At 38.9% G+C, this 51,502-nt stretch overlaps 4 protein-coding genes and 1 long non-coding RNA gene across 5 annotated transcripts; 4 read left to right on the top strand and 1 right to left on the bottom strand.

Annotated features, from left to right (window-relative positions):
- The first annotated feature begins 11,691 nt into the window (after positions 1 to 11,691).
- On the top strand, positions 11,692 to 19,807 carry steap4 (STEAP family member 4). Its single transcript, XM_004541411.6, has 10 exons — positions 11,692 to 12,237; positions 12,615 to 12,722; positions 12,816 to 12,886; positions 13,011 to 13,098; positions 13,817 to 14,095; positions 14,252 to 14,346; positions 14,447 to 14,557; positions 14,973 to 15,015; positions 15,098 to 15,262; positions 19,122 to 19,807. The coding sequence occupies exons 1-10, from the start codon at positions 12,037 to 12,039 to the stop codon at positions 19,377 to 19,379; spliced, it is 1,419 nt and encodes a 472-aa protein (XP_004541468.3). The 5' UTR covers positions 11,692 to 12,036; the 3' UTR covers positions 19,380 to 19,807.
- A 3,341-nt stretch (positions 19,808 to 23,148) lies between these two features.
- Positions 23,149 to 25,359, top strand: LOC101465998 (mucosal pentraxin). The gene is made up of 5 exons (XM_004541412.6): positions 23,149 to 23,230; positions 23,460 to 23,514; positions 23,918 to 24,020; positions 24,105 to 24,402; positions 24,540 to 25,359. The coding sequence occupies exons 2-5, from the start codon at positions 23,460 to 23,462 to the stop codon at positions 24,756 to 24,758; spliced, it is 675 nt and encodes a 224-aa protein (XP_004541469.3). The 5' UTR covers positions 23,149 to 23,230; the 3' UTR covers positions 24,759 to 25,359.
- Positions 25,360 to 35,757: 10,398 nt separating this feature from the next.
- Positions 35,758 to 39,474, top strand: LOC101466289 (mucosal pentraxin-like). The gene is made up of 5 exons (XM_004541413.6): positions 35,758 to 35,877; positions 36,064 to 36,118; positions 37,786 to 37,888; positions 37,989 to 38,286; positions 39,165 to 39,474. Exons 1-5 carry the CDS (start codon positions 35,773 to 35,775, stop codon positions 39,381 to 39,383), a joined length of 780 nt encoding a protein of 259 aa, XP_004541470.4. The 5' UTR covers positions 35,758 to 35,772; the 3' UTR covers positions 39,384 to 39,474.
- A 76-nt stretch (positions 39,475 to 39,550) lies between these two features.
- Positions 39,551 to 43,596, top strand: LOC101466570 (serum amyloid P-component-like). The gene is made up of 5 exons (XM_023154543.3): positions 39,551 to 39,933; positions 40,089 to 40,143; positions 41,558 to 41,660; positions 41,749 to 42,046; positions 42,478 to 43,596. The coding sequence occupies exons 2-5, from the start codon at positions 40,089 to 40,091 to the stop codon at positions 42,694 to 42,696; spliced, it is 675 nt and encodes a 224-aa protein (XP_023010311.3). The 5' UTR covers positions 39,551 to 39,933; the 3' UTR covers positions 42,697 to 43,596.
- On the bottom strand, positions 42,197 to 46,308 carry LOC143421075 (uncharacterized). The gene is made up of 4 exons (XR_013100825.1): positions 46,061 to 46,308; positions 45,610 to 45,983; positions 44,864 to 44,966; positions 42,197 to 42,663 (listed from the first exon to the last, which is right to left on the bottom strand). It is a non-coding gene; the product is annotated as an uncharacterized LOC143421075 (long non-coding RNA).
- Positions 46,309 to 51,502: the final 5,194 nt, after the last annotated feature.

The following is a 51,502-nucleotide window of genomic DNA, read 5'->3' as shown; positions in this document are numbered from 1 at the left end:
TGAAGATGGCGCTGCCAAAGCTGGAGGAAAAGAGGAAGGCCACAGAAAAGATTCATGGATGTAAGGAGGACATGCAGACAGTTGGCGTGACAGCAAAGGATGCAAGAGATGGAGTGAGATGGAGATACCTGAGGCTGTGCCCTGAAAGGAGCAGCTGAAAGAAGAAGAAGAAGCCTGTAACAGGAGCTTTTGCACGCACTGTCCAGCTTTCACTAGTGTAATTCTAATTTATTTGCATACCTCTTCTCAGGTATCTGTATCTGTGGGATTTACCAATAAATAGTCAACTTCAACTACATGCATCTTCGGAAACTAATTTAGCCTAAGGATGCTGAAGTCAGAAATTCTTGTGACAAGTGCAAGAATCTACTTCTACCGCTCAAAATCGGCTAATCTTATAGTGCAAATATGTGAGTATAAATGTAAGTCACTGTCGATACAGAGAAAACTCAAAAGTTCAGAAAGCATTTTTGTTTGCCTTGAGAAGTGCAAGCAAATATTTCAGTGAGCGATAAGGCCACTGGACAGCTCAATCCTGCATGTCTGTACCGCTAATATTCATTTTGTTTGCCCTCACTGCTCATTCTCTCTTCTTGTGGTCATGAATCACAGAAGGCCAGGAAGTACAAATAAAAAAAATTAATATGAAGTGAAAATGCATGACCGTAGCCTTGGGGAATAGAAGGACAGCAGGGTAGAGACCATTTGTGAGAATGTGTCTGTATACGTGCATGTGCGAGAGGCATCAAGAAAAGGAACATTTCTCTCAGAGCAAAAATGAGATTGGGGAATTGGATAGAACGCTCCTCCACCCCTCCAATGAAAGGGGCTTTCTCATATCGCAGGAGGACGTATGAGGTGTGAAGCAAAGGCATTGGATCACGACCGGGTTCCCAAGCATCTCGAAGACTTGATAAGAAAAAAAAGTACTGCAGCAGAATTAAGAGCTCATCATTTGGAGAAATTGCTTGGGAAACATCCAGAATTGTACCAATGCAAACGCTGATAAGGAAACTTCCTGCGAGAGCGAGCGTCAGTGTTTCAGCCTGAGAAACAAACGCTGATGGGCCGTACAGCATGTTTTAACACCGCAGTGCACAATATACAGTATCCAGCTCAACTCAACTCACTCACTCTATCACTGTGAATGTGCTTAGGGTGGCACATGTACAGCTATACCCACACAACAAGCACCCACACACACACACACACACACACACACACACACACACACACACACACACACACACACACACAAACAAGCCAAGGTAGTAGACAGCCAGTGTGGAGATAGATGGAAGAGGTAAATAGGGGTGTCATGGCAGTGTGATGGAATGAGGCAAAGGAGAATTCATCCTGTGTTTCCTCTAGCCTCTGTCCCCCTGCTGACAGCATCCTGAAATAGGGCCCGCTGTGTCTGTATATAAGTGACCGTGTGTGTCTGTGTATGTTTGTGTGTGAGCATCTCTCTTTTCTATATGCTTCCTCCTCTTGCTGTGTGTATGGTTTTTTATTTATTTATTTATTTATTTTAATTTTGTGTGTCTCCCTGTGTTGTGTATCATCTCAGTTCTGGAAACAGGATGAAAGCAGCCAATGTGAGGAGAGATAACAGTAGGGAATGAGCTAAAAGAGGGAGATAGCCCCCTGGGGGAAGATGAAACATCCTTACTGTTTCGTTTTTATGTTCAGATCTGGTTTGAACGGAAATCCCATCGGGCCAGTGGTCAGTAAAGTGTTATTAGATCCCACAGAGAATCTGTCTTTTGGATTGGCAATACAGCAGATAATCCTTTAAATGTTGTTGCTTTAAGGTACAAAGGACATAGTTGTAAATGTGGTAGGTATTTAGTGCATTCTGGGACAGGTTTGGGTCAATCGAAAGGCATTTGTATTTATAAAAGAGCGAGAAAACAATCCTAATGGTTAGCCTGGCAGATAAGAACACTTTAACCTTCTGCTGCTCGTTTTTTAACAGTGCCAAAAGAACAGTGACTTAATTATGCACAGCATTTAAATTCACCAATCACTGACTAATTTGGTAGATATAATGTCTAAACGTCTCATTAACACAAATATCTAATCAGCCAATCAAATGGCAGAAATACAATGCATTTAGGCATTTACACATCAATTCAATTCCATTCAAATTTCTTTATTATGGCAATAAACAGATGCCAACATTTACCTCAAGCCACTTTATACTGTAAGGTAAAGACCCTACAATAATACAGAGGAAACTTCAATAACCAGACAGAATGAGCAATCTGTTGGCGAAAGTGGGACAGAAAAACTGAGTTTTAACAGGAAGAAACCTCTGGGAGAACCAGGCTTAGGGAGAGGCAGCCATCTGCTGTGACCAGCTGGGGGTAAGGAGAGTAAGACACTCAGCCTACCTTTATGACCACACTGTACAGCGTATCCATCTTCTGATTGCTGTTTCCAGTAGGATAATACGCCATGTCAAAAAGGTCAAATCATCTTAAACTAGTTTCTTGACCATGACAATGAATTGACAGTGATCAAATGGCCTCCATGGTCACCAGATTGCAATCTGATAGAGGACCTTTGGGATGTGGTGGAACAGGTAAATCACATCAATGATGCACTGCCGAGAAATCCGCAACAATGTTTCATGTTATCATGAACGATAATGTTTATGACATGAAGAATTGAGGCAATTCTGAAGGCAAAAGGGAGTCTGGTGAATACATTTTTAATCAGGCAATTGACCAAAATGAAGCTTTTTCTCATCTTTCTGCCACATTTTGGACCATGACTGACTTTTGTGTTATTAAATAAGTGCTCTTTGGCAGATATAACGACGCCCTCTCGGGAACATACGCACCAAAAACACTATCAGTGAAGCAGGAGAAAAAATTCTGCAGAAGCAGTGGCAAAACCTGGCTTTAGGCGCTCCTTTGCAAATCAGCAAGAAATCATTTTTTTAATGCATTTGAATATATACTGTCTCCAGGTAGGTTCGGATTAAAAACTTCTTCAATATTACAGAACCTTTCTTTGGGCTCACCTACTCGTTCTTAAATGGCACATTTGTATTTTTGCTGCCATTTACCTCATCAAATAAAATATACCTTTAAGTCGTTGTTGGAGTGCTGTGGGCTGGCCCTGCCATTTATAAATCGAAGTGGTTTTAAGCCAGCCTTCAATGAAATAGTGGAGCGCAAAGTAGTACTCTTATCCCCACTTGTTTAGTTCTCCCCATTTTTTCACTTTCAACTGTCTGTTTCTTTTTTCGCTCTCATTTTCTGGCTCCGTCTGGCTTTGTTTCCTACAGTCTCTCCTTCTTTCTGTCCCAAGGGATAAAGACCCTCCCAGCCTAGAGCTCGTTGTGCGTGTGTTTAGTAATTAGAATTAAAGTATTAGAGTTAAAAAGGAGGATTTCAGTCTGATTATGATGAAGGAAAAAATAATCCAAACTCTCCCTTATTGAAAAGAAAAAAAAAATTCAGTGCAATACCACCTTTCAAGTGAACAGAGCTAAACAGACCAAACATGATTTGCTTTTAAGTAAAGCTGTCAGCGGGTTTGTGCATGTTTTCTCTGGGTGTGCATGAAAATGTTTGAGTGTTTGTAGGTGTGTGGATAAAGTGTGTCTCTTTGTGAGTGGCTATAAGTGAATGGGTCTCATCCGTCTGCCTTTCTTCTTCTTTTTTGCGGTGACTTTTCTTCTCGATTAAAAATGAATGCCTCCCCTTCTGCTCTCTGTCACTTTTCCCTGCTTCTGCACCCACTCCCTCTCTTTTTCACTATTATCCCCTCTATATCCTCTCTATTTTCTTCAAGCTATCTCTATATATCACTCCGCGCACACATGCGTGCACACACACAGTGACACTTTCTTCCCTCCTTGCTCCTCGTAGCTCTCTCTTCCCATCTCATTCTCTGAGACCCCCCCTCTCTCTCTCTTTCTGAACATATTTCATCAAAGGCCCTGCACACAGGTAACACTCACCCTGATCTCATTAACTGCTGCTAAGCGCGCAAGACTTGAAAGAGCACACTGTTTCAAACACACACACGTGCACACAAACACACATACATGTGCACAGACACACACACACACACAGCTTGTATAACCCTAACAGTTGCATAGGACAAGAAAATCAAAGCTGGAACCTTCCAGAGGGCTCATGTATAATTCTTAAACTGAGAAGTGTTATAACAATCTAATGATTTCAGGCTGAGGTGCGAATGCTGAGATAGGCCTTTATATTGGGTGTGTGTGTGTGTGTGTGTGTGTGTATACCCCCCTCACTCAGTCTCTGTCCTGTTAGTAGCGGTATTAACCTGGGGTCTCTCTGCTCTCCTGATCAGTGTAACCCCATTAACTCCCATTAAGTCTCATTACTTCCCTCGTGAGGGTCGTTACAGCTTCCTTTATCTCATTACCTAAACACCACAGTATGCATTCTGTGGATTTCTGCTCAGTGCCACATAATTTTTGCAAGTAACTGCGACTCCTTATGTGTTTCATTGGCGGTAGGACCAGGTATGAATGGTGGTTTGTAAGCCTGCGATTGACAGTAATTGAGCAATCCACTTCCTCCCAAAGACGGGAAGGCAGCCCACACGGCCAAGGAAACAGTTTTTTGGGTTTTTTTTTTGAGGCCTGAAGGGCTGTGTGGAGAAACTACCAGAGAGGGGGCAGTAGAGTGACAGCTTGACACAGAGTCATAATTATACATGACTGTCAGAGTGAAATATTCAGCAGCGTGTGGTCATGGGGATGAATTATATATTCACTACTGTGAGGACTTCTGTTCCAGAGTGGGATTTGATGTTGTAGGTGCTGAGAAGGAACGGCTTCTGGAGTCAAATGGAGGGGAAAAACACAGAAACGGAGTGAGCGGTGTGATTAAAAGACATGAAGGGTGGCCACATTAGGTCAGATGTGGAGGAAGTGAAGTTTTACTCAACAGCTCGCAGATCTCTGCAATACTCTAGGTGCATGAAACATGTATGCCAGGCACAAGCAACTTAGAGCCTTACACAGTTTTTTTTTTTATTGTTGTTTTCACTCTAACATATGCTGTTCACAAACTTGCAGTTTAAACACTGAGTAAACGTCCTTCTGGTCATTTGTAGTTAGAGATAATTCACTGAAGCATAATACATACATATTTACAAAAGTGATGAGCGGTTCATTCTGCTTCCACTTTATACCGTTTCACTTCTTGTTTTTAGTGTGTTGGGAAAGAGGTGTTTTTGGCAAATCATAAAACTTATTGCAATAGCAGTAAAATTTTAGAATAGGTTGCTTTTCACTCCCTATAGCATGTTTGTCAGAATACACAAAGAATAAATCCTAAATGGCATAAATGGAGCAAAGCCTACAAAGCTAGTTCAGGCAGACAATTTGCACAGCACTTCCAGACTCTCATGTGACACAGTATTTGCTGCAACATCCAACTGAGTCTTTGTAATAAGGTGGTGTATTTAAGCTGTCAAAAGCCCCGGTTACACTCCTGCTCTGCCAGTGTAGCTGCTTTTATGGCTCACTTTGCAACTCGTGCTGCCACGGTTACCGCTGCTTCTGCTGCTGCTAAATTTCATCAACAGCTGGTACCTGACCCACACACAGGGCTCATAAGATAGAAGTTTATCTTGGGAGATGGTTGCTCAAGGTCGTAAAATAGTCAAAGATGACGGAAAAAGTCCCGCATAATACAGCACATATGACAGACGTGTCTGCCTCTGATGTTGCTCCCGGATTTATACACCGCATCATTCAAACTGCATGCCTAAAAACCTTGCTATTGTAATATTTATTATCACATATGAGGCTTTCAAATGCAGGCATTATTTATTAAGATCTTAACTCCAAAATGTGATTTAATCCAGCTGACTAAAACCCAGTGGCTGTTGTCAGATTCTGTACATAAACATTTGAAACATCAGATCATTTAACTGGGCTCCATTGCTCATAAAAAAAAAATAGAAATTCAATGCCTAAAATATCTTTGAGCAGAGCGATGAAGGAGCCAGCTAAGAGAATTGGCAAAAAACAAACAAACAAATCCTCTTAGAAGTCATTTACTTTACAAGAGCAAAGACAGAAGCTAAAACATTTCATATTTCATTTTCACTTGTGAGTTAAGTATGTGGTTAGTGTTGTCATGCCTGGACCAAAATAATAAATCAATCCCAAAATCCGATTCCATGCAAGTCCACCTATTTGTGCAAAGCACCAGAGAGATAATACTGTAGGTTATGTGTTGATATAGAAAGTACCAGATTACAAATTAATTTGGTCACTGTGTTCTTCTGCCGGGAAAGTCCGTATTACAAAACACACAAAAAGGAACTAATGGAAAAGACTGAAAACTGAGTTACAAAAGTGCAAAAACGTAATACACTAATCCCCGCACATACAAACGTACAGGTGTAGTACCACAACAGACATACAATTAGTCCTAAACAGAAAGAAATAGATTTAGTTAGGTCAAATGGTGTGCACTAAAGTGTACTTGGTAGTGTGCACTTAAAAAATAGTTTACTCCAGTAAACATGGAGTAATAATTTTGAGTAAAATGCAACTGAAACATACAAAATCAAAGGTTTATTTATTCAGATAATTAATCATGAAGGAAAATGAGCTTGGTTTAAACAGAATGTTCCAGAATGACCAGATTCCATTAAGGTTATCATTTTATATGTAAATAGATCATATGTAAAGGTTTTACAAGTTGTCAAATTGCTTAATGTCAGAATTTGGGGCATAAATACTTCATTGATTGTGTGAGCTCTCTGCTGCTCCCCATATTTGTGTCTCTCTAACTTTGGCTCTCTAACCTTTGCATTCAAGGATATTAAAGTTATTAAATAACTTTGCACACATATTAATTGAAATAAAACAGAGGTTACACCAAAGTAGGTTGTAGCTACATCTGTGGTGGCTCCATCTGCGGTTCTATAGTTGTATTTACTTTTAAACCTTTCACTTTTCCCTTATTATAGGATGACTAATCTACATAATACCCGTAAAAGAGCAGCAGACGTTTGAAGCACATGTACCCTTGTTTTGCAGACACTGCGCTGGGACAGTCCATCACGTTCTTGCTTGCTATGTTATCACTGATCAAGCTGACTGTTCACGGCAGGCCACGAGGAAATGTTCCCCACCAACATGTTTTCAATTACTCTGGATTTTTGGTATAGTAAGCTTCACTTTGGTGGTTTTATGCAGGATACTACATGATGAATGATAACAGAAGGAACTGCACTGCCTCCAACCCAAACCAGTTTGGACAAGCAGTCCCGAGTAAAGGTCTAACCAGGCAAGCAGATACCTGTGAGTGTTTGTAGAAGCTTTAGGGGCCCAACGTCTCCACATAATTTTAGTGTTATTTTGAGGGGGCAGAATGGGCCGAGTCAACAGCACACACTAAGTAGACCCAATATCCAGAGTCTCAGGTCCCCTCCAGTATTGCATACATCAGTGTTACCAAGACAACCGTTCAATCTTTTAGTCAGGTTTTATAACCACTGTGATTAGGGCTCATAAAGCTGAGACCATAGCCTGATGTTGTTCTGCATTGTAAGAGATAGAGAGACGGATATATGAGCGGAGGCGAGGGAGCACATGTGTGTGTGCGGATGTGCGTGTGGAGTGAAGTGTGTTACAAGGAAAGATTGGATCTGACCCATTAACTTTACAGATCACTCATTGAGCTCCAGAGCACTAGGGGTCAGGAGGGAGATTTCACTGTAAATCTCTAAAACGATCAAAATGATAGACCAGAGAGCTGAGGGACAGCGAGAGGGAGGGAGGGAGAAAGAGAGGGAGAGTAGCAGAGCAACGAGCAAGCACAGCTTGCAGCAATGTTTCTGACTCTGTCCAAAGCCAAGATAAGTTTCACTATGGATGTCATCTGCGTCCAAAACAGCCAGCTGGACTTTATTTTCCTCTGTTACTCGTGTAAACAATTTGCAAAAGGGAGGTTTTGACAGCTTTGCTATTTTCAGTGTAAATGGTGAAAAAGTACCTTTGGCAAAAAAAATAAAAGAGTTCATAAACCCTCCTGAATTATGAGGATTAGGCAAACCTAATCAGACTAAACTAGTAATGCACAAACAGTTGTACTTCTCGTCTGTTTATTGAGCACATTTAATCAAGTAACTGCAAACTGTGTTGGGTTGTGTCTAAAAAAACAGCTTATTGCGGCAGCGACATTCCTCACATTTTTTATGTTTGTGAGATTTGGACGTTGAGGAGGAAGAGGAGGAGGGATTTTGGACACTTATGTAACTGTGTCTGGTTCTCAACATTTCCAGGACATCTTGATCAACAGTTCTCTGCAGTTCATATTAAATCATCATGGGTGGGTTAAGGTTGGGTTCTGAGTTGGGTTTTCTCACAAACAAATACTGGGTCAGGCAGAAAAACATCCCTCAGCCAGTGACATATTCCTCATCATATTTCAGAGTTGCGCTTTTCCTTCACACATATTGTGCTTTTTTTTTTTTTTTGCTTTTTTTTGCCAAAAACTTCAACTTTTGTCCCATCTGTCCACAAATGGTTTCTGGATGGTCTTTGATAGGTGTTGGCTGCTGGTGTTTTTCTGCTGCACACAGGTTATTTTCACCTATTTTCGGCACTCCACGTTGTGCTGCAGATGGAATTTTTGTAGGGAGCCCGCTGCAGCAGCAGTTCTGAATTTTCTCCATGTATTGAAAGTTTCCCTTATTGAGGACTGGTGAACCCCCAAAATTTCATAAAGGTTTTGTAGCTTATTACTATACTATTACTATCACTGTGATCCAACCTTTTACGAGAGCTGATTTTGTTCCTAATCAGCTTAAATACACCATATTGTTTTAAGCCGGTACTGATCTGGAGCCCACAAATCAAATCTTATTTTTAAAGTTTTGATGAAGTCATTAGTACAGAGCACAGTGATTATTTTTTCAAAGTTTGTCACACAAACACAAACTTTGTCTTATTAGTTTTTTCAAACTCTGTCTGTAATTTTGAATCAGATTTTATGTACAATCAATGCACAAATCCTGGTGAATGTTCAAAAACATTTTCTTGCAACTAGCCCTGGGTTATTTTTCCTTCTGGGTCTCTCATATTTCTGCCTTAACCTCCTAAGACCCGAACTCTTCCAAAGCATGCTTTTTTAATTCCTCTTTGATATTTGGGCATATTGGCACCCGATGAATTATAAAAACAAAGAATTACCCGATTTTTTTTTTTAGCCTTATTTTTGTTTCTAAGAAAAACGAGAGCCACATATGAGGATATTTGTTTAAAATTTCATTAGAACAGTGGCAGTATAATGTCCTCAAGTGGATATCAGGCCCTTGTGTAGAGCAAAATTGAGTATTTTGGTCTAAATAACCCAAAATGTGATGTCCACATATGTGGACGCCAGGTCCTAGGGTGTTTTTAGATGTGGTCTCTGGCTGTGTTGGGTCATAGCCTGCAACCCAAAACATTACTTCAAAAAGATAGCTAAGGAGGTTCACATGAGGACATTCAGCGCCTTAAGGTAAACACAAACAGCAGATGTGTCATGTAGAGGAGGTGAAGCGAGAAGAGGGAAAAGTCACTGTACTAAACTCTAGCCTCAGACCAGGATGTTTTTTTGCCCTTCTCTTTTGCCCAGTGGCACAGGAGCTTGTTTGCTTGGTCACACCTCAGATCCAATGACCTCTACCCGTCAAACCTCTACAATATTGTGGAACCATTATCTAGAATGACTTCTAACAAACCAACCACCTCTTTGTATTATCGACCTTGATTTTAGACATCCAATCACAATCTCCAGGAAATTTTTCTGCTGTGTGTCACTATCACTACAACCGACCATCACACTCAGATAATCTATAACCTGGTGTCCATCTCATCCAGTAACACATGATCACGGTCTAAGTTCTTCTGCGATCAACGTTCTTCATGTATGTATGCACCGAAACCTTGAACAGCGTGACTAAAAGTCTCTCTTTTTCACTATAACACCAAAGAAAGCTGGATGTTACTCTCTCTATAAGCCTCATTTCACGCAGAAAAATCTATTGACATACTATGGGGCTGTAATGCAGTCTGGCTTTTGCTTAGACACTCATATATTGCAGAGTGTAAAGCCAATCATGGTAATGGCTTTAGCCTGGGAATACTGGAAGGCCCAATCATCAGCCTGAGAGTGCCTTTTTTCAGACTTGACATTTGATATGTGATTGCCGCTTCCATTCAGTTTTGTTTTGATCATCAGAAATCCACCCACACTGTTTTAAGCTAAATTGTTTGGTGCATAGAGCTCAGAAGTACTTAAGTGCAGCTCTTGTGCTCACTGAGGTCTAGCTCTGCGCTTTTGTGCCTGGGCTTTTACTGATTGAACTCTGAACTTTTGTCTAAGAGGCTAAGGGACTCCTGGTTAGTTATAACTGACCGCTTGATATGGGAAAAAACAAACACTGTATCATATAAATAACACTGACCTGCTAGATTTACATAAACTTTAACTATTTTTTTCACCCAGCAGACATTCATTTGTTTACTTTTCTTCTTACTGTATTTACTGATCTGATCAAGCCAGATGCTTTCTCTTGAACACTGCTTTTCCTCTGACCTTGGTATCTTGTGGGAGGAAGAGCAAGTGAGTAATTGTTTACCAAGTAGGAGATTAATTGCAGTTAAGGTCTCTGGCTAATTATGGGCCAAGAACCCAGATCAGCAACAAATTTCATTACTTTTTTTGTTTCTTTGTGCATATATGCATATATACTCGTGTGTGTGTGTGTGTGTGTGTGTGTGTGTGTGTGTGTGTGTGTGTGTGTGTGTGTCTGTTTGCATTAGTAAAGTATAGTTATATTTGTGCACAATACATCCACACGCCAACCACTTAGTGATGCAGCACAGCAGAGGGAGTAATTACAGATTAGGACAGGTCACTAGGCCTGAGGTTTACCTCAGCCCTGAACGGTGGAGCTATTTTGGACCTCTGGGAAAATAGGAAGGGCTGCACTCAGAGGCCAGCTTAAGTTATGAGGCTAAGAACATTAATTACTCACTGGGACAACACATGAGTGCAGCTTAGACTGTAATTGGTGGGTTTGCCTACAAACTCCATGAATCAGGGTGCACCTCTTCTGACCACTGTATCCCTGACTGATTATGAGGATTGTATTCTTTGACTCCCAGTGAACCACAATTATCCTTATGATATTAAAATAAGTGTTATTTGTTTTGCACTCAAGACCAAGCAATTATGTAGGTACAGGACGTGGGAATTTTACATGTAATATGAGGTGACTGTGATTTTGTCTATGAAGTTTTTTGTGTGTGTTTAATTTGAGGCACGGTTTCCATCTACATGTATGAACCTGTTATGGTGAGCTTGTCTGAGCAGAAACAGTCCACACGTTGATTCTTAACTGCGCATTTCCTTCATGTCCTCATATCAACAACTTTCATCTATTGCATAATCTGGGTTTCTTGTGCTGTGACTTTATGTGATAAATTGGGGAAAATATTTTTTTCCAGCTATAGTACATTGAAGTCTTGTTTTCCAGTGTTGCATAATATGTGTGGTTTCCCAGAAGCCTGCCATAATTCTTTACTTTGCCACAGTTTTCCTGGCAAAGCAAAGCACAGAGAGACAGAGAGGCTCAGATAGAAAACTAGGGCTCTCTGAAACCTGCCTCCAACCTTTTGCCATGGAGTTTCCCAGATTAAACAGACTTCAGTCTGAGCCAATCCTAAAATGGGAGGGGATAGACCAATACAAAAACTGACTCAGGACTGAAAAATCTGTCAGTCTAGAAAATGACAGAACAGACACATGAACTTGAGAGGCAGTCAGATGGTCCACTGGCACTTTTTCCAGAAGATTTCCTTATTTGAAGTAACAGTAATTTAGTTACAACTGTCTTGAACTTGGACACATTACCCAGCTGTCACTGGGCTTGCAGAAGACCTGGTAGAGCGTTTTGTTCTTTCAGAACCACAGGAGGTATTCTCCCTTTTTGTGTCAGACTGTGGCCGTATTGTGTGACAGACTGAGCAGCATGTCAAAGGAGGTGAATTCAGAGAGCGTATCGCTGTGTCCTTTGAGCACACCAGCAGCCACTGAGCAGGAGATGCTATGTATCTTTGGGACGGGGGACTTAGGGCGCTCTCTGGGCCAACGTTTGTTCCAGACTGGCTACAAGGTGGTGTACGGCAGCCGCAGACCCCACAGCTGTGGCCCATTGCCTCCGGGAACTCAGGTACAGAGCATGATGTCTGTTGTTTTTGTTGTTCTTGTTCTTATTTGACAGCTGATATCACAACATGTGAACTGAAGGATAGTCCTTAACCAAAACAAATACCCCGTATTCAAAGTGCATAGTTAATGCTGTGAGAAAAGCAGCTCTTCTAATCAGACTTGACCTTGTTTAGCTAAACATGTTTGCTGATAATTTGTGGACATGCAAGCATCTCTCCAGATGTTGCTGTTTTTGTTTGTGCTCTACATTGTGCATTGGTTTGTTTCTTGTCCCGACTGAACTAGAATGTCAAAGTAAATGAAACCATTTGTCAGCGGTCGTGTTACTATGTGTCATGGCCGTGCGTGACAGTTCTCCTGTGTTTATGTCTTGTGCAGGCGATGAGTCATGTGGCTGCAGCCCAATCAGCCAGGCTGGTTTTTGTTTGTATTCACAGAGAAAACTACAACTTCCTGGAGACGCTTGCACCTCAGCTCAAGGGGAAGGTACCTTGTTGCACAGTGAGATGACTTTGTGTGACAAAGCACTTGGATCATTTCTAACTTTTCATGTACTGTATTTATTTAATTGATTGGAAGGTTCTGGTGGATGTCAGCAACAACCTCAAGAAGAATATGTACCCCGAGGCCAATGCTGAATATCTGCAGAGGTAAGAGGAAACTAGGGCAGTAATGTAATAATATGAAATATTGGGATATCTCATGGACCATGTGGGTTGAATCACCTAAAAAAATGTAAGAACATGAGGCAAATGATTGTTGTTTAATAACCAGGCTAATCCCTGGAGCTCAGGTGGTGAAGGGATTTAACACCTTGTCTGCATGGGCCCTTCAGAATGGACCTTCAGATGCCAACAGACAGGTAAAAGCTACATCTGCTTGTTGTGTTAAAATCTCCTTGCTTGCATGAATACTAGGGGTCATGTAAAAGGCCTTATAGTAAAAACTATTACGTATTTGCATGCAGAACCACATGCATTTGACAGTCTCTGATATGTTCACACAGCAACTGCTGACCAAGAAGTTAAAAATAATAATCTCTTTCCTAAAGGAAAATATTTCCAACCAAATTATATTATTAACTCATTTTGAAGTTTTGATCAAACCAAAGCCAAGCGAAAGAGGAGAGGAGTCAGCCTCATGTCTTTCCTGAGAATGCTGTCTCTGTGGTATCCTTGAATCAATTAACTCCACACTCTCTCTTAGATCTAAGCATCCCGTCATGTGTTTTGCTCTCTCACTGCAGCATGTGTGTATTTTTCTGCTCATTTTGATCCAGTTTCAGAGTCCCAGTGGACAATAAATAAAAAATAAAAACCACAGGAGAACGCGTGTGTTGTGGGGAGTACATGTTTATGCACTGGACTATGTTTAATTTTGAGCACCATCAGCAACATTGCATAGGTGTTGAGCATTCCTATGACCACATTGACTGTCAGTGTGTCTCTGTTGGTTGATCATCATGTGTGTGAGATTCATAAACATAAATGTGTAAATGTAGAATGATGAAAACCTGCACTTCTCACATGGGGCGCTTCTTGAGCGTTAAAAAATATAGATTGTTTTTCTTACCTCTCCAGGTGTACGTGTGTGGGAACAGTCCTGAGGCAAAGCAGGCAGTAATAGAGGTGGCTACCAAATTAGGCTTCACTGTTCTGGACAGGGGGTCTCTGACTGCCGCCAGAGAGCTGGAGGATTTCCCTCTGCAGCTCTTCCCAGAGTGGAGGCTGCCCTTGCAATTGGCCACTGGCCTCACTGCCTTCTTCTTCTTCTATCTACTCATCAGAGATGTCATCTATTCGTATGTGGTGAATGATAAAGACATCTCCTTTAGAATCATGGCATCCTTGGCCAACAAGGTAAATCCTGTTTATTACCTTACAAATTAGCACATGGTACACTTTGAAAAGTCACCGCCAAATGTATCCCATAAAAAATGACTGAACAAATAAAAAGTTTTCACTTAAAACTCATGGTTTTTATCCTCAAAACAACTTCCTGTCTCCTTCTTTCAGGTGTTCCCCATCGTGTCGCTCATTATGCTGTCTTTGTGTTACTTGCCTGGAGTCATAGCTGCCTTCCTTCAGCTCTACAGAGGAACTAAATACAAGTCAGTAATCAAAATAGGATGCAATTATATTTAATCCCAGCAGAGAGGTGTGCAATTTTCTAATCATTTTTGTGCCATACTACTCAAACCCATGTTTCAGGCGTTTCCCCGACTGGTTGGATCGTTGGATGTTGTGCAGGAAACAGCTGGGACTCGTAGCTCTTGCTTTGGCTTCTCTGCATGTGCTCTACACTCTTATCATCCCTATCAGGTGTGTAAGAGCTGCGCATCTTCATGCCTCTTCATTAAACATATCTGGGACTGTTTATAACTGCTCACTAGAATAACATTGTTTGGGAAGATGTACATGGTCCCAAATGTCATTGACTTTCTTTTGGTCTCTGGTCGCCACATCGTTGACAAATGCTTCATGTGTGGATTCAACTTTAAGCACTAGTTTTAGACTACCCATAGATGACATGTCAGGGTCTGGTTGCCTAGGTAACCCTTTCACATATATACAGCTATAATGATAAGGCTAAATCATGCTTTAATAAACTTGTGAATAATGCTAATTCAGCAATTCTTGTGAAGTCTTCATCTAGGTTTTATTTCAGATCTTAAAGAGTTATGCCCATCTGAATTGTCCACATGATTTTTCTCTAAATAATCATTTTTGCCCTCAGATATTATGTGAGATACAGACTGGCAGCACATACTATCTCACAGGTAAGACTTGGAAACATTATTAATCATACCTAGTTCCACCACTCCGTAAACAGCTGGTAAAAATGTTTACTGTGATTTTAAGATCAAGGAGAACAAAACGTCACCGTTTGACACCACCATGGCCTGGCGTACTGACTCGTACTACGTTATTGGGATTCTGGGATTTGGCCTGTATCTCCTTTTGGGAATAACTTCCCTCCCTTCTGTCAGCAATGTGCTCAGCTGGAGAGAGTTCAGCTTTATACAGGTAAGACGGATATAAAATGTAGTATCTAAAGTGATGTATCTCTAGCAGAAGGGGATTGATCTTTGAATTTGTTAGAAGTCTGGCAGCCAAGTTTTCAATGAGCTGGAAGCAGAAGAGGAGGGATTTATAGCAGCCCAAACATCATGAGATGAAAGCATAGAGCACTTTAGCAAGACCTGCTAGACAGTAAAGAAAAGAAAGTAATAAAAACGTTAACTGGAGAAAGCTTAGACCCAACGTTGCCTTGTAAACCTGTCCTAACAAGTTAATAGAATTGACCTGCTCATCCACTTATTTAGAAAATATAGCTGACTTAAAATGTTCTTATTGAATAAAAGAGGCCAGAATTATATACTGTACCCTGCTAACTTAAGTTGTGATTCAAAGACATCTACAGGGAGTGCAGAATTATTAGGCAAGTTGTATTTTTGAGGAATAATTTTATTATTGAACAACAACCATGTTCTCAATGAACCCAAAAAACTCATTAATATCAAAGCTGAATGTTTTTGGAAGTAGTTTTTAGTTTGTTTTTAGTTTTAGCTATTTTAGGGGGATATCTGTGTGTGCAGGTGACTATTACTGTGCATAATTATTAGGCAACTTAACAAAAAACAAATATATACCCATTTCAATTATTCATTTTTACCAGTGAAACCAGTATAACATCTCCACATTCACAAATATACATTTCTGACATTCAAAAACAAAACAAAAACAAATCAGCGACCAATATAGCCACCTTTCTTTGCAAGGACACTCAAAAGCCTGCCATCCATGGATTCTGTCAGTGTTTTGATCTGTTCACCATCAACATTGCGTGCAGCAGCAACCACAGCCTCCCAGACACTGTTCAGAGAGGTGTACTGTTTTCCCTCCTTGTAAATCTCACATTTGATGATGGACCACAGGTTCTCAATGGGGTTCAGATCAGGTGAACAAGGAGGCCATGTCATTAGTTTTTCTTCTTTTATACCCTTTCTTGCCAGCCACGCTGTGGAGTACTTGGACGCGTGTGATGGAGCATTGTCCTGCATGAAAATCATGTTTTTCTTGAAGGATGCAGACTTCTTCCTGTACCACTGCTTGAAGAAGGTGTCTTCCAGAAACTGGCAGTAGGACTGGGAGTTGAGCTTGACTCCATCCTCAACCCGAAAAGGCCCCACAAGCTCATCTTTGTATGATACCAGCCCAAACCAGTACTCCACCTCCACCTTGCTGGCGTCTGAGTCGGACTGGAGCTCTCTGCCCTTTACCAATCCAGCCACGGGCCCATCCATCTGGCCCATCAAGACTCACTCTCATTTCATCAGTCCATAAAACCTTAGAAAAACCAGTCTTGAGATATTTCTTGGCCCAGTCTTGACGTTTCAGCTTGTGTGTCTTGTTCAGTGGTGGTCGTCTTTCAGCCTTTCTTACCTTGGCCATGTCTCTGAGTATTGCACACCTTGTGCTTTTGGGCACTCCAGTGATGTTGCAGCTCTGAAATATGGCCAAACTGGTGGCAAGTGGCATCTTGGCAGCTGCACGCTTGACTTTTCTCAGTTCATGGGCAGTTATTTTGCGCCTTGGTTTTTCCACACGCTTCTTGCGACCCTGTTGACTATTTTGAATGAAACGCTTGATTGTTCGATGATCACGCTTCAGAAGCTTTGCAATTTTGAGACTGCTGCATCCCTCTGCAAGATATCTCACTATTTTTGACTTTTCTGAGCCTGTCAAGTCCTTCTTTTGACCCATTTTGCCAAAGGAAAGGACGTTGCCTAATAATTATGCACACCTGATATAGGGTGTTGATGTCATTAGACCACACCCCTTCTCATTACAGAGATGCACATCACCTAATATGCTTAATTGGTAGTAGGCTTTCGAGCCTATACAGCTTGGAGTAAGACAACATGCATGAAGAGGATGATGTGGACAAAATACTCATTTGCCTAATAATTCTGCTCTCCCTGTATATAATCACACCACTTTTTACAATCAGAGGAACTGTCCTCCGATGGTCACTAAAACAAATGTAGGTTTTCCATCTTTGATTTATAGTATGTGATTCGTGCAAACTCATATTGGCACATCAGCGAAACAAAACTCTTGGCCTGATGAGTGAATCCTGTTTATAAGAAGAAAAACTTCAAGTCACAAGTGGAGGAATGAAAGTGTGGGATTTTTCCCTGGAGCTGGCCCACTGATGTTCCGAGCAATCCATCCAACAGATTTGTGCTTGTACAGAAGTTGGCATCTTTGCTTATTACTGGAATCAATTAATATCAGATAGAAAATGGAAAACATGCTCTCCATCTAGAGCAGGGGTGTCAAACATAAAGCCTGGGGGCCAGAATCAACCCGGTGAAGACTCCAAACCAACCAACTGGATGGTTTTGGAAAACAGAACATTTGGACATTTACATCTGTATTTTCAAAAGTTTTACAGATTTTCCTGATGATAAAGAGATTCCCCGTGGCTATCCATACAAAGCCAAACTAATTAAGTTATAGATTTCTATAATTTAAAGATGTCACAAAGATAAAATGTGTTTGACATCCCGGATCTACAGTAAATGAGTATTTTTGCTAGTCTCTGGTTTACTCAATCACGCTTAAAAATAAAAACAAAAATAACAGAAGTTTCAAAACACTTTTTTTTTTTTAAACAAAGAACAAATAAACACAGTGGTAGGAAAGAGCATTTCTGTGATATTTAATCTGTCAATTTCTCATAAAATGAATACAATAAAGCTCATTGGTAAATTTAATTTGTTTCAACTGATCATCTCTTCACTTGGCCAGGAAAAGCTGCAAATGACAACCAGATTTATGATTCAGTTAACACACGGATGCTTTTTATGAAATATCCCTCGTTGGCACTCACTTCTAATATGTCTGCTGGAGATGCTTTCAAGTGCACCCTGAAATTTTCCACGTACTGCTACTCCACTATTGCCCCTATTTATACTCGAGGCTGCTGAGGAGCAGTTAGTGTGAAAATTGACAGAGAGGCTACTGCGCCTTCAAGGAATGATTCTGGCAGAAAAATTGTTTGGTAAATTGTTCACATTGTGTCTAATTTGCAAAGGTACAAACTGTAACTGGCAAGTACAAATGTGGATAGGAAAACACACACATGGGCCAGGCAGCTGTGTTAAAGTTCCCACTGGAAACAAACTGTCAGAAATCTGTTAGTTATATTTCCCTCCTTCTCTTTCTAACTCTGTCTTTACTTAAACAGACACAAATAATGTTTACCTTTGTTCCCACTCTGACCAATCAAAAATGAAATGGGACACACTACAGGGAACAAACTCATTCATAAATGTATCTGGGTCATGTCAAGCTCATATTCTTATTCCACCCCTCCCTTTACTCCAGCCCAAATTAGAGCAGAGATTTAAATGTTAAGTTATGCATCAGATGTAATTTGGGGGCATATATTATCCTGGGCCTCAGTCCTAAGGCTTTGTTCATGTGTATATAATGTATTTAAATGTGCATAAGTATGTATGTGTACCTTTATGTATATGAGTACACAAAGTCAAAGAGTGCATGCGTTGCACATATGGAGCTATGTCTCTATTAAGGTCAGCTTGTCACTGCAGTTTTTGACTTCATATAAAAGAAAAGAAATTGTCTTTTATCTTTATTCTTTTTTTTTATTTTATTCACATTTATCCTTCAGCACCTCTCTCCTCTGAGTAGCTGAGGCATTCACACACAGACGACATGTTCCTTATGCATAGATGCAAACAAGTCTGCCAGAAAGAAAACTGACTGCACATCATAACATCAGTGCTTTCTGAAAATAAATGGGTGAATGAAATGTAACATGATGAACCTGTTTCATTGTTTTACTGTCTTTCAGTCTAAGCTGGGCTACCTGACACTGTTCTTCTGTACATTTCACACCTACCTGTACGGCTGGGATACGTTTCTTCAGCCTTCATCCTACAAATGGTTTATGCTCCCTGGCTACATGCTTAGTCTGGTGGTGCCTTCCGTGGTGTTAGTGCTCAAGCTGCTTCTCCTCCTGCCTTGCGTGGACAGCACTCTCACCCGGATTCGACAGGGCTGGGAGAGAACTGATCCCGAGCAAGAACGCAAAAAATTACTCCTAACATAAGGCAATGGCACTGCAGGTACAAATGAATTATAAACACAGACGCAAAGGCATAGATGTCATAGAGCCAGGATTATATGTTTACAAGAAAACTGTTCAGTGTTGTAAACGTGGTACATGTAAAAGCAGCTTTCCTTTGCCTTTGTGTTCGCCTCCATTGAAGCTCAATAATTTCCACATCCAGAAGTGTTACACAATGTAATCTGAGATTCTGTGTTGTGTCCTCTATGACATCCTTATAAAAAATAAAGAAAAAAGAAAAAAAACTATCAATCTGAACTTGCAGTGTGTAGTGGGTTATGTTTATTGCATTTATAGTTACGTATTTGGTTCTCACTGCTTTTCCTTTGTTCTTTCTTGTTAAACACCCATTATGTTAATTGTAACCACTGTAAATACTCTTTAAAATAAACAGCAGTGTAACAGACCAAGATTGTCTTGTCTTGTCTCTCTTTCAATATCTCTTTCTATCCAGAAGCTCAAACTTTGGGAGATTTCCCTGCTGAGTTGGCTGTGTCTCGTTTAGTCGTCTCGATCTGATCCCTCTCCAGGGTTCATCCCTCTGGCTGATCAGATAGCGTTCTCTCAGAAACATTTGGCCTGAAAACCAGCCTTCTCCCCAGTCACCGCTGGATCTCATCACTAGGAAAGAGGAATTTAAGACTCCTCCATCACCGTCGTCTGTTGAAAGAATCTATTGTTGGGTTGTCACAGTTCAGATAGCCCCGTGATGTTGCGCTGCATCAAGTCATTTCCTGAAGTGAGTAACACGTAAACACGTAAACGTCATTTTATTAGTAGCTGTAAATGAAATCTAATCATGACAAGTACAGGCGTAGATGTGAAAGAATGTATTCAAAGTAAAGGATACACCATTCCTGTGACTCCTGCTGAGTGTGATGGACGCGCAGTGAAGGAAACTTAGGCACAGGTTAAAGTCCAAAAAAAAGATTTTTTATTTAACCCAAAAAACATAATTGGTTAACTCGTGCAAAAAGAATCAAAATCTTGGGCCCATAAAAGAGGTCAAAATAACAGAACTCTTCTCAAAGTTGACAGCACTACTGATAACTCAAACAAACTGACCTAACTTAACGAGACAAAGGGGAAACTTAAATAGTGGCTGACCAGCCCACAAAAAACACGAGAAGGGATAAAACACACAAAACCTAACTAAACCTAGCATAATGAACTCCAATTCCCCCCCATGGTCCCGAGTTATGGCATGAACCAATTTGTAGTCTTCCTTTAAAGCTCGATTCGCCCCTTTTCCACCTCTTGGCTCCTTAATCAAGGGACTGGAACAGCTGCAACTAAGGTAACTCAGAAAACAAAAGATTAATCATACATAACAGTGTAAACTAAAATGTGCGCACTTATTTTAGAATGCAGTGTTATGTGGATATATGAATTAACTAAACCAAAACCAGTTATTTATTGTTCTGTAAATAAATTCCTATATTTAAAGAAAGACAAATGTGAATGCAATGTTACTTATAAGCCTCTACACTAACATGGTGGGTATTACCACTGTGTGGCTGTAAGTGCAGCCATCACACTGAGATAAAAACCTTCCGGTCTCATAAAGTTGCCTTTTAAATGGGCCTTATCAGTTAAAGATCTATACCACTGCTGGTGGTGTCAGTCAAAGTTGAACTTTTTGCCCTATCCATAAACGGGTGAAGTGATAACAACTAACTTGAGCCAGTTAGGATATGAAGGAGTGCCCTTATAACGCCATCTAATAAGGACAGTCCAAGGAATGCTATCTCCTGGTAATGATAACACTTAATAAAGCAATTAAAGGACTCCAGAGACAAAATATAAACTAAGAGGCAGTTTTATTGCTGGGAGTTACAAATGAAAATACAAAATACAACGTCTTGACGTGGCAAGACATGAACCACATACACAGAACTTCAAGCTAGACACAAGAAATGAAACAGAGCACACAGCGCAGAGAAAACTCAGCGGCAAGACTGACATGAAGACTGACGACATGACAAGAAACAGAAGGAAACTGAGGACTTAAATACACGGGGGAGGCAAAACAAAACATAACACACGCAGGACAAGAGACTATCAAAATAAGACAGGAAGTAACACACAGTAAGACCCAGACTAAGACATGTGAACTAGACAGTGGGATATGACCGGGCTGAGGAACAGAGAAGGAGAGAGGGACACATGGGGAAACATAGGTAAACATGGAGACGAGGCCGACTTTCACAGAAGTCGATGAGGACAAAACAAAAAACATCAAAAGCAACCTAACAATGTCAAACAAGACTAGAGACTCAAGAGTAAACCGCACAAAGCTCAAACGTAAATCATCTTCTTAAGGTAAAAATGCACAATAAAAATCAAAATGCTGGGTCAAAAATTCAGGACCATGACCATGATGCTTTCCAAGCAAATACTCAAAACACCAATTACCTTCTGTTTTGCAAGATGCTAGAAATAAAGCAAGTGCTTGTTGGCACTGATGTGTGATGTCCATGTGAGGGATTGTGTGTTTTTGTTTGTTTTATTGTGACATCCACAAGAAAATAGCTACACACCTGGGAATACCATCAGCTGGAGGGCACTGGAGTTACAGACTTTAGAAAGAGTGCTGAACAGGCACATGCACAGATAGACCCCAGGTGGTGCTCAAGCACCTGACCCTTTGGGCGGGAAAGTTTTTTCTCCCACGTGTGTCTATTTTATAATTTTACATTTTAATTTCAAAGTAGTCCCATGGCATCAATTCCTAATTGAAAGCATGTAATGCCCAACAATTGTGTTTTTATAATTCTGCAATGCCGTACACCCCCTGGCCCCTGCATCGCCTTTCCTTGTTGTCACAATCAGTTGCTCGTGCCATTGAAGAGCTCTGAGGAGCAGCGTCACATCTCAGACCTGCTTTTACTGATTACAGACAGGTAACATTAGTGTCTGCACTGGCCTCATCCACATTTGTTATTGCTATGTAATTAAAAACCTCTAAAACACATCAATTTAGGCAGTTAAACATTAGCAATTATACGGCAAAATTAGCTTATCAAATGCAAGGTACTTTAAAATGCACAAGAGAAGTCACTTTCACTCTTTGTATGACAGCAGAAATAATTACGTGATCATTAGTCTAATATTTTGGAATGTTCAAAACTGAACTATTATCAGTACCATTGTTCATTACATTATTATTATCATTATGAATGCCTTAGTGTAATACAGAATAACCATTAATTATCATGTACAACGTTAACTTTGAATTTACCGATGACAGCTCTATGCGAACAAAGGACATGTTATAAAACAGCAAGACAGAGATCGACAGCAGGCGTCCCTCTTCTGTCCACGATCACACCATCAAACAGTGAGGAAGATGAAAGAACAAGTAGCTTATATAAGCAAGTAATAGCTGTGGTCCTGGATACCATTCGATTTTTTAATATATATGCCACCAAAATTTGGCCTTTATTGTGTTGTTAGCTATACAATGTAGCATCAGCTACAACTCTTAGGCATCACTTTGAGAATTTTCCATAATAATTTCATATCTCACTGTTTTATTTCCCTTAGTCAAACGTTTTGAGCTCATTAGTCTCCCGTTTATCAGTTCATGGTTTAGTTGAGTAGTAGTACAAACCAAGGAAGTTTCAACTGAACTGACCTTCACCACTGTAGAATTATCATCATACTGCAGATTACAGCAAAAAAGAAAAAAGTAGGAAAAAAGAAGAAGTGGATGAAGGAAGTGAACACACTGACACAGACAAACCGCCAGAAATGGGGAAGAAGTATATAAAACTCAAACTTTCACAGCATTCACAACTGCTGCACAGACAGTACCAGACACAGATTTCAAGGTAAGTTGAGACATTCAAAACTGGCATGTGTAAGAACGTAACCTTCATTCTGTTATATACAAAACTTCATTTTGTTTTTACAACAAGCAATACAGGTGAAGTAGATAATTTACGCCTCTATTGTTTATTGTAGGAATCCAAAGCAAGCAGTAAACTGGTGTCACTAGTCTTGAGAATAATTCGAAAAAACTCCATTTATATAATTAAGTATAATTTGTGCTTGTATTAGATGAAGCTGTTCCCTGTACTGGTGATGCTGACAGCATGTGCTGCAAGACCTCAAGGTATTTTGGTTTTTTCTGAACAAAGTGAATACAACAGCAGATTTCTACGATGTTCATGTATTTTGTTATTCACTTTTAATGATACTTTGTTTTTTAATGACGTTATTAAAATTTCTAGCCAATCTTTGTAACAAGACTGAGAAACAAAAAGGATTTACATACATTTAAAATTTGTATTTTTAATGTTGTTTCTTTCTGGCTTCATGTGAATTTGACTCATTGAAAAAAAATTGTATTTCCTTCTTTTAAGTTTTCTTATTAATCTTATTAATTTCTTATTAAATCTGAGTGTTGGCGGGACCCCGCGCACATGCTTCTCTGTGTTCATAATTTCCTGCATTTTCCTTTTTCGTAAAAAAAGCAAAACCACTTGAAAAGTGTCTTCCTCTTTCTCTCTTCTCAGATTTGTCTGGTAAAATGTTCACTTTCCCACTGGAATCCAACAGAGCTCATGTGAGGCTGAATGCGTCGAGATTGGATTTCAGTTCTTTAACACTCTGTCACAGGTAGCAATGAATATGTATGCATTTCCTATAAGAAGCAACTGTATCTCTGATTGTGAAATAAGTCATCCTTTGCCATGCCTACAGATCATTTACAGACCTTAAAAGAGACCACGTTTTGTTCTCTCTGGCTACACCTGTTCATTCCAATAACTTCCTGATCTTCTGGGATGGTACAAATAAAGAGATTGAGCCCCATATCAAGGACAGGAAAGCTGAATTTGGAGGACGAGACTACAAGCCAAACATGTGGCACTCTATCTGCACCACGTGGGACTCTGAGTCTGGACTGGTGCAGATTTGGTTTAATGGGCTACCTTCGATTAGGAAATTTGTCAACACTGGAACAAACATCGTAGGACCTGTTATAATAATTTTAGGACAGGTACATGTTTTATTGATAAATTATAAATACTTATTTAGATTCAGTCAGACGCTGTATATACTAATAATGTACTATATGTACTATAATATACAATGTAGTTTTAATCTATTGTATCTCAAACACTGCATTCTTTACAGGAGCAAGATTCCCACGGTGGCGGATTTGACATTAAGCAGTCTTTCGTTGGCATGATGTCTGACGTCCACTTGTGGGATCACATCCTTTCCTCCTGTGAAATTCAAAACTATGTGGATGAACTAAACTTCACGCCAGGGAATGTGTTGAACTGGAGCGCACTGGAATTTGAGATCATAGATAGAGTACTGATAGAAAATAAACTCATGACGTGTCACTAATCAGAAAATTACAAAGTCAAAAATCTGGTCAAAAAAACTACTTTGTTTTTATGTCCATCATAAAGAATATTTGATGATTTTTTTTAAACCCTTTTACGATAATCATATGAAAGCGTTACACTGGTCGCTGTGATTACGTTACATGTTGGTTAATTCATGAACAACATTGAGAACAAAAACTGGTGAGCATAAATATAAAAAATAAAAAATAATTTTACGAATTTCTAATTGTAAATTTATTGTAAAGTGAACAATTCATCAACTTGTGCTATAAATGTTTTTCTAGTCAGTGCATGACAATAAAATGTATAAAAAAAAAAAAGAAAAGAAGAAGAAGCTTTTTTTTGCCAAAATATCACCATCAGCACTGTGTCACAAAGTGCAATCGACAGAGAAGTCCAAACTTCTCCATTAAATCTGAAAACTCTGCATCTCTACTTAAGTATTTCAACTTAATCTAAAAGGTGGTGTTTTAGATGTCGCCCTCTACTGGCCCAAACTGATAAATGCAGTTTTTTTCCTTGTTTTGGCTTTTTAAAAAATAATCAGATCGTTCGAGTACTATTTGTGTAATTTTATGATTAAATGGACCTATACCATATACACAGAAGACTCTGGGATTTTTATTGTTTATGTGAGTAGTTCCTTTTTGACAGATGCCCCACAGTGGTGCAATCTGTGAAACGCACAGATGAACACACACTGTGTAAGAACACTGAAAGCTGTGTTTGTTTTATTTGTTTAGATCAAACATGACAAAACACATAAAAGTGTTTTTAGATTACCATAGAGCTGTTTAACGCACACATCTATTAAATCTTCATGTATTTACAATACAGAAATGGCATTGCCATGAAAATTGTGTTGCTATGTTCAGTTCAAATGTTCAAACGATCAATGAGTGTAAGTAAACAAGTCCAAGGAGCACATGCAGGAGCAAACAAGTGCTTTGCTAATAAAATGGGGGGAAACGTGCACTCACGTGGACTTTTGATTGCCGTGCAGGTCGTTCTTCAGCCAAACAAATACTAACTGTCAATAAAAGTCAATAAAACTACTTCTGCCTTTCATGCGTCCAAAATCAAAGTGAAAGTACAGAGACTTGATCTGTAAATGACTGCAGAATATCAGCTCTGGTAGAAAAACAACTCACCAATCACCTCTATTTTTGATATTTTTGTTGGGAACTAAAGAGAACCTCTTGAAGGCCCGATTCTTAGTGTTAGTGACCTTCTGCATTTCCACTAAAAAAATAAATAAATAAGTAAATTCAACAGTAAATTTGCATTTCTTACATGTAACTTAGCACTGGCTGGAATTAAATAGGACACAATAATGCTATAAAGTGCGTAAGATATTTTAGTTTGGACCAAACTGTAATGCAACTGGTGACCAAAGTAGGACTTACAGCTTTATTTACACTCTCCCACTTTCAGAGGCTCAAAGGAAGTTTATCAAACTAATATAAGGATTGTTTTAATATGACAATAGGATGAAAATTCTTTACTGTCTGGAATCCAGAACCCATGAACATCATCCGATGTGTGTTTCCTGGCTTTAGATGCTCTCCAAGGCCTTTATAGCAGCCACATTCACTTGCTGCTTGTTTGTGGGTTTTTCAGCCGTCAGTTTTGTCTTTGGAAACTGAAAAACTAATTAAGTCAAGTTAAATTTGGTTTAATCTGTCCAAAGATTTGTTTCCTGTGCATGCTCTTTTACATATTTTCTGGCAAAGTCTACTCAGCCATTTTTGTTCCAAGTGTAACCAGTTGTTAGCACTTTGTAAACTCTCTACATTTACACTCAGGAAGGTTTAGCTTGATTGCAGACTTTAAAAATAATATATCTGCTTCATTGAGATTGTAGTTTCTTAACAATGGTCTTCCAGGCCTTTAGGCATTTAGTGTGCAGCAGGTTTATTTTATTTTTCACCCTGATGATGGTCATAAGATGCAAGAAAAAGCTACCAAATTACAAGTTTAACACTTTGAATTATCTCCAGATCTTTTATCTGTTAAATCTGACATGAAATATTGAATAAACAGATCTGATTTGGCCATGAAACTACTCATATAGATAATACAATTTTATATAATATATAATATTGTATTATACATTGTCGCAGGATGCCCTGAGCTACAGAAAACTTATTTCTAAGTCAAATATTAAAAATCTAAGCAATGTTTGATTTGTAATATGAGTAGTGTCTTTGTATTAGATGGCACTGTGGCTTCTATTGTTGATGCTGGCATCATTGCTGCCCGTCCTAAAAGTACAGAAGATAAATATTAAAATGAAACTCAAAGAAAATTCATGCTGATGAAAATTGTGTGCAGGATTTAGATGTGTTAAGTTTTAATGCTTGTTATCGCTTAGTGGTTTGATTTAAGGATGAAACTAACATTACTAGATCTTAAACCCATGCCTCCTACAGCAACAGCAATAGATAAATTATACAGGTTGTCCATAATTGTATATCTATTGTCTTATAGACTGTATTTTGACTTTTGGCTGCTCCATAAATTCACTGACTTGTTGTGCACTAACAAGGAGTTCACCAGAGTTCACCAAGTAAACAAGTCCAATGTCCAAAGGCATTTCAGAGATAATGAAGCTTTGGAAAACATAAATTTCAGAGTGGATTAGCGGGAATTTTGGCAGCTCACAAGGACGAAGTTCATATTTTTGGTAGAGCAGCTTTTAAAATGTTTAATGTTTCAGAGAAGACATGCATCTAACTATTATATTCTATCATATACTTCTATAGACTGTTTTAGACTGAGATATGACAACAACACAACTCATTTGTGTGTCTAGAAAGGAGGGAAAAAAATGACGGCCAAGTCCTCACTAAAGCAAAAGTACACTGAACTACTTTTGTTTCACAGGGTAGATAATGCTCATTTCAATGCTCTAAAGTAATATTGTTTTAAAGTAATATTGTTTTAAAGTAATATTGCTACTACAACTGCTTCCTCTTGCCCATAGTGGCCATAAAGAGATCTCAGTTAGACAAAATAACAGGATCTTTCAATGGTGCACTTTTGTACAAAATGCCTCTGTGTTACTGGACTCACTGTCTATGGTCATACAAAGGAGGGAAAAGAACTTTCGAAAATATCAATTTAATCTGACTAACTCAGACTCCCAAGCTTTATGGTAGCATAGAAAGAGGACTATGGAATTCACTTTTCATTGGAGAAGAGACCTCTTCTCAGCCATTATAATTAGAGCAGTAAATACACAATGTCATGTGAAGCATCCTTTCAGAGACTTGAAAATGTGACCCACATGTTTCAGATGTTAGAATGACATCGTAATACATTATTTTTACTATTGCTTTCATAAATCCTAGTGCAGTCGAGCGCAATAGGTCACCGAGTGCAGTAAACTGATGGATTTTACATTTAACACCTTTTTTTTCCTTCACAAAAATGCAACTATATAGTATTCAATGAGTAAATGACATGGTATATCAAAATGTCTATTAAGTGTTACGGGTCTACTGTTCTGTGGTAGCAAGTTGTTCTTCCATTTTGTCAGGGGTTGACATTTGTAAAAGCACAGTAAGAGAGAAATGAGACACTGGCAGACCGACTCAGAGTTTCAAAGACGTGCGCACGGGTGAGAGTCTCTGAGCAGACTAACACACCGAGCACCGTTTACTCGCTTTATTTATAAGGCAAAATGGGTTACATAGTACTTCCTCTTTCAACTGAAGAGGGGAGAGCTCAGGCATTGTCTTAGCTATCTAACTTCTGCACACAAACTGAAAAACAACGACACAGCAGTATTCATGCTTATCTGACATCGCAGACACTGAAGTAAAGAATGCATGTATATATCCTGTCTTTGTCAAACATCCCACACACTTAAGCAAGGAATACATTGTGTTCTTTTCAACAGTAAGCTTTACCGTGTGAAAATATATAAACACTTGATTATAAGGCATACTTGTTTCTACTTGATTATACTTTAATGATTTAACTAAAATAAAAATTCTCTTAACATTCCCTCCTGATGTTAATATATTTCACATGTTTTACTCAATGCATAGTCACTTGTTAGTCACATTTTCAACTTGCACGTCATTCAGTGAAATAATTAAACAACAAGCTTGTCAAGATTGTCATAGAGATTTTCTTCTCTCTCTCTCACACTCAGCATATCATACTGACGATAGGGATCCTCCATAACTGACTGAGCCAAGACATGGTTTCCTAACATACGCTTGAACATGTTTATCATTATGCTTCTCAGACATGGGATAATACAAGCAATGAAAAGGCAAAATAGTAACATCACACTGAAAAGGGCCAACAGGCCTTTAATCAGTAGAGATTTCCAAGAGCCGCTCAGCAGCCAGTCCCACCAACCTTGAGTATCGGTAACGTAGTCCTGCTGCTGAGCGTCTCTCAGTTGTTTCAAAACATTCAAAGCATTTGTCATGTTTAATGAATGGATGTTATCAGGTATGTAGGTACAACATGTAGTGTTAAACAATACGCAGAGACCACCTTTCTCTGCGAGAATGATGTCTAAAGCCACTCGGTGCTGCATGACAGTGATGCGAATTGCATCAATTTCTTCATTCTGTCCTTGATTAATGCGGGTTGAAGCATTTAAAAATAATCCAAAACGATAGTCCAGGGTTTCTATCTGTAGTGCGTGTTTCCCTACTCCTATCCATGGAAACAAAGCGTGTATTACCTTCTGGCTCTTGGTCCAGAGTTTGAAGTCATCTGGTACATCAGAACCAAGATATGGATCATGGGGCTTGAGGCCTGTGTTACGTTTAGCTCTGGTGTTGCTGTTCACTGACATCTTAAAGGTGTGGTCAGATACCAGAACAGGGGCACAGAGTCCGGTGCTGTTTGGTGGCAGCATGAAATAGACTTTCAGGCCACACGCCCAAGCTGCGCCCTGTACCCAGTATGTACCTGTTGATGAGCCGATGCCATCCCAATCTGGTGCCGCCAGGATCATGGAGCAGTTTCGGTTTTGTCCTAATTTCTTCAGACCCTGGGGCGTACCTGTTTGTCCGGTTGCTCCTGTGAAGTTAAAGCACACTGGGTGTTGTATGTCAGGTGGCAAAACAACTGAGAATGATTTCAGTTTTCTATGGCTGACGTTTATATGCACCCAGTAGGCTTCATTGCAGGTGTAGTTTATATTTGGGTACTGGTGGGTGCAGTTTGTTATGTTGTAGATTAAAGACTTTACACTCTGTGGGACTATATATTGTGTAGTGTTGTGGCATGTGTTGCTGTTTTGGTCCTTTATGGATCCACCTATCACCATCACAGGTTTTCCTGGTGTTGAGCAGGTCCCGGTAATGGCTTTGTCATATATGCAGAGTGCTTCAGCCTTGGTTGGGGGTTTTCCATACACTGTGGCATGGAGTGCTGTCGTGGGCATATGTGAGCAGACATAGCAGTTTGCGGCATTGTCTTCTCTGTGCACTCTGTCATGGACATACCGGTACCATGCATTGTTCAGCCACGGGTGGTTGTGTTCTTTGTCTATCTCCTTCAGGTGCGAGTTGTCGTGGGTCCACCTCTTAGGTCGGAGAATAATTGGTACTGTCTTGTGGGTTCCACTGGGCATCAACCAAAAGAGTGTCGTCATCAGGAGGATAGCCATTAGACAGAATATGTAGCACATGAGTAGTTTTCGTTTGATGTCACAAGCGCCCAAGCACAACAGCTTTGGGGCTGGAACTGGTGCTAGCATTGATTCTGAAGCTGGTTCTTCTTCTGGATTTATCAGGTTGTTTTCCTCAGTCATCTTGTTGAGATTTTATTCAGGCGTCCCTGGTGTTATTATTGGTTCTGCTCTTCGGTGGGATAGGTCAGTCTGATCTTCAGGGCGACCAGGCACACCCGAGCTCCCACGTGAGTAGCACTGCCGAGGAAGCACAGGGCGGGAAACCCGTTCAGCCCTGTCCTCCAGCAGGGGTTCACGTAAGAGTCAGGGGAACCGGCGTCTTATTGTGGTGCAAACACTTTCTTCACGTGGGATTGATGAATCCACGAAACTCGTTCGGCTATCTTACACGCTGTGGGTGTGGTAAGTAGCACCTGGAAGGGACCTTCCCACTTTGGAGCACTCCAGTTTTTCCGCTGGAGGACTTTAATCAGAATCCAATCACCGGGGTTCAACCTGCAAGAAACTGAAGAAAAGTCACTCGGCAGTTGATTGCTTAATCTCACTTCTTTATTCTCAAATAGTTTTGTCATCCATTCTGCCATTGTTGTTTCTGCAATAGATTTATTAATTGGCTCACTCATTATGGGGAGTGGAAAATGTCTGCCATGTACGATTTCAAATGGCGTTAGACCACCTGTTCCTTGAGTTATTCTCATCCATAATTTAACCAAGCTTAGACATTCAGGCCAAGGTTTTTTAGTCTCTTCCATACATTTCCTCAACCTTTGTTTAATTGTGCCGTTAGTTCTCTCGACTAATCCTGCACTTTGTGGATGATAAGAACAGTGATGTTTTATGCTGAAGCCTAAAGCTTCAGAAACTTTACTTATTACTTCATTTACAAAATGTGTGCCATTGTCTGATCTTATCAGAGATGGAATACCGTACGTTGGAATAAAATGATTACATAGACATTTTGCTACTGATATTGCATCTGCTTTTTTCACTGGGTATATTTCTGGCCACTTGGAAAATACATCAATTATCACAAGTGCATATTTGGAGGATTGTGATTCATTTAATTCTATGAAATCCATGTGGACAGTGTGAAATGGATGCGGTGGTATAGGGAAATGCCCTCGCTTTGGACGTAGATTTCCCTGTGCGTTGTGTCTTTGGCAAATTATACATGTTCTGATAAACTCTTGTGCTGAACTTTCAAAATTTTTTGTATAGAATTGTTTATTAAGAATATTAGTCATCCCTCCTGTTGACACATGAGTTTTCCCATGTGTCACTAAAGCAGCAGTTCTATGCAAAGATTTTGGAAGCACTGGTTTGCCATTACACATCATGAGGTTGTCTTTTAATTCTGCTCCATCTTTCACCCAAGATTTTTGTTCACTCAGCGATGCTGTTTTCTGTGCATCTGCTAGTATTTCTAAAGGTATTAGATCTATGGTTTCTGTTGTTAAAACATCAATTTGTTTTTCTGCAGCTGCTTTTGCTGCTTTGTCAGCAAAGTTATTTCCTCTCGTAATTTCTGTGTCATCCTTTTGATGAGCTGCACATTTGCATAGTGCTAATTCTTTTGGCAACGTTATTACTTCTAATAGCTTTTTTAGAAGGTTTGCATGTTGAACTGTGTTGCCTGAGGAAGTTGTCATTCCTCTGTTATGCCATATTTTAGCGAAATGATGAACTGCTGAATAGACATATTGACTGTCTGTGTAAACATTAACACTTTGACCCTTATACAAAGTACATGCTCTGATGACTGCGGTTAGTTCTGCGCTTTGAGCAGAGTTTGAGGAGCTGAGAGCTTTTGCTTCTATCACTTTATCAACAGTTGTGACCGCATAACCCACACAATTTCTACCGTGAATGTCTTTTGACGCTGAGCCGTCCACAAAAACATTACTGAAACTGCTCTGGGGGGAGCTGTATATATCAGTGCGAGGTTTTGTATCTTCCTCTAATTTTTGAATGCAACAGTGTTGTTCTCCGTCCAGAGAAATCGGCAAAAGTGTACTTGGGTTTAGCTGGCCACACTTCTCTATTTTTATGTGTGATTGTGTAAGTAGAATCCCCACATAAGAAAGTTGTCTTGCATGCGTGAGGAAAGAGAGGTTCGCTTGGAGCAAAATAGAGGTCACTGCATGTGGGACTTTGATGATCAATTTATGTCCTAGAACAATGTCTGCACATTTTTTAACTGCCTCTGCTGCTGCTGCGCATGCCTGAACACAGGTAGGTAATCCAGCAGCTACAGAGTCAAGTTTGCATGAGTAGAAAGCTAATGGACGTTGTTTTTCTCCAAAAGCTTGAGTTAAGACTGCTTTCATATACCCTCCTGCACCATCAACATGGAGAACGAAAGGTTTTCCATAGTCTGGTAATGCTAAGACGGTACATGTCTGCAGTGCTATTTTCAAATCAACGAAAGCTTTTTCTGCTTCTGGAGTCCATTGTACTTTGTCTTTTTTACTGCTAGTGGTGTATTACACGTGGCTTTATTAGTTTTTATTATAGATGTGCTCTGTATCTCAGTAATATTTATCTAGGATAAATGACAGGTTTTCAAGCAGGTTAAGTGCCTCTATGCACCTAATTGGTTTAGATATTGCTTTTATTTTCTTCATCTCATATGTCATTATACTGAGTTTGAGCAAACCTTTAAGCTTGATGCAGACTTCTTCATAACAATTGTCCATCTCACATCATACTGGCTAAGATACTTCTTGTCAATATTAATATTATATTTTTATTAATTATTATCATCTTTTTCTCTCTATATAATAACAATAGTGTATTACAATATTTTATTAGTGTATATCACTATATTATTACTGAGCCAATTTAATAGTTAGGATCATCTTACTCGGCAAACAGATAATTTATAGTTCATCCAATCTGTACAAGATTTGCTTTTTTCTCTTAACAGGTTTGTGCCTACTTTTAGACTGGTCTTCTGTTTGCCTCATCTCAGATCCAACCTTCAGATTATTATATTTTATTTTGTATCCATCAGGGACCGTGAGTGAGCTGCAGTCTCACTCACCCTCCAGGATGGAAACATTTATCTTTTCACACACTTTCCTTGGCTGAACAATGACACAGCCTTAATCTACCTTATGCATCTCTCTTTTTTATAGAAAAGGTCTTCATATGAATGATTTCCTTTTATTTATTTCATACAATCTGGGCATGATGGGTCATAAATGCACTGATTTTTGCAGCCACGGCCACTATCTCTATGTGACATAAAAAGGGGATCGGTTAGATGCTGTTTTGTCACATGTCCTGAGGCTGATTTCACAATTATAGTGTTTTTTGAGAATGTTACATTTGGGACTTCTACAGTTAAGACAGTTCTACAAGCTCCTGTGTCTCAAAACATTTTTAACGGCACACCTTTCACATATATTACAACTACTGGTTTGGCTTTTGACTTTTTTCCACATATAACTCTTTTTGCAAAGCGGTTTTTAAAGCATTTATTGAATCAGGGGTGCATTTGCCTTGCCAAGCTGGACAATATATTTTATGTGGATTTCTCCACCTTTTTGCACTGACTATTCCTGCATTTGAACAGTTTTTTCTAACCACTCTTCGTCTGCTGTTAATTTTACTTTAGTTTTAGAGTTACCCATTTTGAACTAATTACGTCAGAACTGTGACACCTTCTTTGGCATGAAAAAGTGAGAATGGGTTTTCGATAACAGCCTTCTACTCTCCCACTAATTGAGAGAGCGGTTATCAATTTTACGTGATGAAGCACAACCCTTTTTTCCACCTTTACCAATACGTGAGTGTACACAGGAAAACAGTTTGAGAAGTGGTTTGACCGCGTATTGGGTCGTAAAAACAACTCACTCCTCACAAACAAAGCGCGTTTCTATGATTTTTATTGAGATTTTCCGTAGGCCTATTTATTTGTGTAACACCTTCACCTTCAGCCACTCTTCTTGAGTGACCGGAAACCTGTTCCGTTACAGCCACTCCCAGAGCGACCGGAACTTTTAATAGCGATTTTTCTAGAATTTCGCTCTTGCCTGTCGTCTTCCTAGTCCCGCATGGACACTGAGATCTGTCGGCGTACCTAGGTTTACACACTACTTAAAGGAAAATCTCAATATCAACGTATTTTAGCGCTTGGTGGAATGCGTGTCATGTTCACCTCTACTGTGGCGCTGCGTTTTTGGATCCGGTGCTCATCGGGTCCTGGAGTCGTGAAGGCCGAACGCTGACCGGAGATCGAATTCACGTGTCCGGGTTTTTCGTTTTACTGATCAGATTTCTTCCAGCGCAGGCGTCACGACGTCAGGATCCGATGGAGACCGTCTATGGAAAACTAGACGTTAAAAATAACAGTCAGTTATCCGGCTCGGAGGACCAATTAAATGTCAGGGGTTGACATTTGTAAAAGCACAGTAAGAGAGAAATGAGACACTGGCAGACCGACTCAGAGTTTTAAAGACGTGCGCACGGGTGAGAGTCTCTGAGCAGACTAACACACCGAGCACCGTTTACTCGCTTTATTTATAAGGCAAAATGGGTTACATAGTACTTCCTCTTTCAACTGAAGAGGGGAGAGCTCAGGCATTGTCTTAGCTATCTAACTTCTGCACACAAACTGAAAAACAACGACACAGCAGTATTCATGCTTATCTGACATCGCAGACACTGAAGTAAAGAATGCATGTATATATCCTGTCTTTGTCAAACATCCCACACACTTAAGCAAGGAATACATTGTGTTCTTTTCAACAGTAAGCTTTACCGTGTGAAAATATATAAACACTTGATTATAAGGCATACTTGTTTCTACTTGATTATACTTTAATGATTTAACTAAAATAAAAATTCTCTTAACACATTTAAAATTGGTTGAGAAATTTTGAGACTTTCAGCCTAATGAGAACATTAAATTACTGGTATGGCTGCTGGTCCGGGGATCTCCTGCCCAGGCCTCCCCAGTAGTAACAAAACAAGTACAAGTACAATACTTAATTCTTTTTTTAACCAGTGTTTGATAGGATTTTAGAGAATTGACTAGAATTAATTATACGTTTGCTTAAGTGTGCTAAAGCTCTTTCTGAGACGCGTTCTCTTTTTGTAATTCACTGTAAGAGTTTGAGGCCTTAAAGGAAGCAATTATAAAGTAGGTGAAATTGGGGGTCAATTAATCAGAATGGTTAAAATTCCTACAAAGTTAATGCAACACTTTGGAAAAAACCCTTGTATCAAAATCTGTACTCCAGTCATGTTGATTGTTTGATTTAAAATCCAGAGGTTGTTTACAGAGGTAATATTACAAAATGTGCTGTGTTCTTGATCTAAGGGTAGGACAAACCCAGAGTCAATGACCTCAATGAAGGAGACCTATTTTCACCAACAAACACTGCCACTAGAAAACTCACTCCCTCGCTGGCCTCATGCAACACAACCTCCTGAGACTGAATTCAAGGTAAGACATGATACACAGGGCAAATTAAATTAATGCTTTCCACACAAAAGTTTAAAAAATTTTCTGCCTGCATTATATATTGTAGCAGGTTGCCTTAAGTGACAGACACCTTATTTCCATACTAAAGTTGAAAGGTGAACATTTGAGCAATGTTTGTTTTGAATTATTGTATTTTCTTTGTATCAGATGGCACTGCTGCTTTTACTGGTGACGCTGACAACATGTGCTGCCACTCCTCAAAGTAAATTTATGTATTAAGTCATTAAACACTACAGGGAGTGCAGAATTATTAGGCAAATGAGTATTTTGTCCACATCATCCTCTTCATGCATGTTGTCCTACTCCAAGCTGTATAGGCTCGAAAGCCTACTACCAATTAAGCATATTAGGTGATGTGCATCTCTGTAATGAGAAGGGGTGTGGTCTAATGACATCAACACCCTATATCAGGTGTGCATAAATATTAGGCAACGTCCTTTCCTTTGGCAAAATGGGTCAAAAGAAGGACTTGACAGGCACAGAAAAGTCAAAAATAGTGAGATATCTTGCAGAGGGATGCAGCAGTCTCAATATTGCAAAGCTTCTGAAGCGTGATCATCGAACAATCAAGAGTTTCATTCAAAATAGTCAACAGGGTCGCAAGAAGCGTGTGGAAAAACCAAGGCGCAAAATAACTGCCCATGAACTGAGAAAAGTCAAGCGTGCAGCTGCCAAGATGCCACTTGCCACCAGTTTGGCCATATTTCAGAGCTGCAACATCACTGGAGTGCCCAAAAGCACAAGGTGTGCAATACTCAGAGACATGGCCAAGGTAAGAAAGGCTGAAAGACGACCACCACTGAACAAGACACACAAGCTGAAACGTCAAGACTGGGCCAAGAAATATCTCAAGACTGGTTTTTCTAAGGTTTATGGACTGATGAAACGAGAGTGAGTCTTGATGGGCCAGATGGATGGGCCCATGGCTGGATTGGTAAAGGGCAGAGAGCTCCAGTCCGACTCAGACGCCAGCAAGGTGGAGGTGGAGTACTGGTTTGGGCTGGTATCATCAAAGATGAGCTTGTGGGGCCTTTCGGGTTGAGGATGGAGTCAAGCTCAACTCCCAGTCCTACTGCCAGTTCCTGGAAGACACCTTCTTCAAGCAGTGGTACAGGAAGAAGTCTGCATCCTTCAAGAAAAACATGATTTTCATGCAGGACAATGCTCCATCACACGTGTCCAAGTACTCCACAGCGTGGCTGGCAAGAAAGGGTATAAAAGAAGAAAAACTAATGACATGGCCTCCTTGTTCACCTGATCTGAACCCCATTGAGAACCTGTGGTCCATCATCAAATGTGAGATTTACAAGGAGGGAAAACAGTACACCTCTCTGAACAGTGTCTGGGAGGCTGTGGTTGCTGCTGCACGCAATGTTGATGGTGAACAGATCAAAACACTGACAGAATCCATGGATGGCAGGCTTTTGAGTGTCCTTGCAAAGAAAGGTGGCTATATTGGTCGCTGATTTGTTTTTGTTTTTGAATGTCAGAAATGTATATTTGTGAATGTGGAGATGTTATATTGGTTTCACTGGTAAAAATAATTGAAATGGGTATATATTTGTTTTTTGTTAAGTTGCCTAATAATTATGCACAGTAATAGTCACCTGCACACACAGATATCCCCCTAAAATAGCTAAAACTAAAAACAAACTAAAAACTACTTCCAAAAACATTCAGCTTTGATATTAATGAGTTTTTTGGGTTCATTGAGAACATGGTTGTTGTTCAATAATAAAATTATTCCTCAAAAATACAACTTGCCTAATAATTCTGCACTCCCTGTAGGTGTGAGAAATCTGGTCTGGTTATCAGCATCACGGAAAGTTACTAATCATTTTATTAATTTATTTCTCTAATTCCTTTAAGACCTGGAAAGTAAAATGTTGACCTTCCCAGAAGCGACAAACACAGCTCACACGAAGCTGTTAACAACAAAACAAGATTTAAGTGCTGTAACTGTCTGTCTCAGGTAATGTTGAATATGCAAAATCAAATAGTAATAATAATAATAATCATCATCATAATCATAAGCATCATCATGTATGTCAGTGTCTTGTCATTGCTTACAGATCCTTTACAGACCTCAGAAGAGGCCACCCTATTTTCTCTTTGGCAACATCGCGTGCTTCCAATGACTTTCTGATATTCAAACTAGATGCAAGTGATTTGTTTGAGCTGTGGGTCAGGGACAAAAATGCTGAATTTGCATTGCAAGACTACAAGTTGAACACGTGGAATGCGATTTGTTCCACTTGGGATGCTACCTCTGGAATAATTCAGCTGTGGGTAAATGGAAAGCCTTCCAGCAGGAAATTCGTCAGCTCTGGATTCAACATCAGTGAACCCATGTCTATTGTTTTAGGACAGGTACAGTTCAAACTCACTGTGACTGGTGTACAGTTGCTATATTAGATAAAGTACAGTGATTTGGTCTGAGAGGTTAATTATGTTAGCTTAGCACAGAGCGATGGGGAAACAGAACAGGCTGAAGCTCTGGATCTGTAACCAACATACTAGTGCTTCAAGTTCACTTTATATTAAAGACAAGAATTAAAGTGAAAACCACAATTTTATATTTAACAAAAAGAGTATAAGACCTGACAATACTTGTCTGGAACCTGTGCTGATATCCATAAGGAGTGCAGCTCCAAACTTCCAGTGAAGCATTTTTCCTGGTTTGGTTTTAGTATTTTTGGGATCAGCATTGCTTTAGATTTCCCCATTTCCATTTTATGTAGGTACTATGCTAAGGTGACTCAGACTACTTACAGTGGCTTGCAAAAGTATTCGGCCCCCTTGAACTTTCCCATATGTTGTCACATTACAGCCACAAACATGAATCAATTTTATTGGAATTCCACGTGAAAGACCAACACAAAATGGTGTACATGTGAGAAGTGGAACGAAAATCATACATGATTCCAAACGACAAACACAGCTCACACGTGTTTGTCACGTAATTATTCAGCCCCCTTTGGTCTGAGTGCAGTCAGTTGCCCATAGACATTGCCTGATGAGTGCTAATGACTAAATAGAGTGACAATGTGACAAAATGTGGAAAAGTTTACAAGCCAAACCACTGTACGTTGGACAAACAATACTATTATTATGTTATATAATTAAAATGTTTCGAAATTTCACAGCATTTATTTATTTATGTTTTCCAAATATTCTCATTCTCCTTATTTGTGACTGACAGAAACAGTGCAATATAACTGTTAATTCAACTCTTTGCCATTTCTCAGGAACAGGATTCCTATGGTGGAGAATTTGATATTAATCAGTCTTTTATTGGCATGATATCTGATGTCCACATGTGGGACTACACCATGTCTTCCTGTGAGATCCAAAACTACTCAGATGAGCTGAGCTTCACTCTGGGGAATGTGCTGAACTGGAATGCTCTGGATTTTCAGATAACAGGAAGAGTGTTGATAGAAGACAAGCGATACCATTACTGTTAATACTGTTAATACCAATTTTATGCCCAATGTAAAGAATTTTTCCAATCTATACTATTAATATGTTACACAATAAAAATGGTTTTAAAGCGTATATTGCATTTTTTATTACATAGTTTGGAGTTTTCAAAGCTGGGCTTTGTGTGTAATGTATTGATACGTACCCCTTTTTCTTCTCTGTTTCATTTGTAAGAATGAAATGCACACTTTTGTGTCACTTATAATTGACAAGATTGTCAAAACAGACTCTACTCCGCATACTCTAACTTATTTCTATAACCCAAAGACATGAATGTTAGTGACTGTTGATTCAAACTTCGCTATAGGCGTGAAGGGGAAGTTTTCAGATTCCTCGGATCTAATCCCATAAGTTGTAAACACACGTGCGGGAAGTAGGAACATGGAAATTTACAGAAACAATGACTGCCATAAAAAATTAACCATTTACAGCAGCAGCCATGGTATAAAAGGAACCATTCTGCACTGTTAAAAAACAAACCATTCACAAAAGGACCCAGAGTATAGAAGGCTCTATCCTGACACTGTATCCAAGGTAAGATATGATTTTCATATTGAAACAAAATGTATTGCATGTGCAGAAACCCTTTTACGTGTATTGTGGTGCGGATGATGAAAGTGACATCAGATTTGTTTGTATCACCAGTACCAATAAACAATGTGAATTGGTATGTTTGCATGTCTTTGTAGATGCTGCTGGTGCTTCTACTGGTGATGCTGACATCGTGCACTGCAATCCCTCAAAGTACCTTCTATTTTTTTTTTTATCTTAATTATTAAGTATTTAACATATGCAACCAAAATTAATAACAATGAAGGTGTATTAGACTTAGAGTGTGTAGCCTACTGTGTTGATAAATACTAACATTAGAGGTGTCCATGTTTACCATTTTAGATATATACTCCTTCATCCTTATTCAAAAGGAAAGCAGGAATAGATGTCACGGTGCTGGGTCGGTGACCTGGTGTTTCAGTTTTTTGTATTATTATTTTTGGTCTTGGATTTCATCATGGTGGCTTATGACTTCTAGTTTTGTATTTCTAGCACTCAAGTTCTTCTATGTTCTGTAAATTTTTGTTCCTGTGTCCTCGTGTTCAGTGTAGGTTTAGCTCAGTGTCAAGTCTGTGCCTGTCGTGTGCTTCCTGTTTTACTTTGAAAGTCCTATTTCATGTTAGAGTTTCTAGTTTCGCTTCCCTTGGTCTCGTCATGAACTCCCAGTTTAGATCATCCTTCCTAGTTTGAGTTTTGGTTTTATTTTCTAGTGCTCAAGTATTGTGTTTCTCAGTTCCTTTTCTGCCAGTGAATAAAAACTGCCGCCTTCGGGTTTAATACTGCATCTCAGTCCTGCATTTGGGTCCATAGACTGCCTGCTACACAGCTTACGATGACAAGAGACAGAATATGTTTAAACACCACACCTTACGTTCACTTGGCAAAACTTATGGCTAAACCAATTTTCTTTCCTTTCAAATTCTATACCTATTATTGTAAAAAAAAATTTAAAATTCATTTGATACTTAGTGTTAGAGGCAGGGATTAATTCCAAATATGTCAGAAATAATCAAACAATGGCAAATATTAATATGCAGTGATCTGAGTTTCCAGCTAGAATGTTTCAGGGCACACAGATATGGGCAGGTATTATGGAGGGAAAATTCGAGCTTTTAAAGGTTGCATTTAACATTTTCACTACCAATTAAATTTGTATACATTTCATTTGAATGCACATTGGTAATGATAAAATATTGCATAAATGAAAAATCATATTGCATAAATCATTGCATGTCTGCAATATGTTTTCCAAAAAAAGCTCATTATTCTTCTATTAGACTTTTTGTCATCTGTCATAAAAACATAAGAGTGAAATACACCTGCTAATTCATCTCTCGGCCATTTCTCAGGAACAGAATTCCTATAGTTAATATTTAATGTGAATGTGAAGTGTTGTTGTATTGTGAAGCATTAGCTGCACTAGTGCTGTTGCTCTGTGGAGGGCAAACTTTGCCGTAAAGACAAACAGCTTCAACAAAAATCATTCTTCTGTTTTGATTTTAGGTTTTCTCAAATATTCTTTTATTAATTCATTTTTATTATAGTATGCTGCTTATTACTTCCTTTTCTATTTGCATTATTCATATGTTTCTCTATTTTTTTAAAGATCTGGCAAATAAAATATTCACCTTCCCACAACAAACCAATACAGCTCATGTGAGGGTGACTACATCAAGACAAGATCTGAAGGCTGTAACCGTGTGTTTCAGGTATTTTTAATTAAACAAACTGAATTAAATAAAGAAACATGTAACTACCGCATATCAGACTATTAAATCCATTTTTCACTGCTTTTAGGTCCTTTACTGACCTCAATAGAGACCATTCCTTGTTCTCTCTGGCTACACCCTCTGCTGACAATAACTTCCTGATATTCAAGAAAGCTGCAAATGGCTTATTTGAACTGTGGGCCAGGGGCAAGTCGAATACAGTTGAAGGGATTGCCTACAAGTTGAACACATGGCATTCTATTTGTTCCACTTGGAACGCTACCTCTGGACTCGTGCAGCTGTGGGTCGATGGAGTCCCCTCAAGTAGAAAATTCACCAGCTCTGGATCCAACATCAATGGACCCATTATCATTGTCTTAGGACAGGTACCTTTACAAAGCACCACACATAGAAAGCTTTTACTTTATCTTCAAACAAACAGACACTGACAAATATAATACAAATTCAAAATTTGATCCATTTGTTCATGTTCATGGACATGTGGTTCATTGCGGCATAAGAGCGTTTATATTTAGAGTATGTTTTGTGGGCTACATGTTACATCCAATATATGTATAATATACTCTGGGGCTAGAAGAAATTATACATTTGAATACTAAAACACATAAATGAAATACTCAAAGTTTATTAGATCATACAATTTAAAGATGTGTCAGTGATATCACCAAACTGTTTTTAGCCAGTGATTACAGCTTGACTGATGTCTAACTGTAGATGATTTTGCTTGAGACCATACAGTTAGGTATATCAAAATATAACAATACATCTTCTAATTAAAGTCTTTGCCATTTCTCAGGAACAGGATACCCATGGTGGGGGATTTGACATCAATCAGTCCTTTGTTGGCATGATATCCGATGTCCACATGTGGGACCGCACCCTTTCCTCCTGTGAGATCCAGAACTACTCGAATAATCTGAGCTTCACAGCAGGCAATGTGCTGAACTGGTATGCGTTTGAGTTTCAGACAGTTGGAAGAGTGCTGATAGAAAACAAACAAGAGTTGTGTCAATAGGCAAGAATTCTGAATTCTTATAAGATTTTAAAAATCAATATCTGAAGTTGGATTTTATGTTTAAGTCAAAGGTTTAAATTTTAATTTTCTGAAAAAGTACAAAAACTTTACTGTCTATGTGTTGCAATGTAAATGTATATATCTAAAATCAAGTCTTTTTTTAAGAATTTTTACTTTTCGACACTGTTTCTTTGTTTTTTATATTTGTCTGATAATTTTTTGGCGTAACTGCACTGTTTCTTTGATATTTTTGTTGTATAATGAGTGCTGCATTACTGACGTAAAATTTTACAGCATATTTTTGAAAATGCTCAGTGTTGAAATAATTTTTGACAAATATGTTATCTTTTTATACATATAACAAATTGTGTTACTGTTTTCCATTTCAATTATCTATGTATGTTTTTTTTTTACTAATTGTGTACTGGAGGCATGATCAAAGCAAGAAGTTTTGCTTTTTATAATAACATTTAAATTCTATTCAATATGCATTAATTTCATATGTATGTCTTTTGTAATAGTATGATAATTCAACACTTTTACTGGACAATCGCAAAAAAAGCAGGAGAACTGGGTGGTGTTATAAACACCATATTAGTGGACCATGGCCAGAGGTCTCATTGTTGAAGAGTGTCATGAAATCAATATCCTTAGTATCCTTATTTTCCTATTATATTGTTTTATGTACTTTAATAATGAAGGCTTGTAGAGCAAGGCCACTTTTGACTCACAAAGTGCTCAGCCAGACTGAAAAACAGGAAGTTTTAGTGCACAGGCATATTAATAGATAAGACACAGAAAAGAGGAACTTTGCCATATAAGCAATGTTTGAAACTGTGTGACGTGTAAAGTACCAAAATAAAACCTATATGAGGCACAGTTTATGATTCTAATGTTAGAGATCCTGCAACTAGAAGTGAAAGCTAAAATGCTGCAAATCATTCTGCCTTTACTACTTATTGAAGTTTAGGGTCATAAAGGCTGAGGTCATAATGTAATATAAATTTATATATCTACAATTGTTATGTGAAGGCTGTGTGCACGCAGGGGTGGTGATATGAAGGACCCAAAATGCAGACTCACAGAAATCAAAGGTGAACTTAAATACAGCTTTAATGCTGAACTCCAAAAAGTAACAAAACTGAGACTCCAAGGTAAACTTTACACAGACAGAACACACAGCAAAATAAGGGTAGATCGCGACAATGACAAACTGAAACACAGGGCTTAAATACATAGAGGGAGCAATCAGGGAATGGACAACAGGAGGGAAACACAGCTGGGGCATATCAGAACTGACGAGACAAGGAAGCGTAAACTGAACACACTGAGATAAGACAGAGACCTTCAAAGTAAAACAGGAAACACATAACACAGACTGAACAAAGACACAGACTCACATGCAGGCACTACAACAGAGGGAACAGAGACGTGGGACCAGGGCAGACACAGACACTGACTGGAAACGGGGATATAGTGGACAGGGGAGACAGCAACTAAGGATTACACATTAAAACAAACCATAAGACATGACTCTAACAAAAACCCAAAGACTAGAAATTATAAATAATATAATAAACTCAAAAACCCTGGGTCAACGACCCAGGCATCCTAACAACAATAGGGAAATAAAAACTCAGGTCTGCCTCATTTTTAAGAACTTTGAAAAGAAAAAACTTCGATTTTCTAAGATGTTTGTTTTTATGTTTGCCTGAAAACAGCCACAAACACAATAGTGCACCCAGGAAATAGGCTGAAATGAATAATAGAAGAATAATTCAATCCAAGTTGGTGCAAAGGGATTGTAAATTGTGTGTGCAGGTAACATTGTTAGATGCTAGATAATGCGATCTCAGTGGCTAAATGTTGAGCTTTGGGCAAAAAAGGTGCTGCATGTATTGTCGTGTAACACCAGACTCCTCTCTCTCTCATCTTCTCTGCACTCAATCATTTGCATGCAGATTTTGGTCTTTGTGCATATGAGGTTCTCCTTGTGTTTTACAGAAAAAAATAGCAAAAAACCTCCTGTCTTTTCAGTGCGTGGTGAGCTACAAAGACATGAGGTCTCATGTCACAATTCAGGTTGTTTGCGCTAAGTTTCCTCTCACACACACACATGTTGTATAGCCCTGTGAATGTTACAGAAAATAACATGAATCCTGCTTACCTGATGTTGCCTTTGGGCTCTTCCACAGAAGACTGTTATTTGCCCTCTGGCCCACACATGGTGACCAAGCTCTCGACATCAGTGATGATCCTTAACATGATGGCTGAAATTGCAAAAGTGTTTGTGAAACTAGTCATAAAAAAAAGAAAGAAAATGTTTCCAGGGATCCGAATAAAGCAGGTGTGGTGGTAGTGCTGTAGAGGTCCACAGAGAGATTAACTTGAAACAGAAATCAGCCAAATTTAAAAAAGGTATTGTGCATTTTATGGATTGAATTACAAACTTTTTTGATCATTTTGCACACATACTTTATGTGCATTTGCACTAAATATCCACATCTATATGTTTTTCTTTATTTTTTTAATTTGATATAGAACTAAAATATGACACACTGTTAGGCTTTTCATCGCCACTTTACGGTAACATACTGGCGTCACTGTTGCCAGCGTCATACCATGACGCCGTGTTACGGTAGCTTACCGCTCTGCAGGATGATACCGTTTTTTGCTGGTGTGGTATAATACTCTTGGACAAATTATGGTAACGCACCTGTAGCCTTTTTTTACGGTATCTCACTGGCGACAGTGACGCCAGTGAGATACCGTTATGTCGTTATGTCGTAAATTACGTCAACAAAGTAACATCATACTGTGATTAAGAAATTGGTATACTACCGTTTATTCACGGTATGTCACTGTAAGCCCGCTGCAAGGTAATAAACTGCAATATATTAACCAGTAACTTACCGTTATCACGCATCATCAGTACACTTTGTCCAAAATACTGGCTCACACTACCAAATCAATGCACAAAACAGGGTCCACAAGGACATGGATGAGCGTGTGTGGTGTGAAGGAACTTGACTGACCTGCACTGAACCCTGATCTTGCTTTGTGGAATGAGTTCATTGATTTGTAGGGTGAGCCAATACATGTGACAATTAAAGTGTAAGTAGCTGAAATAATTTTTAACAAACGGGTAAAAGAAGGGAAAAAAATCAAAACTGTTGCACTCAAAAAACCTATTGGACAGAGACAGCGTCTTGCAAGATGGCAAGAGAGCTTGTCTTCATTGTTGTTCGTCTTGTGTAAATGTCCAGAAAGCATGGGCCATGGATCATCTGTGGAGACACAGGTAACAACACATTGGATACTTAAATTATACAAGAAATTCCCTAAAAATGGCCAAAACACTTACCTAATTTGAAGTTCTCCACTCAAATTCAGTAAGCCGCTGGAGGAAAGTTGTGACATGAGGGTTAATGTGAACAACCTTTCGCTTCAGTCCTTCTGCTTGTCCCAACCTTGGAGGTACATTTTGTTCCCTCTTCAATTCAATTCAATTCTATTTTATTTATACAGCGCCAAATCACAACAAAAGTCGCCTCAAGGCGCTTCATCAGGGTTTATCCTTACAAAAAACCTTGCACATGCTGACTCCTGGTATTCCAGGTTCAATACATAAAATGAACCAAAGAAGACTGACATTGCATCAGCAAAGATGTTCTCTTTGTCCAGCTCAACAATTACACGCCCCTCTGCACTCACCATCCAGCAGGTGGCGGTCATTGAACTTTGTCCTTAAATGTATAGGGGCAACATGTTGTCATTATGCAACATAAAATAATTTCTGTACTTCACTTCTTCACACTGTCTTGATAGTCATAAAGCAAATAGCTATGTGCAGTTAATTATTAATGGCCTTATGTACATAAGTCCGTTTTAACATATTATAATTGTACATAATTGGGAATTATTCTGCACATTAAACACACCTAACAAAGAGTCAGCCCAGTTAGATTACCGGAGATGAATCAACTGTATGGTTATTTTGGAGTTTATAGTTTGTGCTGCTGTTAAACTTTACAGTATTGAGTTCAGTATTTCTGCTGTTGGTCTAGCTAGACTACTATGTTGATCAGTAATATGAAATGTGAAATTTGATATTGTTACTTTGCTGGATTCACTGAGACACATGTCCAACAACCTTGGTTTATAAAGGAAATTACAGAAATTTGAGCTAACAAAACAGAGACTGGATACCTGTGTCCACGAAAAGCTCCTGTGCCAAACAGAAATTTTAATATGGTCTAATCAGCTCTATTTCATGAATGACTTCTTACCAAGCATAATCAGCCTTGGGGTGCTTGGCAGGCTTTTAACATGCAAACTGAACAATATAAATTTGCGTGCACTGAAGCCACAAAATTTAGAAATACACATAGTTGCAAAAAGTTCAGTGACCAATTACCTTCCCTAAATGGCAAAAAATAAGAGTATTGTCAATAGGGACCAATTCCCAGTTTTTACATGATCAAAATTATTCACAAAAGGCTTCAGGAAACAGAAAATGTGTGCCGACAAGAGAACAGTGCAGAAAAATGAAAAGATATTTGAGCTCGACGCTTTAATGGGTTTAACATGACTTAGTCAGCACTCCGCACCGTACAGGTAGTACAAGCACACCTGAAAACACTGACCAGCTAACAGCTTTAAGCATTTGGGCGCAACCTCGGTAGTTCACCTGTTGGAAACGTCCAAGTTTCTATCAATTCTCATAAATCCATCGGCAACTATTACCAAACTAGTCTTTTGACTCTCCACATTCATAGCTATTGACATTTTGTCTTAGCATTTGAATGAAAATATCCGGGTAGGGTAGCTTAAAAGTCAAAACAAACAGTATTAGGAACGCATTTCGGACTTCTCTCGAATAAGTGAAAAAAACACTTGGTTCCGATCAAACTTTAATCAGTCCGTTTTAGGGAAAAAGTGTGAAGTGGTTTCATTTAATTTTGAGATACTCCCGCATGGATGAGCAATTTGGAGTCTAGCAGAGTTATCACGAATAGCATATGATCTTCAGATATAATCCAATCAACCTTGCATTTAACCCGATTGAACATCCAGTTACCTCTGACCAGTGTTGGTCAAGTTACTTGAAAAAAGTAATCAGTAACTAATTACTGATTACTTCCCCCAAAAAGTAATCCCATTACTTTGCTGATTACTTATTTTCAAAAGTAATTTTAAATACTTAGTTACTTAGTTACTTTTTAAAAACCCGATTTACAACCTGAATAGGTGATAGAGTGATAGATCTTTCAGCCTAATTCTACTTTTTCTACATACTCCATCATACAAAATGTAATCAAATGGAAAAGTCTCTTTTTTTAACTTGTTTTATCAGTTTTAATCTTTTAACTTTATGCATCAAGCAAAAATTTAATTATATGCAACATTCTGACTTGAATAAATTAGTTTAACATTGAAACCTATTTTCTGCACATTCCAGCACATAAAATAAAATATTTTTTGTGTTTACACTCACTCTTTCAAATAGATGCAAGTAAAACACAGCAGAAAATAAATAAAGTCAAAGACTCTGTGGTGCTGTTGCTCTATTTTCACCTGTAAAGCAGGACTAGGGTAGGCGGAGGTTTACCCTGGTGCAGGTGTGCCGCGGTCAGTTGAAGAATCCGCGAGTTTCTCTGTGAGTTTCCCATTACCTCGTTGTGCACTCGGTGCTTGCTTGGAAGTTTAGGGGTTTTTTTCGCTGTAAAAAGAAGTTTTCTTCCCACGCACAACGGACGCTAATGTTTTTGTCACTTTTTATGGAATCAAACTCAAAGTAAGGTCAGTACTTCCACGCTTTAAACGCTGCACGCTCATACTCTCTCCCACAATCGATATGTTGATCTGCACACAGCTGTTGTCACTAACGGGCACTCTCGTTTTAGTAACGCAGTAACACAGTAACACAGTAACGCAGCGTTCCTACGGGAAAGTAACGGTAATCCAATTACCGTTTTTGCAATAGTAATCCCTTACTGTACGCGTTACTTGAAAAAAGTAATCAGATTACAGTGCCCATCTCTGCCTCTGACTACTTCTAAGTTGCACATGTTAACGGTTTCATCATCACTCTGTGCTGCAGCGAACTGGATCTGTGGCACAGAATAGTTGATGGCCATGTTGTTCTCCTGCTTTGCAGCTTTATTTGAGAATTGCGGCTTAAACGTGCAAAACTAAGAGAAGCAGATCAATATTTTCTTCTTGTTGTTATTTAATGGTGGTTGGCAACCAGCGAAAGGAGCATTAACCACCTCGAGCAATATTTTCTATTTTCTATCCCCATTGTTGACGTGTGCGTCATACGTCACATTGTACGTCAGGTGAAGGTGTGGTGTCGGCTATCGCACCTGTCACATTAAAAAGCTTTAAAAACGTAACAATCGCTTTAAAAACACAACCCAACGCGCTAAACTGTGGTAATGTGTTACATTATCATGTATATCCAGGACATCTCTTCTGAACCAAGACGAAGTGGTGCTACAAAGGAATTATTTCTTTAGGACAGTGCATCTAATAGCAGTCTGGCCTGCAACAAAATGCACCGCTAAAAATACAGTTTCTGCTTGTCCCAGAATTTATTAATTTTGTGAGTGAAGTTGTAGTACTGATGCTGGTTAGTGGTGTAGGTTTCATGGATGTGACACCTTAACTTGTGTAAAATGACGACCAGAGCATATTATTAGGTTAGTTCACTGTAGTTAGGCAGAGGTGTCTTAAAAAGTACCACCTTATACAAAACAAATGAAGGTCCAGTATAAGAAAGAATAAGAAGAGAAAAAAAGGAACACCCTGCTAAATGAAGTCATTTTTAAACATTACTCTAAATGTAGCCATTAGTTTTTGTTGCTGGCCATACAAAAAATAAGTATACTTCAGTTATATTTCCCAAGTATACCTTGCCTAGTACGTATACTAATAATGCTTCTTGGGACTATATTGGCCCCCGTTTTAGTACATAACAGTATTCTTGAAATTAACTTTTAGATGTACTTTTTGTTCACCATAATTGTACTAGCATAATGTCATAATGTCTCTATGACTCTATGACAATGCTAACCTTACAAGTATACTATTAATTAATAGTATTAATAGTGTTTCACATTGTTTGAATAAACAAATACATTTATTAATATATGAGGTTCCATTCAGTTCAAGGAATTAAATTTTAGTGTGGCTGCAACTTACTCCTTAAGTTAAAAATTATGCTGTATATTGTAGTTTATATGTTATACTACTTTCACAGTGAATCACATTTTATAGTAATACACTCTGAATAAGAATTTAAGTAATTACTCTTAGATCTACAGTAGAAAACAACAGAAATCCGGATGGTGTAATAGTATAATCTCAGTAACATCACCAATTGTTACATTTGCTGTATTTTACAGCTGTTTCCATGAGTACGGTGAGTTACCGTAAAAATAATGTAATCTCATGGAATTTTCCCACAATTACATGCAAATTACAGTACTAAACTGCTAACATCCTTTAGAGTTTTTTACTGTTGATTTTGCAGTACTAAGCTCTGGAAATTACTGCAAAGGCTAACAGTGCACTTAATACAACCAGGGCACCCTTAATTCACTTTAGTGTGCTTATTTCATGTTGAGTGAGGGTGTAAGTACCAGTGCACCACTTGCATCCCTAGCATTTGCATTTGCACTAATCTGGTAAATAGATTTCTGCATATAGAGGTCTAAGAGGGACGTTAAGAGGTCTGAGGGATAATGCAGGAATTGTGGCACTATATCCAAAGAACTGACTGGTCAGATGGTGATTTCATCCCTCACTTGCTCAGCATACGCATATCCTTATGTTTTTGGAAATGGCAACATTTTTATACTACAGACTCATTATTTTTTCTTACCTTTAATTATTACTATTCTAATCATTTCATTTTTTATTTTACTTAGTAGTGGCTGTATTCAGCTCTGTGTCAAGGACATTACTGTTTTTAAAAACCCTGATGTAGCCCTGTGCATGTGTATGTGTGCTTGTGGTCTTCATTTCAGTAGTAGTAGTTTTAACTTTTTTCACCCTGTAAAACATCCCACATGCAAGACGAACCAGTCATGCAAACGGATTTATTTTACATGGCACAAAAAGGTTTTTAGGATTTTTGTCATTCCCCAGTTTTACTTAAAAATGTTTCCTAGACATAAATGTAATTCACCAGACTTCTGCACGCACAGAGGGAAAATAAAACTATTGTGTGTAGTGAAATCATGATTCCCTTATATGAAGGAACATTACCATCAAGATAATAGGTATAATTAATATTTTGTTCACCGTTTCATCACCATCATGGCTTGTGGTTTTACTGACAGGCTGTTACATTTTATGTTTTTCATTGCCAAATTTCTGCACAGCAGCTCAGTGGTTACAAGGTAAAGTCTGACACTCTGACAGTTGCCTAAGGCTCTTTATGCAGGTCACTGCTTAGTGTTGTCCTCTGCTGCACCATACAAATGCTGTTTTAACAAACTTCTCAGAGAATAACTTGCATCTTGTGCCATTTCCTCTTTATGTCTGTTATGTTACACTATATTGTTGACAGTTGTTTATTCACATTGTTTCATATGAAGTTGAGAAGCAGGTTCACACTTGAAACACTCCTCTTCCCATCATAGGCATGTAAATGCTGGCATATATGTTTGTTCTTGCTCTTCCCTTCCTCATTCTTTATTTGTCATCCTCTCTCACAGATGCCAGGCCTCACTGAGGCCTACTTCAAAATGCAGCCTTTGGCTTAGCTAGTTATTATTATTTATCTGTTATTTTCATT

This window comes from Maylandia zebra, linkage group LG11 (genome assembly GCF_041146795.1).
Source record: "Maylandia zebra isolate NMK-2024a linkage group LG11, Mzebra_GT3a, whole genome shotgun sequence".
Taxonomy (NCBI): domain Eukaryota; kingdom Metazoa; phylum Chordata; class Actinopteri; order Cichliformes; family Cichlidae; genus Maylandia; species Maylandia zebra.
Note: the sequence above shows the minus strand (reverse complement) of the source record. Positions and strands in the feature narration are given on the sequence as shown.

Excerpts from the sequence above, each read along its gene's own strand:
- LOC101465998 (XM_004541412.6), top strand. The coding sequence starts at position 23,460 with ATGAAGCTGTTCCCTGTACTGGTGATGCTGACAGCATGTGCTGCAAGA. Across the intron at positions 23,515-23,917 it reads ATGTGCTGCAAGACCTCAAG|ATTTGTCTGGTAAAATGTTC; the intron begins GTATTTTGGTTT and ends CTCTCTTCTCAG. Across the intron at positions 24,021-24,104 it reads TCTTTAACACTCTGTCACAG|ATCATTTACAGACCTTAAAA; the intron begins GTAGCAATGAAT and ends CCATGCCTACAG.
- LOC101466289 (XM_004541413.6), top strand. The coding sequence starts at position 35,773 with ATGACCTCAATGAAGGAGACCTATTTTCACCAACAAACACTGCCACTA. Across the intron at positions 36,119-37,785 it reads ATGTGCTGCCACTCCTCAAA|ACCTGGAAAGTAAAATGTTG; the intron begins GTAAATTTATGT and ends AATTCCTTTAAG. Across the intron at positions 37,889-37,988 it reads GCTGTAACTGTCTGTCTCAG|ATCCTTTACAGACCTCAGAA; the intron begins GTAATGTTGAAT and ends CATTGCTTACAG.
- steap4 (XM_004541411.6), top strand. The coding sequence starts at position 12,037 with ATGTCAAAGGAGGTGAATTCAGAGAGCGTATCGCTGTGTCCTTTGAGC. Across the intron at positions 12,887-13,010 it reads AATGCTGAATATCTGCAGAG|GCTAATCCCTGGAGCTCAGG; the intron begins GTAAGAGGAAAC and ends TTTAATAACCAG. Across the intron at positions 14,558-14,972 it reads ACTCTTATCATCCCTATCAG|ATATTATGTGAGATACAGAC; the intron begins GTGTGTAAGAGC and ends TTTTGCCCTCAG.
- LOC101466570 (XM_023154543.3), top strand. The coding sequence starts at position 40,089 with ATGCTGCTGGTGCTTCTACTGGTGATGCTGACATCGTGCACTGCAATC. Across the intron at positions 40,144-41,557 it reads GTGCACTGCAATCCCTCAAA|ATCTGGCAAATAAAATATTC; the intron begins GTACCTTCTATT and ends ATTTTTTTAAAG. Across the intron at positions 41,661-41,748 it reads GCTGTAACCGTGTGTTTCAG|GTCCTTTACTGACCTCAATA; the intron begins GTATTTTTAATT and ends CACTGCTTTTAG.